The following is a 72,089-nucleotide window of genomic DNA, read 5'->3' on the forward strand; positions in this document are numbered from 1 at the left end:
ATATACAATGTATATTACTTATAGGATTTATTTACAAAGATTTTTACGTATGTCACCCTGCATCTGCATCATTTTTAACAAGAAAACAAAAAAAGTAATTCACTTATATGGCGTTTGTAGGAAGTCAAGAATATAAATTCACTCGAAATTACGACCATTTTTATGTCATAAACCTTTATCTAATTGTATGTCCAGTGCTGTTTAATTATATGTTGACTTGAAACTATATTTTATAAGCATTTTCTTGGACCTCAATTTATGACTTATGCAATATTTGTTTCATTTAAATGAAGAAAGAAAATTGTGTGTAAAGGCTATATTTTAAAGATATAATAAAACTATGTTTAATTAACAATGTTTAAACAATATCACTCATTATATTTATTTTAAACTTTTTGCAATATAACTTTGTTAAGTTTGCATTATCTGTTTGTTTTAAATCAAACAAAAGACTAAAAGGAGATATCATGTGAACTTAATTTTAACAGGAAGTTTTTAATTTTCTCTCAGTGGTATAGAATATTAGATTACACTGATCATGCTAATGATACTGATCAATATAATTATTTAAACACGAAATGTTTTCTTCTTAGTCTATCTACGCTAAAAGAGTAGGTCCAGTAAGATCCCATGTTGGCCTCAAAATATAGCAGTTTTATAAAATTGTTAAAATGTAAATTTTTAGGTATTTATAGAAAAGTATAATGCTTCTAATACATAAACATGGGATGTTTTTTGACCAGACAAAACACATCTATCGGGTAAAAGCATCAAACAGTTATGTTAAATTACTGAAATCTTCATAATTTTAGCATTTTAGTTAAATTTCAGACGGTTTCCGTCTTATATGAAAGTGGTCGCATTCCTGTTCATTTTTGATACTGAAATGTAAAGTGTATTTGATGATAACACATACATAACATATAATAAGGTTGAGGATGAACACGGATACGGCCACTTTCATTTTTGACGAAAACCATCTGAAAAATTACATTGTTTGGCATATTTGATAGATTTTTCATATTTTAGCTTGAATCAATGCTTTTCTTTATGTACCTACTCCTTTTGTCTTTAAACAATGCCTTTCTAGTGAACTATACAAACAGTTGTATATTGCCATTCCTCGTGAAAAAGATATATGAGCGTCCGTTTAAAGTAGAAATGAACAATTCCCAATGTTATATGTCAAAAATGAAGTTCCAAAATTTGAGATGTATGACATTATTCGTAACATTTTGGTATTTTGCAAACAAGCAATCAATCATTTCTGTTAAACAAATCAACACACACAATATTTATATAAACAGTTGACTTTCTATTTTTTTTTATTATGAGGCGGTTTCTTGTGACCGATGTTTGTGTCCTTAACGGACAGTTGTTTCCAAATAATTCATCTGTAAATTATGTCTTGCTGCTTCTTATAATATTTGAATGTTCGGTAAATTACTAATATTTATGTTACTTTTTACTCTATTGACTTGGTGATTCCGATTCACATTGTTTTCAATTTTGCACACTGCTCAATTCAATATTTTCCCGTGTCGACACATTGTAGATTTATCAGACCAAGTAAGGTAACCGATCGCAGGCAATGACTGTTTCTGTACTTATGTTTGATTGCTTAGAGAACGAAACACGATATTAACGCAACCTTATTGAACGAAAGACGAAAACGTTATGCATACACAACGTTATAAATGAGAAGAAAAAAAAACAGAACATGTTAAGTGATCCAACAATCATATTATTGTTGAAAGTTTGAAGACGTTTAGCAAACCAGATACCAAATAACGATATATACGGTGCAGTTGTGTATCTTGAGCATTAACACATGTTTGAAAACTAGTTCATAGTGTTCTCGCGTTGATTCGAAAACAATAAATGATATATTGTAAAAACACTATGTATCCTCATTATTCATGTATGTTTTTAAAGATAAGTAAAATTGAGAATGGAAATGGGGAATGTGTCAAAGAGACAACAACCCGACCAAATAAAAAAAAACAACAGCAGAAGGTCACCAACAGGTCTTCAATGTAGCGAGAAATTCCCGCACCAGGAGGCGTCCTTCAGCTGGCCCCTAAACAAATATGTTCTAGTTCAGTGATAATGAACGCAATACTAATTTCCAAATTGTACACAAGAAACTAAAATTAAAATAATACAAGACTAACAAAGGCCAGAGGCTCCTGACTTGGGACAGGCGCAAAAAAAGATATAGTTACACAATGTCAAATTAATACAGAACGCACACTCAGAATTGTGAAACGTGATTTGAAAATGTTTTTTTTTTAAGTATTCGTATCTCAGTTTACACCAATATGCTGTTAAATTGAATTTGATACCCTTCATTTATCATTTGAAACCAATAATTCTGCATTCATAATAATATTTGTGTCCGCTAAATTTTCCTTCTTGTCCAAATAAAGACAGGAAAATGGATACCAACGATGGGAGTTCATTTGCAGAATATCCAACTCAAGATTCGTGAAAAGGTGATTTATTTAGAATATCATAAAGCAGTATACAATTGACAGTGATGGGCAGTTATGTCATAAAACAAAACTGAATAAATGACAACTATTGCAAAGGTGGTGAATAAATACCACGATGATCCCCAAGTCTATGGGTAACTATATTTCTTGCCATATTTCTTGAGCGTAATATATTAACATTAGGTATGCTGACAACTTTCTACCAACGACTTGAAAATTAAGACTATTTTTATTTCAAAAAACATTTTCTTTAATTGTATTTGATTCATTTAAATGGACCCAACAAAAAAATCTGTGAACATCCTATATTTCTAAATAGTTTATTCAAACTATGATAAAAGAATATATTGCAATTATATGACTTTATTCAGTTTGCATTATATACATTTTTTGTATTTGTTGATCTGAAACAAAAAGCTGAAAGGAGAGATCATGTGAACTTCATTTTAACAGGAAGTTTTTCCTCTCAGTGGTGTACAATATTTGAATACACTGACGATACTAATCAACATATTTTTAATACGACATATAATTTTCTTTGTTACATTTGTCTTTTAACACGGACATGTATAATGTACTATACATAGCCACTCTTAATAAAAGTAAAATTAGGGTAGTTTAAGTAGAAATGACTAATGCTCAAATGACAAAAATATCCCTATTTGTGTATTAAGATGCAAGATATCAATAAAGCCAACAGACGTATTGCGTTGTTCGAAAGTGATAAATCGATTTAGAGAAAACAATTCCTGTTTACAAACTAAAACTGAGGAAAACACATTAACTATAAGAGGAAAACAACGAAACAACAGAAACACTGAAGTACAACCAAATAAAATACAATGCAAAAAGCACACGGATCAGATAACAGCTGCCAATTTCTTGACTTGATACATGAAATTTTCAGAAGAAGAAATTGTGGGTTGAACCTGGTTTAACGGCTAACCAAACCTCGCGCTTGTATAGCAATGTTTAATATAACATTAGTTTAAACATATTTATTTATAGTGGATTGGGAAACAAGTTTTGCAACTTATATTAATCCCTTTCCACTTTGCGGGTGCGAGTGCTGCCTTGTAGCGGCATTAGCCTACTCTTTTTCGAAATCTACAAGGGTGTCTTTAACGTGCAAGAGATATGGCTCTCTCTTAACACGGGTCAGCCATTTATCGTCCCCTTCCGACGGACTATCATCGTTTCCTTAAGACCATACTCGCAAATGGTGTCAAGGGAGAGCCGAAAATTGAGTTCCTGAAATTTTCATCCCAAACGGGAATCGAACCAGGAACCTTTGTGTTAGTAGTCCGATGCTCTAACCACTACACCACGGCTCTCTGTAATATAACATTAAAATGACAATATTTAATACAGTACAAAAAAAGAACAATCAGGACAAAAAAATACACAAATAAACATTAAAATTTTACATTTCGACATGCATATAGTTATCAAAGGTACCAGGCTTATATTTTGATACACTATGCATGCGTTTCGTCTACATAAAACTCACCAGTTACGCTCAGATCAAAATAGTAAAGAAAGCCAAACAAGTACAAAGTTGATGAGCATTGATAACCCAAAATTCTAAAAAACTGGTGCCAAATACTGCTAAGGTTATCTATGCATGGGATAAGAAAGCCCTAAGTATTAAGAATAATTATTAGAAAAATTTTGCAAACAGTAAATTTATTAAAAAAATGACCATATAATTGATGTCCACGTCAACACCGACGTGGTGACTTATAAAACAAAGAAGATGTGGTATGATTGCCAATGAGACAACACTCCATAAGTGACCAGAATGACACATATATCAATAACTTTTTGGTAACCGTACGGTCTTCAACAATGAGCAGATTTCATACCGCATAGTTAGCTATAAAAAGTTCCGAAATGACAAGGTAAACAAATTCAAACGAAAAAACTAGTGGTTTTATTTATGTACCAAAAGTGAACGGAAAATCAAGATGTTACACATAAACAAACGACAACCACTAATTTACATGCTACTGACTTTGGACAGGCACATACATACAGAAATTGAATTACCACAAAATAAAAACAAACACGTAAAATAAAAAAGATAGCACATGAAACAGTACAAAATAACCTTGCATTGTCACTTCAGAACTTGCTATCAATTCGTTCGACGTTTTTTTGGCTTTTAATTTTGCAATTTGATTAGGAACCTCCGTTTTATATTTTCCTCGGAGATAAGTATTTTTGTGATTTTACTTTTGTTATCCAAAACAATGCAATAATTACTACGATAATTAACATAACCGCCTCCCAAAAACGTAACAAAACGCTACGAATACTTTATGAAGTGCGTCATCTCTATTTACAGTGACCAAACATTTAATGTGTTCTTTGTGACGACACCATATGTAGACACCCACTACTGAAACTGACGTTATTCAGAATGCCCATGTTGTTTTATTATATTTAAACAATTATCAGTTTCTAGTGTAACTGACAGTACGTTAACTTTTGTCACTATAAGTGGCTATATCATGTATATTGCATTGAATGCTGAAATGCTGAGTACACGTCGTGTTATTCCTTATTACATGTATTAACAGACAATTGTACTAAAGAAAAAAAGCAGTTGTCATGATTAGAAATATTTGATTAATATAGCGCACTTATAAAAGAAGTTCACAAAGAAAAAAACATCCTGTAAGAAAGATGTTCAAAAGATATGTATCTCTTTTCCAATTTTTGTTCGAAGTTATCAAAACGATAAAAAAAAGATAAACCCAAACAGAACAAAGTAATACAAAGTTCAGGTTAGTAAATTGCAATTTCGAATGAATGTACTGACTCCTATTCTACAAACATTGTTGAGAAACTTTGTAAAGGAGGGACGAAAGAAAACCAAAAGGACAGCCAAACTCATAAATCGAAAATAAACTGACAACGCCAGGGGTAAAATTAAAAAAGACAAACAGACAAACAATAGTTTACATGACACAACATAGAAAACTAACGAATAAACAACACGAACTCCACCAAAAACTAGGGCTGATCTCAGGTGATCCGGAAGGGTAAGCAGATCCTGCTCCATATGTGGCACCCGTTGTGTTGTCAGATCACAGATAAATTTGTGTTACAAGCAATGTTTTATGCGTACTTTATTTTCAAATATTTGTATTAAATTCTGTTAAAATAATGTTCATACTACGAAACAAAGATATTAAAAAATATTTTAAAAAAATCGATGTAGAGCGGTCCTTGTTACAAGTTAACTTATTGTTGAGCAGACCAGTCGAAAGTTACCTTGATCGGATTTGTCAAAGCAAAAGTTAACTTATGTTAACTTTGTGGCAGAACTGGTTTCGAAGTTAACTTATGTTAACTTTACGGCAGGGCTGGTTCCGCAGTTAACTTATGTTAACTTATAACAGGACTTGTTCGAAGTTAACGTATATCAATAGCGGACCTGTTTCCAAGTTAACTTTTTGGCAAACATAAAAACAGTCCTAGGACCAAGTCTGCTTAATAAGTTAACTAGATTTTGGTCCTAGGACTGGTCAGACTAGTCCTAAATCTTGTCACATTTTGTTCTTGACCAGTCCAAATGACTGGTTATCAAGTAAGCTTGCTGTACAGGTTAGGACGGCACCCATCTATAGGTATTCCAATAATCATGATAATGATCGAATAAGAACAAAAAAAGGATGAAAAAGAATTATGCTCTGTTATTTAATATTTTGTAACGTAATAAGATAAATACTGATGCGAATAAATAGAACCTCAAAGCGTAATGGGCTGTTTCAGTTTGAGTGAATTTGAAGTTTTGTAGACTGATGTACTTATAAGTAACAGGATGACACATCTCTGTCAATCTTTTTTTTTTAATTCATATTACCTTTGATCAACAAATAAGATGACAATGTAAAATTTTAAATTATTTGCTCGATCGTTGAATTCAGACTGTTAAAATTTCACGCAAATTTCATAAATTTTGTAAAAACAATAAAAAAAAATGTTTCTGCCTTTTTTATCCCTTGCTTAAATCTCAAATGTAAAGCAATCTTTTAAAGATTTTTTTCTTATTTCAAAACAGTGTAACACAAATAGTTTTTTGAATATGCAACGCAGCCATATTATAACATGTACTTATACAATTTGTTTAGAGTTTCTTATTTTATTAGAAGTCAAAGGTATATAAAACAATATGAGGATATTAATCATTGATATGTTTTTAAAAAATTTGAAAACAACACCATTAATAATTTCTTGCGTCCGAAGCGCCTTTTTGAATTTACCTTCATCAGGAACGCTGAGATTCACAAGCCGATTTTGTTTTATCAATAAGATAAACACGAACGTACACGTAATAATAATCAATTTGAGAGTGTACCTTCAATATTCCTTGAACACCATATAAGGACATGTGATATAAAAGATATTGACACAGATATCTACAAAATTGCTTTCGATTTGACTAGCGGTAGACAGCTGTCTGTAGAATATTTCCTAAATTTCTGAATAGATTGTCAATATCTTACATAACATAATACTCACATGTTTCAAGAAGGTGGCAATGAAGTAAAAGACACAAACACATCCAGACTTTTACCTCCATTTCCATCAGTACCAGGATGTCTAAAAACTTTATTTAAATGATGCTTTTATAGTGAATCTGTCGGTTCTCACACCAACATAATTGTGTTTGTGTAAGCAGTATTTTTTACGGCATAATGTTTTCCGGTATATCAATTATCACTTTATACAAACCTATTAAGTTTGCATTGTTAGTCATCGCCTGACATTTTTTTTAGACTCGTAGGACATTTCATAATATATTTCTTTTGTTTAATTATTGTATCTCTTAGTTATCATTTCGGTTTAAAAAAAAAATGGTTTTCTATTAATTAAAATTTAAGCTCACATTATTCAGTAAATACATCCCTTTAGGGGTACAAATAAAGAATTGAAAAAAGCCACAAAAAAGTTTATAATGTCAAAAAATTAAAGTACCTTGGTTTGATTATATATCAGACTGTATGGAAGTTGAATTCAAGCGAAATAATACCATATGGAATATATACTTACTAGATGTATAATGAGACGATTAGAGTCATACATTTTCTCCTTCACAGTTATGTACGTTTCGGCAATAACGTTTATCGTATTTTTATAGGCAACAATTGTGCCCCTTTAATAGTATACTTGTACATGTGCTGTTATGAAGCAAATTCCCTGCCCAAACTTTGTGAAAGAGGGACGAAAGATACCAAAGGGACAGTCAATCTCATAATACAAAAATAAACTGACAACGCCATGGCTAAAAATAAAAAAGACAAACAGACAAAAAATAGTTCACATGACACAACATAGAAAACTAAAGAATACACAACACGAACTCCACCAAAAACTAAGGGTAATCTCAGGTGCTCCGGAAGGGTAAGCAGATCCTGCTCCACATGTGGCACCCGTTGTGTTGATTATGTGATAACACATCCGGTAAATAGTCTAATTCGGTAGGTCACATTCATGAAAGGGAAGGGGATTGTAGTTACGACGTAAGGAACATATCCGATATCATTTGTGAAACAGTTATTCCGTAACAGTCAACCAACTAGTGATGGCGTCCGTAAAATTTACGAAGGGATGGTTTCAACTTCACCACACGCTTAAGTTCCATTTAGTTCATAAATTCATCAACACTGACCCTTATCAAAATTTACCCACAGAACTTTAAATAAGTCAAATATAAACAGCAATATGTGTCTTTTTTCTAGATTTAAATTAATTAGTTAAACACCAGTTACTCTACTCGAAACTTTGCTACAAATGTATAAAGAGATGATTTATCTTTCTGTATTGTTAATGTTCTTATATGTGGTGATGTTCCTCAGGCACCATCTTATGATGTTTATTTATCCCAACTATTTCGTTATGCCATGTCTGCAGGTTATTTTTGTATTTCAGTGAAGATTTCTGTAAGAAGGACTCCTACATATCGAAAAATGCATATATAATTGTGCACATCCAAATTAAGAGAATCGTCTTGGTTTTATCTAACATAAACGCTTCTGATCATAATTTTAAAATACAGTTGAACACTAGTATAACATACATTTCAATACGATATTGGCATTGTTTCTGATTTTAAACTGTACAAACTCTAAAATATTTTATCTTTTGTATTTTTTCGAAGAACACTTGAAGGATTCCACCATTTAATGTCCAAACCAAGTATTATCGTTGCAGTACTGTTGTAAGAAACGAGACCGTTAGATCATATATGTTCTCAAAGATAAGAATTAGATCGTTCAATCCAAGTTGTATATGTAATTAATTAATTTTGTTTGTAATTTATGTTTGTTCTTTCCATTGTTATTAACATTAATTTCAATAATGATAATATTAAGACTTTTTTTTAAATATATTATTTGTAGAAAGATATCACTTAGATTTCTCCAACAAAATCAACTTCCCTTTTTTTTGGCGGGTCGGGGACGAGAATACAAAAAATACAAACCTTTACCAAAGCAGAATTACATAAAAACTGGTTATATACTTACCGAGATACGTCAAATAAATATTGCCTAACATAGACTAATTAGAAAAAGTGATAATTTACAATAACAAATAAAAGAATAATATAACACGTTATTAAGATGAAAAAACAATGTAAGTATCTATACTCTATACTTCAAGGCAGTATATATTTTTCAATTAAAAGTATTGAAATGTGTTTGTAATTTTTATGTATGGTCATGCATGGTTTTTAAATAAAAAATAACACAATCACTTTATATATGGTTTTTGACGAAAAGCGAGAACAAAATATATTTTTTCGAAATACGACCATTTTTTTATAACCTTTGTTATTGTATTCCAAGTGCTTTTTAATTTCAAGCGGTATTTTATGAGCATCTGTTTAGAGCTAGAATGGTGACTCATGCAATTTTGCCGTTATCATCTGTGCAAAGGTTATAACTCGGAATTGTTTTATTTTATTCAAACCATGTTAAAAATGTTTAAGCAACATCATTGCTTATGTTTGCTGTTGTGTGCATGTGCAATGTGAATTTTTTAAGATAAGCATTATCTTTTTGATTTATTTATTTGAAATAATTGAAATAATGATTATATTAAGACTTTTCAAATCAAAGAGCTGAAAGGAGATATCATGTGAACTTCTATTTAACAGGAAGCTTTTTTTTCTCTCTTGATCTACAGTACTTTAATACACTAACGATACTGATCAACATATTTTGTAACACGACATATGTTTTTTCTTTGTTTTTGTCTTAAAACATGAACTTTTAAAGAATACTTTGCATACCATTATAAATAGCCACTTCTAATGTAAACAAAAAAGGGTAATTTAGGTAGAAATGACAAAACATTGCTAAAAAGAAATCCCAAATTTGGTATTAAGATGCATGACTACAATGTGTCAGTTGGGATACTACACATTGTGTTGTATTAATGAGTGCATGTATTGTTTGTTTATTATCAATAAAACACAGATCCGTCAACTGCTGTTAAGAAGGTTATTTCCCTTTTGATGTGTATCATCGTTCGGCGCTAGTGTTTGGTATGTTTAAACACTATATTATAACGTTGGTTACAATAAAATGCATTGATCGTGCATGTTTCGGGTCACATCAATCAGTCAACAATGTCTATAAAATGAACCAAAACATATGGAATTTCCGTATCTCTGATCTCTTAATAAACTTATTTTTTTGGGGGTTTGAAGCGTTTTCTGATGACCAATGTTTATGTTTTCAACAACATGTGTTTGCAAGTGATTTATCTGCAACCTTATATTTCTGTTACTTTTCATTCTAATAACTTGGTTGATTTTTTTTTACGAAGAATGGGTCTTACTGTATGATGTTTTTTTTTTCTATTGCACATTCCATTGAGTAGTAGTATCATTGACATCCAAATACAAAACTAAAAAGAATGTAAATAAGTTCCTTGGCAATTAAACGTAGTCTCTGAAATCAAATCCTGGGTGTTTGCAAACTACATTCTCTGAGGAATAGTTTATCAATATAGCAAACCAGTAATGTATAGTTAAGTATTAATGCACGCAGCAAACAGTTTGAATATACAGCTCGAATGTTGCAAGTGAATAATTATAAGATAAAAAAAGAACCTGCATATATTCTCGGTAAGGATGTTTGCTCTCTTGTTATTGATTTTAGCCAGATATATATGAAATCCTCTAGTTTTATCCATGTAGTGCCATACAATATGTTGGCCACTAACAACTTCCTTTCTTTCTTTGATTTAATACACGTGGTTTAAAATGTTGTGTTTGAAAAATTTATAAAAGCTTTGTTATTTTTATACAGTTTTTGAAAGACAGGCAATGTTAACTGAAAAATCTATAGAGACAAATTTCCTACTAAATTTTCAATGACTAAAATCTGAAGAAAGAAAAATCTGCCTTTTAAGTTTCTTTATTGATATAATTTATAACATTCTTTAAAGAAGCTTGTTATTTTGATACAGAGTAATAAACAGCCTTAACATATTTTGTGCATTTATCATAGAACTATAGTCATTTACGAACCTAAAATAGAAACAAAACTGAGATACTGTATTTGTGATATAATCTTGAACTATTCGTCTATTTCGTTCTGATTATGATCTCAAAAATTATTTTATTTACCCTCTGTGAATACACATAAATATAACTTAGCACACCGTCTTCCATAGATAACATCAGTCAATGACTTAATTGCAACGGTTTTGATATCGTTAAAGTCAAATGTCATCTTTATCTGATGAATATAATATAAAGTCGACAATGGAAACTTCTATCTTTCTGCACGATATGTTTCGTTAAAGGCGAAAAATAAATAAAGAAAGAAAGAAAGAAAGAAATGACTTTGCATTACCAAGATCAACACGTAATCCAAAATAGCCGTTTTTAACAGCATTACTTGTTATTGGCATACATTAATGAATTTATCAAATTCCAAAATCAAAAGCTTAAATACATCAAATGAACGTAAAACAACTGTTATAATTACACTTGGTTTCTCATATAGTTTCATATATATAAGTGTTCACGTATTTACCGACATAAAAAAAGTAATTGTATGAATACTCAGACTCATTTTAAAAAGGGGTATAGTACAATTTTTATCATTAGGTCATTGTAAGGGTTTAATATTCGGGAATAATCCATTAATATGATGAATGAAATGGAATAAGTTTTTCACAGTCCTTTATTACGACTATTCCCATCCATTTCATTTGTCTTCAACTAACAAAACATATACAATGAAATGTATATCATTAACTGAATTGTAAAGTGTTTGTCACACTGTTAATGTCATTGATTGATAATGCTTTTATAAGCTTATATAAGAAAAAAACTGCATGAATACGTTCATGAATGCAATCTAATTAAAAACCGATCTCTCATCGCTCCTGTTTCTGATATGTCGCGTGGGAGATCTAACGAAACCCGCCGTGAGGTCACATGTGAGTGACCTCGTAGGTGTGTCTTTTCCGACCAATGAAATTGAGTCTTCCACGATCTTGGAAGTTTAACGTCAGGCAAAGGGATGTAACTCATTTTATTTACGACGAAATCGTCAGTCAAAATAATTCAAAAACTTTTTTGATTGGCTTATTAATAGGTCGTCCACTCATTTGCATATCTTTATAAATTCATAACTTTTAGTTCACTCGCATGTGACCTCAAAGCCGGTTTCGTTAGATCTCCCACGCGACATATCAGAAACAGGAGCGATGAGAGATCGGTTTTTAATTAGATTGTCATGAATGCGACATCTCTTAAACATAACTAAAACTAACTGTATCGGACGTATCATGAATCTTCAATATACTATACATTTAAACGTCATGATTCAATTTGGATTATCTTTCGTAGCCTAGATGAATGTATTTTGTATATAAACCCTATTTCACTGTCACTTCAATAAATAACCATCGGAATAATGGAGTAGACCACCGTATTTACTTGTTGATACTCACACATGTTTATTGATAAATCCACAATTGTCCAAAATGAAACAACGAATTTGTGCCTTGTGTTATGTATTTGGTAAGTTATAATTATAATATAGCTGTAGAGTAGCTGCCGTTCATTATGTTCGTTATTTAGGACCTTTTGTGTGTGGAACAAAAAAACAGATAGTTGATGTGAATTAAACTAGGACATTCTTTTTCCGCTTTGTAACAACATTGTGAAACTATTTAAAAAATCTTAATTTAATTATCCTGAGCGCAGACTCAAAGATGTACATAATAATGTGTTACACTATACCTCCAAGGTGAATCCACATGTATTGCATCATACTTGCAAAGGTATACCGATTTCTAAAAATTGCTATGCAGAACCTGTATACCCATTTGATGCAAAACAAAGAGAGTTCATGCATAAGAGCTCAAGAAAATGTACAAATTCAATATGCAATAAATTTCTGCGATTTTCTATAAGTGCTCTAAACGCATTGAGGTAATTTTCAAGGATGAACACGTTAAAGCTTAATGTTTTTTTTTGTTACGTGGACACTAACAATTCGGATACTCTTGTCTTTTAAAGCAGTTTTGAGATAGGTGAGTATATTTCATATTGTGACTATTTTACATAGCATGTCTGTTTGCTTCACGCGTCGTTGTAAATGTAATGGAATTTGACGCGACTGTCATACAGATGAGAGGTTTAGCGCTATAAAACCAGGTTTAATCAACCATTTTCTAAATGTTAAAATGCCTGTACCATGTCAGGAATATGACAGTTGTCGTCCATTCGTTTGATGTGTTTTATCATTTGATTTTTCCAATCAATTGGGGACTTTCCGTTTTGAATTTTCCTCGGAGTTCATTATTTTAGTGATTTTACTTTGTTTCCACTATTGACAAAGACGGAGTAATGGGTAGGAACTACTTTGTTTCAAATATGTACTACTTTCTTGTATTTTCTTTCTGACCCGGCCCAAGTAAGGGATTCTGTTCCTTTACTACAAACAATTAAAACAACAGAAAAAAATAGCAACTGTTAACATGTTTAATCGTCCAAGGTACCTGACAATATGCATCTTTTAGCCTCCTTTGGAATTGCAACCAAAGATAATGAACTTGATCTTCCATCACTGCATTGGATACCTAAACTGCATAAGTGTCCTTACAATGAACGGTATATTGCTGAGCCTTTCAAGTGCTCCACGAAATTATATGAATCATATGTAGATACTTAAAAATTCCAAAGATCTTTTAGAGTACATACAATCTAATTCTCTTTCATCTTGTAATAGTATTAAAACATTTGACTTTTCTACACTATATACGAGTATTCCACATTCCAAACTAAAAGAAAAATTGAAAGAGTTGGTACTGCTTTGATTCATAAAAAAAATGGCCAACGAAGACACAGGTATCTTTTCTTAGGAAGGGATAAATCCTACTTTGTAAAGGATCATTCTGATCAAACAAAAAATTCTCTGAAACTGACATTATTAAGATGCTTATTTTTTTTGATTGACAACATATTTATTAGGTTCGTATCGGCATTCCAATAGTAACGAATTGAGCCCCTCTTCTTCCCGATTTGTCTCTTAATTATTATGAGGCTGACTTCATACAGGAATTTCTTAGGAAGGAAGATAAAAAGTTAGGAATATCCTTTAACTCTACTTTCCGCTATATAGATGGTGTTATTTCACTAAATAATTAAAAATTTGGTGACTATGTCGAATGCATCTATCCCATTGGACTAGAGATAAAGTATACAACATATACAGTTAAGTCGGCCTCTTTTCTTGACTCAAATCTAGAAATTGACAATGAGGGTCGATTAAAAACAAAACTTTATGACAAAAGAGATGATTTCAGCTTTCCAATTGTGAACTTTCTATTTCTAGGTAGCAACATTCTAGCAGCACCTGCATACGGTGTATATATCTCCCAACTGATACGATAGTCCCGTGCTTGCATTTCCTATCATAATTTTCCTAAGAATTTATACTGACTGAGATATGTATTTTATTTTAATTTACTAATGTTCCGTTCCTAGAATTCTCTAAATGCATTTATCTTTGACGCTATTTCTTTTCTAGAATCGACTCACTACTTACATATCCTAAATATAAACCATTCGTAATGTCAACTGTTGAAGATTACCAATGATGAGTACAACTTAACAAAACGAATGCAGTTACGTAGTTTAAAGTTTTATAATCATAAGAAATGTAAACAATACAATATTCATTATAATTATCAGATATTTTATTTATCAATCATGGTGCCCAACATTTGAGCTTTACAATACAATGAATTACAAAATAAAGCGCAGTAATTGATTAGAACGACCACCGTGATTACATTATCTGTAAGACTTTTTTACCTCAAGAATAGAGTACCTTAGCTATATTTTGGGATAACTTTGAGGAATTTTCGGTCCTCAATGCTCTTCAACTTTGTACTTTATTTTGCCTTTAAAACATTTTTGACACTGATGAGTTTTTAGTAGACGAAACGCGCGTCTGGCGTAAATATGAAATGTTGAATACTGGTATCTATGATGAGTTTATTTTAAGAAACATGTTAACACTATAAAACAAAGTAATGAAATATGAAAAACAATGCCATTGATAAAACATAAGTAATTTGGAAGCCACTGTGATTTGGAAAGAAGCATTTCATAAAACATTTGTAAACCAAGTACTATGGGACACAACTGTCGATCAACTTGTTTATGCTTATATTTATCAAACTACATAGCTATTTCTAGAAATTGCTTTGCTTCTTACAAAAGTGAGTGAAATAAATCATATAAATTCAGGTAGCAAACATTAGCAGATGAAAAAAATAAAACTAAGTTCATCTCATCAGGTTTTCCCCTTCTTTATTAAGAATTTAAAGTAGGCTGATGTTGTGATCTTGTATTGTTCAGAACAGGACTTTTTAAAAAGGAAATTCAGTTTAACTAAATTACTTTTTACATAACTTAAACGTGTGTGTAACGATTGGGAAAACTACTATGTGTTAGTGTATAATTGAATTTTAATGTTATCAACACTATCGTATGTTAAGGAGAACCAATGTATACCATGTTTTAACAATTGTAAACTTTGCGTATTCCATCTTCACTTTTTAGAAATATTTCAATTTATTATTTCAATTGACAGGTAATCCACATCATTTGTTAATGAATTAAGGTTACAGTAGTAGTTTAATATGTTGCAATCTCACAAATTAGTCTGAAAATGTCATGGTTGATGATATATTCATTACATCAAAATATCTACCTACTGAAAAAGTATGGTACATTATCAATACATTATTGATTTCAAAATTATGAGTTCACTACTATATATACAATAGTACTTTCATTAACTTTTTTTCCCTTTTTTTATTTTGCAAATACATGTACGTTCAGTCAATATCAACGTGTTTAACTGTCATCTATCGTTGACATTATATAACTTGTTGAATTTGACACTACTTTTTGCAATTTTGTTACGACTCATGTGGACCTAAAATAAAAAAGAAAACATATATGATTGACATTGACTAAATGATTTCTCTAGTATGATTCAAGCAAAACCAGTAGGTTAAAATTTTGCAAAATGTTGAAAATTGACCAACAAATAGTAGCAAAATGTCAGTGTATCCAGTGTAACGAATATGCGTGGAGTTTAAATTGTACTTTGTGTATGATAGTTTATATAATTACAAGTCCGGAAAAATGTCTTAACGCATTTCGGTATACATATTTAATAGAACAGGTAGCATACATATGACCACAAAAATATTCCTCTTCGCATAAGGTAACTACATACAAATGCAAAAATACTTTTAATGAGTGATTTTTAAAAATATATTCATTCTTTTTTTCTGTATCAATTCCAATTATTCATAAATGCATTTTAGAAAATTATTAATTTGTTGTGTTGTGGACGTTGCCGAGAAACACACGTGTTTAGGGAAATACAAGATTCAGCATCAAACTAGCTGGTATACAAATATAACACAAAACACTGAAATATTACTCGATTACGTCAAAGATATGTGTTTTACTTAATAAAAACGTGTGTTTATATAGACTCTCTACTTAATATACACATGATGCAAGTGTCAATAAACTATATGTTGCAATAATATATTCAACACGTTATGTTTACCTTTCGATTTGAATTGATATTTCCGTTTTATAACTGACATTTGAACTGTAGTCCACCACTCTAGTTTAATCTACAAAGGAAAGAAAAACAGATATATGATGTTAAGTGCTCGTTCATGCCTACTATGTATATAACATGCATATTATAATATATAATGTTTGGTTGCTCTTTATTAAATGACAACAGACATAGGAACATTTTTAATTGTATGTTTATAATAAGGCAAACAGGTAATATTCACTCAGATGCATGATAAGTGCAAACTAGATATACTTTAAAGTTTACTTTAAGGAACATACACATTAGTTTGTTTTGAATTCAGCGTGTCACCTTATTTCATATTGATTGTAGATCTTATCAATATATCTTACACATCAATACATCTTACACATCAATACATCTTACACATCAATACATCTTACACATCAATGCATTTGCCTGATCGCTTCAGTTATCTAATAATTGACTACCTTCTGTGAAATTAGTAATAATTTTATCAAATCAAAAAGATACGAACTAAAACATTTTTTAACAATAGCATATATAAAGACTGAACGATTTTGCCTTTAAAACAAATAACTGGCTACTCGCCGTTAAAGGAATGAAAATATCCGTGAACCTACATCGAACATACATCGAATGAATATAAAAAGCCTTACCTATATCACTTACTCAAAAAGTGTACATATCTCTCGCATACGTATCGTCCCATGCAGAGCTAAACAAATCTAGTAAGCTGAATTAAATCAAACAATAGTATATTCACGTTCTAATGTTATATATGTTTGTGTTTGTCTATGTTAACAATAACCAATTTAAACAGAAAAATTTCGACAAGATTGTTTTCTATCAGCAAAAAACACTGAAATAGCAATTTAGTTATAACAAAATGGAAGTACAAATTAAACAAACATGTTAGCGATTTGACGAGTTTCTGTTGTTTCAACATTTTTCAGATTTCCACTAAAACACAACTGTTTCACATTCAGGAACGGTACATGTCCTACTCCGTCACATTCTGCAATTGGAGTCCCCAAGTCAGGAATCGATAATTAGCTGTAGTTTGATACTGTACATCTTATTCGGTGGTGTTTATTGTTTTGTATATTAAATGATTAAATCATGCCGTTAGTTTGGGTTTGTTTTCGTTTTACATTTGTAATGTTTGGGCTGTATTATTTAATAATGCAGTACGGGGTCTTTTTATTGTCAACTGCCTATACGTATGTTACCTGTAACTTGTTAACCTAATGTCATGTGTACTCATACTGCATCATTTGTATATGGTAATTAGCTGACAATAATGAAGATATCACCATCCTAAAATTAAATTGACTGTTACAAAAAGAGGAATTCAAACAGCAACGGACAAGAGAAATACAGATTGTTTTTGTCGTGGGAATGGATTTTTGTGGATTTAGGAAATCATCAATGTTCCTTAAAATTTGATTTCGTGATTTTGCCAATCTCTGCATAACAGCCTTTAGAAAACACATTCAACTTTGAATACATGGTTAGCCCCATACGCACGACACACACGAACATTGATATATAACGAATTATAATGATTCACAGTGTATGAATGATCTATCTTTTGAAATGCCCCCAAAATACATGTAGACAATTTGAAAAGGTGAGGAGTAAAAAGGCCTAAAATGAGATTGTTTTATTATTTTTCTAGTTTGTGAATACCCGAATTGGTGTAAAAAGCAAGCACAAAGATGAAAAAAACGTAAATCGTTCAGTTATACATTCCGCATCTGCGTTACCAAACAACATCCGAGTTTAGTGTTAACATGCTGCAAATGGTCGAATCAATATCATAGGTACAACATTAGATTGACTACAAATCAAAGGCAAGATATGTCAGTTTAATATTTCCGGATGACGTGACTTTTTAAGTATAAAAGTTACTTTTAATTTTAACTTTAAGTTTAATTGTGTTGACCGTTGTACAATTATAGAAAACAATGTTAGCATAATGGTAAAACTCACAAAAAAAACAGCACTACTGAAGAACTTGTCATTATACATTTACCTGTGTTGAGTTTACTTCCATGATATATGGCCAGGTTATGTTGCTTAATATATGATCCTTACATCAAACCCTGACGTCAATCAGGTACTGACGGTGCTTCATCAAACTCAGTTGAGATGTATTAAAATAAAAAATGAATAATTAATGTATTGATGTACTATTAGAGTTTTGTTTATTTCTTTGTTTGTTTCACGGTTTAGAAAAAATCCATTTCGTAAAGTAGAAAAAACTAAATAAAAAATTTCGAACACCGATATTTTGTAATTTAAATTGATTTTTTTAACATAATCATAACACTACCATTCAATTAAACATTATTAACGATTTCTCTCAGTTAAATATGAAATAACATGCTCGTATTAAGATATTAAAAGGACAAAGCAATATGTTTTTTAGAATGATACCATATCAACATTTTGGGTAGAACTAAGTACCTCTAGAATGTGTCTTTTAATTTCATATTTATCCAATTTTAGTCGTAGAAAAGGTAACTTGTTAATTTAAATTATTATTATTTAAATTTGTAACGCAAACAACAATATACAACAGATAAATGACTTTAGTCAACGAAATTTATAAAAAAGTTATAAAATGACAGAGATTGAAGAAATAAGTATTTTATTTAAGAAATACGTATTTTATTCAACAACAACAAATATCAATATGAATACATTTTATCAGTAAAGACAATACAAACATATAGAATAAAAGTTGCATTGTAACTTATAAAGTAAAAGCATTGAATAAGCAATGGGCATGGAATGCACAGAAGCTACGTTAGGAAAAAACTACACATGTCCATTTGGTTAGTATACACAACAAGACATATATATACTAAATAAAAATCTAAATAGATGAAACATTAAGAAGCAACTAGCAAATCAAAATAACAGATATAATCACATGTATTAAAAACATAAATAATAAGTTTTAAAGTATGACCGAATACGTAATGTTTTCACATAACTGTATGGTTCAGTTCAATTGTATATAACTAGTGTTTTAGTTATGGCCCTTAACAACTGAGTCGAAACGGATTCCTTTTTTAAACGATTTTCTTTGTAAAATATTATGCTGAGTTTGTTTTTGTTACCTTTATTGCATATAATCAAAACATTTTTAAACCACAAAAAGCATTCATACATTACTACACATGTTTATTGAAATTAAATGCATTATCTAAATAATGTTTTTGTGTTTATATATATTTAAAAAAGTAAATACTTAGAATCTAAAAAAGCATGTGCATCGATAAAAAAAATTAATCTAAATAACATGTAAGTAAAGCACAAAGCCGTTATATATAACAATAACATTAATCATGTAAACAATAATTTTTGTTATTGATGTTTAACTGCCTGTATCTATTTGGTAACAATTGTTAGTCACCAGATGATTCTCTTGAAAGTACTGACTAACTTTATAAACGTATTTACATGCATACATACTTTCAAGTAATGACACTTAACAATTATTATTCGGAAATTGTAAACTATGAATTGTGTAGATCAAATAATGTAGATCGATCGATCTCTTCCATTATACACCCACCTACATTGCATATATTCGGATTTAAAAGACTAGGAAAGTGTAAAATTATAACAAATGTATGCAATTATTGATATAGTTGTATCATAATTAATACTATTTTATAAATATTATACAATAAAATACGTCTCTTCATGAAATAGCTTTTTGTAAAACATTTTTTTAGAAATAATTATTTACATACCTGTCTGATTAAACACAAATATACTGTAAATCCTGCTGGTATCGTTATACAGAACAGTCGGTGTGGATCCTGATGTTTTAGCCACCATTAATAATTGTTTATTATCAGCATAAAAAACATTGCTTCCAAGGACACCAATAGCATATGTGTTGTTAGCAGAATTTGTCGAAAGAATTGTTTTTACATCAGATCCATTAAATGTAGCTGATTTCATGTCACCATTGTCATGTCTTATCCAATACAGTCTTTGTTCGGCAGTGTCTACAATTTTGGAAGCAAATGTTTGAAAGTTTGTAACCCTACGGAAACGCATTGTCAACGTCATAAACAAGGTGATATACGATAATTGACTGTATGTCACATATGAATATACAGTCAATGCAATTCGACTGCTCAAAGAGCACAGCTACAGTATATATCAAATCTATATGTAACTGTATCGAAGTTTTGTTTGTTTTTAATCTGGTGTTAACTTTACGACTGGTGTACTCCGGTGAACAGTGAAGTAGTGACCAAAGAAATGTTTACAATTGTTTTTAATGTTGTTTCAAATGTAAAACAAACATCATTTAATCAGCCTTATTATGCTCCATACGAAAAATAAACATTGCCCATCTTATTTTTATGTTTCTCTGTATTTTAACACCAAGAACAAACCTTACAAGAGACTGTGTAATACCTTCAAGTACATTAAAAACAGCAGAGCTTTTATTGCGGATTTAATTTGTTACCGACATTTGTATGAGATTATTCTACTTTTCTATCAGCATAACTGCTTGCGTTGAGGCAGGCTTGTTCGTCCATTGTTGGTTCGGGTTTTTTTTAATTAACATATTATACAGATAGATAGACAGGTGGACTGTTACATTTTAGCAACACTACAACAAAGCTAACTCATAACAACGTACCTATGTCCATGCAATACACAGTTGGTGATACAAAGTTAACCATCGTCTCTTTTTCAGTTAAATCAAATCTAGACTTCAATATTCCTATATCTCTCTCAACTATATACATCCATCTGAAAGATAAATCTAAGTTTTGGCATCTAAAACGTTGAAGGTTCAGTTTGTGTTTGTATACATATGTGGTGTTATCTTATTTGTAAACAATTATCAGTTATGTGGACAATGCCATATAAGGATTATGATAATCGAAACATTCGATGACCACTTTAATAAATGCAACAATAGTATACCGCTGTGCAAAAGTCATCAATCGATTAAGAGAAAACAAATCTAGGTTATAAACTAAAACCGAGGGAAACATATCAGCTATAAGATGAAAACAATGGAACTACAGAAAAGTTGAACTGCAACATAAACACAGACTTTAAATCATACATTATTGTGCTTACATTTTGATTCTAAGAGAAAAACAACTTCTGTTGTATGTTGCAAAGCGTCATTTTTTAACCTTAGAGAGACATATTATTTAACATAAAATGCTATCTTTGAGGAGCTAGATTTAATACCCGAAACAAAAAATAGAGGCTTAATTTTTATATTGAGTGCTACTGTTGTGCTAGATGTCATGAAGACAAAATATTCTATATCTCAATGACTCTTTATTCCAATGAATATTTGTATTAGCAATACGAGAATTAACTCTGATAATATCATTGCATTGTTGATTCCACAGTAACTTATAAAATACATGAAAAATTCAAATACCGTTTTATGCATATTACATCAAAAGAATATATTTAATGGAAACCAAAGCAATGAATTTGCAGGACATATATTAAGGCAATTTCTATAAATATTTAATTTCGTAATAGAATGTGCATACCTCTTTATATACCAGAAAATGCACGTCAAACATGTATAACAAACTCAAATGTGCATGTTATATCACTTAAATAGAATAGACGTATATAGGTTTAACATAATCTAAGATGTTTTTCTAGTATATGGGTCTTGATTAGGCCCCTTTATACATTATTCAATTCGTTTTCTGATAATCAATGTAATCATTTCCATCACATTGAATCCACATGCAGTAATTGGAATGTTCTATTGTTAGTTTTGTGATACAGTATTTTCCAATTGATGTTGGTGTTGTTCCGTACTGATATGCGAGATATTGATAATGATAGGCATGTACTTATAACACAATACTCCAATTTTTTACGACGATCAGATATATTCTAAGTAATCGATTTCTTTATACCAACATGTGTTATTGTGCTATTTAAAGAAATCAACTATTCGTGTGCATTAGATAGATACTGTATGCTCTAAAAAAAACAACTAAATACAAGTTTATACAGAAACATAACTTATAAATACATATACAATAGTTCAGGTAAACGGATACAGTAAGATATTTTGAAAGTACAAAATTATAATAGCATATTACATGTTTAATAACATGTATAATTAAAGATCGACCTCAATAGAAATCTTAAAAAAAGATCATTAAGATGCTTATGCCACTACATTCACATGGAAGGACACACACTATTTTTTATTAATACACTTAAACAAATATTTTTCTTGTGACAGATTTTTTTAATTATTAAATAATGCGAAAAATGTAATACTATTTGGACTATTTGAAAATTAAGTTTGTAGAAATAATTGTCTTTCGTTCTTAAAATGCGAACAGAAAAACAAATAATGAAATTCGTCGCCTTTCTCACTGGAACTACACAACTCACATAACCTTTATTTTTTTGGCAATAATTTGCCATCTCCACTTTTGTATAGGTACCGCATGGGTACCTGATCTGATAATGTACAAATATTTGTCTTCAGGAATATTCAGATAGTTCAAACATTAGATTGGTTCTAAAGACTTCAAAATGAAAGTTGTCGTTTTGGAGAAAAAAATACGACGGGAATCATCATCCCAAATGTATAAGATATATGTAGTTATACCAACGTTCATTTTTAGCAGCTGTCCTATTTCAAAAAGACTGATTTTTTAGAAAGATTGGTGAGTTACATGTTAGGCCCATACCGAGGGAATTTGTTACCGGAATCAAAACAAAAACAATGTATGCAAACTATCTTAACATTGCTAATTGCAATAGGTAAAACCTGTTATTGTTCATGGGTAGTTTTGCGGTGTTTACCTATATTATTCCATGTACCGTGAGGTTAAACAATGTTAAAACCGAGGCTTTCAGCAAAAGCTAAGGTATAATTTACAAAACACCGCGAAACTGTTCAATAGATATGAAATATATTCAAGGTATTATGATTTTACAGAATGTCTTGTTATTTTGTTGTTTGTGGCATAGGACTGATAATAGGTGAAAAAAAGCTGGGATTTTCAGTTCGAACTTAATTCAGATAGTAACCTTAATATATTTTTTGTTACAATCAACTTGGATTTTCATAAAACTGTTCAGCTGTCTCAATTATATATTGAACCTATTCTAGAAGACTGAAATATATATATGTTATTAGTAACAAACATCAATAACTATGTTTTATTCGTTTAAAAGACCATTGTTTGATTTCGTTACTAAACGATAGCAAAGGCACGATATACACTCAACTAGTGCTTTCGTTCAAGTTTATAAACACCACCACATTTTTAAATATATATTATGTATACAAAAAACTGTACCTTCAACTTCAATGTTTTCAGATGGATGTATATAGTTGAGAGAAATATAGGAATATTGAAATCTATGTTTGATTTACCTAAGCATAAGACGATCGTTAACACATTTTAATTGTTTGGGGACTTTCCTTTTTGAATTTTCCTTGGAGTTCAGTATTTTTGTGATTTTCTTTTTTTCAGCCGTACTCATTTACAAATGTGTATCAGTCCTCCATTAATTGATATTCGTATTTGCAGTAATGATTCTTTCATTGTATTGATGCACCTGTGTATTTGTCTTCACTCTAACAAACAGTTTATGCATACTATTTATTTAAATGGTTCTATGTCAAAAGACGAAATATAACGATTTGACCATTATGATATTGCTTTCTAAAGTAAAATAAAAAAAACAAAAGTATACGTGAAGTTTTGTTAACAGCAGTATTCATCATTGTTTAATTCCTAGAAACATCAAACGTAATACCTGTTTGTAAGATCTAGTCGTATCACAAAAGGATAACTTAGAGTTGATAACACAATCACATTGCTTCCATCCATATTGCATCTTAAGAGGGTCAGTGCAAAATCAGCAACCCAGTAGATATGATCATTAGTTGAATCAACTGCTATTCCTGATGGATATGATAATGACTGGATAACTCTTTGTAATGTTCTATTCTTTGACGGATATGCAAATCTATATAATCATAAAAGTTATTTACAGTAATTATATTCATTCATGTATGTTATACTAAAAACTCCCCACTGTCTGGTTTATATTTCACGCACACAATATACTGAATATGTTAAATCAGGATAGTGGAACAGGGTAAATGATATGGGAATAGGGTAAATGATATGCAATGACGAATATATGTTTTTTGTAAACAAATACATGTGGATTGTGCCACTAATTTGAATGACTGTATAAACATATATGTATAACTGTATCAAGGTTGGCTGCAAATCATAGACGAGAAAGTTTCCAGTGCTAGTATAACTGATAGATTATAAGCTTATGGAGTCAAAGTATCCATTGTGTTCCTTTTTCTGAATCTGCTAATGTAATTTTTAATGTCAAACCTATTTAAAACTATTATTGTATGTATTTAAGTCATTTGGTCATAATTCGAGGATATTTAATAGTTGGTGATGTTTTAAGAAAATGTGGGTTTTTTTTTATCTTAAGGACAACATACAAACTCGACTGCAAAATTGAAGATATTCTTTTTGAGTATTAGTTTTATTGTATTTATTAGTTTTGTTAGTAGTCGTTATAACAAAATTAGATCTAGTATTCGATCTATTGTATGTTTGTTTATTATTTGTAGTACTGCAACTGATCTTGAAAAAGACGCTAAGTTAACGAGTGTAATGTTCTGGAATAACACACGGCTGCAAATTGTTTTAAATAATATAATAATATCTTTTTTGTAATTTCTGTCTGGTCGTAAAAGGTTAACATTTTTCTATTTTAGACATTTAGTAGGGTACCACTCAGTTTACGGTTTTGGGTAATCACCTTAAAATCCAAAAACACAATTATTTTATTAAGTTTCCAGCCTTATTCGTGAATATTTTCTATGCACATATCATCAAGGATCATTTGAATGATTGAGACATAAATATAAAACCATCCCCGAGTCAAATTTTCAAATTTAAAGTTGGCAGTTTTTTTAGATGGAAATTTAACGCATTTTTCTTTGAAAACAAAAAAAAAACAAATGATTCAAAAACAGTATTTAAAAAACTCAAAAATAAAAACATCACTCATACCTTTTTTTTTATTAACGGACATTTCATATCCGTCATTCAGCTTCATCATTTAGGAGATAACTGTATTGTATTTTAAGCTTGGCCTTCGTAAAACGTAGATTTTTTAGATATTTGCGACAGTAAAATCAAGTTTTACGAAGGCCAAGCTTAAAATACAATACAGTTATCTCAATTGTAATGCAGCATATTGAAATAGAAACCATTTAACAAATATTTTTGACGTAAAATGACATAATTAAAATATCCGCGAAACTTTTGCATTGTCTTTAGCAACTAAACAATGTGACGTCATATGTCTACTCACGATGTCAAACATAAACCTCTAGACGTATTTATACTTTTCGAACGCTTCAGAATGGTTTTAACGTTGTCAAAATGAACAATAATTACCCAATAATGTCGATAGCAGTTGATTAAAGGGGCAATAGCTACGAGATGTATGAACAATCTAAAATGGGATTTTGTTTTGTTCATTCATTAATGACAGTAAACTAGTGAAATAATAATTCGCTTTTTTCACAAAATAAGCTAGGAAACATTGAAGATTAATTATTCACTTGTAAGTGAATAATTCGATCTCATTGAATTTGTATTCATGTAAACATCAGTTTAACCCCTTCGCTAGAGCTGGATACGCGAGAATCGTACGTGATCCGCCATTTAAAGGAAAAGTTATATCATGAAATCTAATAGAACTAGAAAAGTCTATTTGCACGAGTTAGCATAATCTATACACATGGAAAAAAAGTATTGCAACACCAAATTGAAATTCAAATTAAAAAAACACTTTTTGAAAAAAAATTGTTGAAATAGAACTACATTTGTAGTTAAACATTTTTTAAATATCACATGAGTTTAATCAATAAATATCGCCTCTATCAGTTCTTATCTGCACATGCAGCTACTGTTCTCGTAAACACTAAAACAGATGTTTTGATTCTCATTGTTTTCAACACTTAAAATAACCAAGTTTATAAATTTATGTTATTTACACCTTGTAATCGGTCATCCACAACTCATAACTGCAGCAAGATGGTAGATATCCAGCATGGGGGAAGCAGGTATGTCGCTGTGATAATTGCACGTATTGTTGGTCATCACCATTCCACTGCAAGTCGTTTGGGGAATAAAAATCAGGCAAGAAACGATGTTAAAGACCTTCCGAGGTCAAGAAGACCCCCTATAACATCTTCTAGGGAAAATAAAGCATAATGAAGGTTGGTCAGAAGGAAACCCATTGCAAACAATGCAATCCTAAAAAGAGAATGATGACCATACGTGAGCTTTTATAGTTATATTCATGTTTATATATCTTATATGGCCATCAGAGGTTTCCCTAGGTCATTTTGATAGTTTATGAGATGGCATCTAGACTAAAATACACACGAAATAAAGCCACATAATATCAAGCTAATGCACTTAAAATTGTGTATTTTAGACGTTTAATAATTGAGATTATGAAAATGTAAATACAAGTTGATGTAATAAAATGTATGTTTAATTCAATGGATTGTTTTTGTATTGGTTGTAAAAGTTATTAATGAAAAACAGAAGATGGAACCTCTACACAAATGAGTATAATATACAGAAAGTCTGTATCATTTTAATTTTGGTATTTGTGAATTACAGTAAACAACAGATAAAGAGAGACAACTCTAGATTAATTTTTCATCACTTTGTGATTAAAGGAAGGACTTCAACACAGTTTAGAAATACGTCAACTCTTGATCGTAGTTCTTCATCTCATTGTAATTCGATCAGTATTGATATAGGTTCTTCTTCTATATGTATTGCAATTAATTGAGATTATAAAAAATTCATATTTTCAATAGTCTGGTTTAATTCAATCAAATATTCGTGTGGGTGAGTGAGTGTTGTAGCCTGTAGCTCAATGCCGTATTTGGCATGGCCATAGACGGCGCTCACATCATGAATCAGAATTTTTGAATTCCCGTATCAGCGTGAATAGAATTTTTGAATTTCCATATCGGGCACTTGTTAGTTTGCTTTCGGAAAGAAAGCAGGTGTTGTGCAAATAAGTTAAACTATCCAAAAAGGACATGCCTAACAAGAGAAATGCCATATGATTGCCATTAAGGGCCATCGGAAAGAAAAGAAGAACGACCAGCAGGACAGGAGGAAAGAGAGTGCAGCACGACAAAAATGCCTAAAAGAAGAACTGCCAAGAAAACAAAAAAGGTCGGACACGTGGTGGCAGAAGTACCTGAGGATACTACTGATATATCATCAGGTTTAAAAACATATGTGAAATATGCAGTGGCAAACACAGAAAGGCCCAGTGTATTAGCTGGGCCCAAGGAAGATTTAACAAAAAGTATTAATTTATATTCATTAGAAAATACTCCTATAAAAGTATCAGTCTTGGAAAATTATTTAGAATTCAACCCACCTAGCAATGTACACATGAAATTATATCTGGTTTCAAATACTGTTTTTCATTAAAATATTTTGCTCTAGGGAACCAAGGGAGCGTTCCAAATTAAAAAAAAGTGCATTACAGCTACCCAATTTTTTTAAAGAAAAATTAATAAAGGAAGTTAAACTTGCTCGCATTGCTGGTTCTTTCAGATACCCACCTTTTCGTACACTTCAGGTATCACTAATGGGGCTAGTGCCAAAAAAGGATGGGGATTTCAGACTTATTCAACATTGATCCTATCCTGAGAAACGATTTTATTCATAAGGATCATTGTTCAGTGCAATGCAGTTCAGTGGACGAAGCAGCATGTTTGATTAATAGACACACAGATTTTGCCCGATTAAGACAGTGTGACGTAAAAGCGGCTTTTCGTTTGTTGCCAATTGCCCCGCACGATTTTGACTTGTTGGCGATAAAATGTTAGGGTGAAAATTATCTTGATAAAATGCTCCCTATGGGGGCCTCACTAAGTTGTGCTCTGTAGGAGAAATTTGCAAAAGCTTTGCATTGGATAATACAGCTAAAAAGCGGAAATGATGATATCCTCCATTATTTAGACGATTTTCTTTATGTCGAGTCGAGCCAAACATAAAAAAATGGCAATACTTTGAAGTTATTCCAAAAGGTATGCAACACAATAGGTATTTCTCTTGCTAGTGACAAGAATACTTTGCCGACTACATTACTTATGTTTTTGGGTATATAATTTGATACACAGAGTTTAATCATGCGACTTCTAAATGAAAAACTTGTCAAACTCTTACAAAAAATCAGAAAAACCTTGGACCTTTCTAAAAAAACTCTTACAGATATGCAATCCCTTCTTGAGCTCCTGAATTTTGCTGGTAAGGTAGTTGCTCCAGGCCGCACCTTCTGTCGCAGACTCATAAATTCAAAAATTGGGATAAGTAAAATTCGAGTAAACAAGCAGATGAAAGCAGATTTAGAAGTTTGGTTATACTTTTTAAAACAATACAATGGTGTCACTGTAATAACAGACAATGTAAGGGTTTCAAATGAAAAATAAGAGTTGTGCACGGATAGTGTAGGGGGTCAAAAGGCGGGTATTGGATCTACTTTGCAAGTCAGTTGGCCCAAGGCATATGGACAAAACATTGGACTGAGACTGGAATCACAAGAGTTATGCCATTGTTAGAGTTGTTTCCAGTTGTAGCAGCTCTTATGTCCTGGGAATCCCATTTTGTTAACCAAAAAGTTATTTTTCATGTTGATAATCAGTCGGTTGTTCAAATCATTAATATGAAAACTAGCAAATCAAGTAGAGTTATGACTTTAGTAAGACAGGTGGTTTTCGTGAACTTAAAAAATAATGCATTAGTTAAGGCAATTTATATCCCTTCAAAACAAAACCAAATTGCTGATTGTCTTTCTCGTTCTCAGTGGGGGAAGTTCAGATAATGTCAGCAGTTGTTTTTTGAAATAGAAATTAGGTCCAAAATATTTGTATGATTGGTCCGAAATTTTCTTTGATTACGATTTTGTATACGACCATGAGAACGTTTTTTTACGAGCAATTTTAGAAGCTAAATCCAAAATGATAACATAATCGGTTCTTGATATATTACCAATTCCCATACTATTATCATTAAGACCGAGAGGGTAGACTGTCTGTAACTTTTTAATCTAATGTAATTCAATTATTTTTCGTGATCGTACACACTTTGAATGAGATTCACCAGGCTACTTCGAACGATCGAACTGTTAAATAGATGACTGTGCTTCTTAATGTGTTGATAAATGAGACTTTTGAATTTATCGGGTCTTTTGAAACGATACAGGTGTTCTTTCGTGCGTTTAGATAAATATCGTCTAGCTTCACCTACGTACTGAATACCGCATCCTGGTTTGTTTCATTTGAGTAAATAAATAATACTGTTTGTTTTTCAAGTTATATCAGTTTCAAAATTTAAAGAAAATGTGTGAACATTAAACGTGGATCTTACCGTATTGTTGATGGAAAGACGGGGACATGTAAGTCATTTTCGACATGACGTTTATCGAAATACGGGTAACCACGATTTGTATTGTTAAACATGTTAGCGATGGTAGTATTATTAGATAAGCGATTTTGACGATTAATTCGTGTAGATACACTTTGAACGAGTTTGGTTTTTATTATTTTTTTCCAATTTCTTAACTTCATATTTGTATTTTGTGTGTAGAATTTAGTAGAAAGGAGCAAATACTGGCGTCCAGAATATGAACCAGCCTACAATAGATTATATAATGTAAAAATGATAAACTTGTTCGGCCAAAGATGTCAAATGCTATCCGACAAAATATAATAAAAACTAGTGCAAGTGTAAAGTTTGCCAATGTCCCAGTGACTTTTTCATGTCTGTTCTTGAATTATTTTCCTTTATGAGGCGAGTTTGAGCATGGTTTTCTAATAAATAATGTTTTATCTAAAGTTAATCCACTACCCCATTTAACGTAGGGCTGAAACTATAACATAGAGACAAAATGTAATATATGAACGAGAGATGTTTTAGACACTACACTATACAAGCTCAATCAGGATTTGTAGTATGAAGCTACTGGAACAAAACACAATGTGTCAATGCAACGTTTTAATGTCAGAAATATCTGATATTGATAATTCTGTTAACAATACTTGTTGATATTTAAAAAAAAAACAAATCTTTCATGACACAAGACATATTTCAAAATGTCAAACATTAATTGAATTAATTGAGTAGATAGCCTTACTTTATATTTATAATTGTTATTAGGTTGTAGTAATGTAATGTTCCTGCATTGAGGTATCACTATTACTTTAATCTTATGGAAAATTAGAACATAGATGTCAATATATTTATATCACTAGAATGTCTGATTACAATTGATGTTTTTCTTAATACTTGATTTTACAAATTTCATTCAAAGATTCCCTAATTTATGTTACTAATGACATAATCAGAATAAACGTTTACATACCGAACGATGTCATGGGTATTGTATCTCGGAAAATATATGAATCTGTTTTTGTAATCATAGTCCATGGCGAACACAGTATCGCTCTGCTCCACAAGTACATTTACATTGTGTGTATCAATATCAAACTCCATAATTGCAGTGTTGGTTGAATACAAAATTGTTCCTGTGAAAGCTGAAAAATAACACGAATACTCATAAAAATATATACTACAAAACACTTAATTACATTTATACTTTTACTTTTTTTAGATATATAATGTACCTCATATATTTGCTATTTGCTATTTGATCAGGTATATCTGGTGTCCCATATAGTTTTTGAGTTTTAAAAGGTAGACCGGATGATCATTTTTCCGTCGAACGATCGATCGTTGTTCTACATGTTGCAGTTTATCTTTGACCACTCAAAATAGGAAACACTGTTGAGGAGCATATTCATTTGTACAGTGCACATATTGTTAAAAGACTTGATTATAACAAAGTATCATCATAAGTATGCAACTCAAAAATTTGTTGGGTCAACGTTGACATTATCTGTTTGTTTTAATAGTGATTAATATAATTACTATTTTTAGTAGTTTGCCTGCTGTAACACTATTTTTTTACATTTATACCTATCATTTATGTTAGTTTTGTTCGCACATCAATGTCAAATTTATACGACTGTCATACAAGTGAGAGGTTTAGCTAGTTGGAACATAAGGTTACATTTAATATTTTCTACATTCGTTGATTTGTTTGAGTTTCTAATTTCGCAATTTCCGTTACAAATTTTCTCCGAAATTTAGTATTTCTGTGATTTTACTTTTTCATAATACTGTTTTTAAAATATCGAGATAAGACGGGAATATACACGTTTAGAGGTCAAGTTTGTGACCCTGTGATGCTCCCTTTAAATATATTTATACAATTACCTTGCTTTAATTTCTAATTATATTCATGTAAAAATGTTACTTTTAATGCAGACAAAACGGCAAACAACTACTGTAAAACATTATTCTAACTGAGGACAAACATTGTTTAAGCTTTTATCGTGAAGTTCGTTGTGTTAAATTAAAGGTTGCTTTTACTTATTTCAAGACATCTTGTTGACCATTTATCGATGTGTAAGAAATGTCGTTGTTTTGTTTTAAAGACTTGGCAATTATTGACTTGATGTTTGAAACGCTTGTGCTGCATTCGAAATTTTGTAAGCACACAGATGTGCTAAATTGGAGACTGCGGTAAACGAACATATGTGCGCAACTTGAAATTGAGTAAACGAAGAAAGCAAAATACTAGGATATGTTTAACAGGGCATGTTTTTCGTTAATATGTTGTACCTAAATTAGGCAGTTAGTTTTCTCGTTTGAATCTTTTTACATTTGTCATTTGGGGGCCTTTTATAGCTAGTTATGAAGTATGGGCTTTGCTCATTGTTGGAAGCGTTAGGGTGACCTATAGTTGTTAATTTCTGTATCATGTTTGATTTATTGTGGAGAGTTGTCTCAGTGGCAATCATACCACATATTCTTTTATGACTTAATGTTCATAAGGCAGTCTTCCTTGATCTGATTGATCGCTTAACATTTACCATGTTCTTAGTTGTGGTTTTTACATGATTTGTAGCATATCAAAACCTTACGGGAACATATCATCTAATAAAGTAAATACAGTGTACGGTAAAAAAAAAGAAGGCAAACGGTAAATCACAAAAAAAGGTAAAATGTTATCACAACAAAAATCAGGATCAAATGTACTGTGCATGTTAGACGAGTCAGATCTAATTCGCTTTGAAAATGGTATACTAATTTTATAAATACTTGAAACGGGTACAACATGTGGAGCTGGATTTGATTATACCCTTCTGGAGCACATGAGATCACCCCGAGTTTTTGGTAAGATTCGTCTTTATTTTTTCTTTGTTTTGTGTCGTGCAATATTTAGGTCTTTCCACTTTTTCGTGGAAAGACCTATTGGTTTTCTTCTGATTATTATTTTTTTTTTCTTCCGCCTAATTTTCTTTCCTTCGCTGTTATTTTGTTTCACAAGATGTCGCTTAGATATATTGTATATGATATCAAACAGTAAATACGCTTTAGAAACTGACACCTCGTAACAAAATTCTTTTCCAAATAAGAGTTATCTCCCCGAACACTGTTTTTCTTGTTAATACTTATATGTCGCAACCGTATTAGAAACCGACAAATTTATTTTACCAAATTGCTTGCTATATCCTCAGGATGATTTGATCAATTTTGACTATCCGGAGACTCCATATGAGAGTTATCCCCCTTTTGTATAAGATATAAAAGATATGCATTTCTAACTGGTAAACCATAAGTAATAGAGACCGAGGGTCTTTTGATTTAAGATCCTTGGTTCAAAAAAATGAAAATTAGGTCAAGGTCATATTCTAAATTTTGATTTTGGCATATTTTCACTCATTTTGATTAACTTTAAAAGATATCGACAAATTATGTTTAATAAATTGTTAGTTGCGGCATGTCGTAACTCATTAATTTTGGTTCAAAGGGTGCGTTGACAATAAATGGGAGTTTTTCGCCCCTCTTATATTTAGAATTGTGCATAAAGTGAAATTACTCATAAACCATACATATTTTAAAAGTAACTAGTGTATTTTGATTTGAGATCCTTAGTTTATGACCTTGAAATTGAGGTCAAGGTCATAGGTTATTTGGACGTTCTAGATTTTGACCTTTGCTCCAACTTTATATTAGGAACTGACATATCAACTGATTTTTTAATATTTAACATCAAAATATATTGTTAGTGGTGGAAAGACCTTTGGTTTGTTTTCTTTTTTAGCAATGGCATTGTCAGTTTATTATTGATTTATGAGTTTGAATGTCCCTCGGGTATATTTTTCTCCACTCTTGGAAGTGTTTCGGAGTTAATTATGAATTAATGAAGCAAAGGAAACTAGTAATCTCACAAAATACCAAACTCCGAGGAAAATTCAAAAAGGAAAGTCATCAATCAAATGGCAAAATCAAAAGCTAAATACATCAAACAAAATGGACAACAGCTGTCATTGGTACAGGCTATCCCCCACATAAAGAACATTGCAAAGTTATAAAGCTAGATAAAACTCTCACTTTAATTGGGGTCCTATCAAATTACATTTCACAACAGATAAGAAAACAGCGTAATTATGCAATAAGATCACTACATAAAGTTTGTTATTATTTAGCGGGTTTATTTCACATTCGAAAAATAATATATGTACTCTAGGACTTCAGAATTAACATAATTAATGTTACCGTGTCAACATGGAAACGGATGAAATGAGGATTCGTTTCAACGCCAACTCAATTAATGTTTTTTCCACTGGTGTGTTTATTACTGACGTTTATTAAATGCAAAATACAAACACGGGTCGAATTCGTATGATAACCTTCTTAATCTTCTTAAAAAAAAATAATTCATTTTATTTTATTACACCTGCATATTTATATATGTTTATCAACAACTGCAAAATGTATCACTCAATATTTCATTTATACAAAATTAAGAAGAAAATAACATAACCAAAAAAGAAAAAAAAGAAGAACAGTTTAGTGGTTCAACAGCCGTATTCTTGTTGTAAGTTTGAAGATAAATCCCAAACAATATAACTTATAACAATCCACATAAAAACAACAGAAACAAACTGATAATGCAGTTGTGTGACGTGATTTCGAACGTTACATAATCTTTTATTAAATGGTTGAATTTTTTCCTTTGCTGAATCGTTATCAATATGCCACCGTCTTCGTCCTCGTTTACATATATGTTTGAACCTCCTCAGTTAACATAGAAAATATGAACCTTATTTAAGACACTGTACACCTTCATTATCCATACATGTCTTTTATTGATTAGATATAACCGATTTCCACGTAATAGAGGACGCACACAAAGAATTATGAATTGTCATTTGAAACGGTTCTTCATGAAGTCGTATCTTGTCAAATAAAATTGGACACTCTGATTTGTCATGCTTTTAAATAATAAATGGACAAATAGCAGAAGACCCCTACTTATTTTTCAAAGAATCATTCTGCATTGACAGTTATATATAGCATATGTAATCAACACCATGTTGTATAGAGTACAGGAAAAATACACAGAGTAATAATCAATTTGACCATTTACTTTCTAGATTCATTTTCTTACCGATTTCAATTTCAACTCTTCTACAGTCTGAGTTCTAAAAAAGATGATCAAACCAATGTTTTTTTAAAATAACAAATAGTGGTATTTCGGTAGTGTGGACATGTAATATGATGGACAAAGACACAATTATCTTCCAACGCCATAAATGATGAAAATTGTAAAAAAACAAACTGAAAAGTAGATAGCTCTCTTACAAATACTTCCTTGATATCTGTAAAGCTTTTCAGTACAAAATATTATAATTTCACAAAAATACTCACATGATGTATGTAGTTTGCAATGAAGTAAAACACACATACAAAACCAAACGTGTACCTCCATTTTTGTCAGTACTTGGATTTTAACAAACAGTATTTGATTTATGTTGTTACCGTGAATCTAATAATAAGAACAATGTGTTGATTTACAAACCTGCTCGTGCATTTTTCATTGTTATCCAACGCAAATTTATTTTCTAAGATACCTGGGACGATCCTATTTCACAAAGGATTTCTATTGTCTACTTATTGTACCTCGAACTTATTTACCCGATTTAGATCTTTAAGTTGAGGTTCAATTCAATTAAAGTTAATCGGGCATGACTAATTAGATACGCCCCCTTAAAATCAGGGGGTCCGAAATAGGATTGGAAAAAAAACCCAGCAAAATACCTTAATTTACAATTTCAAGAATTTGTTTGCTTCAAAGTGCTTTTTGTTGCTTAAATATCTTCAATCAATAATCAGGCGGTATTTTGTGGGAATGAATAACTTGTCCCGAACAGGGAGATGTTGGTTGCAATAGGAATCAATTTATAAAAAAGTCCATATCTCATTTACTTATAGTGGCCGTTATTGATTGTAAATTCGTGACGTTTTGTTTATGGCATTCGTCTACCGTGGAGAAAATAGAGGGAAGGAGGGCTTAACTTACGAGTTCGATCATTATGGTTTAAATCTATTCTATTACGGCATACGTTTTACCTCTAGCGAACTCTCTGCCTTATTGTAAAAAGTGCAACTCTAAATTTGTAAACATTTGCTTCAAAATTGATCCACTTTGAATCTAATCGAGAATATGTATGACATATTTGCCACTGGACACAAAGGAGCAATAAATTAATCAGCTTCATTAGGTGATTTATAATCATTTTTCATCAGTTGATTATAGTCTGAAACAGTTTTCCAATTTTTATATATTTCATTTATATTTACTTTTGAATTTTTATGCGTAAATCTTAGCATTTCTTCCGTCATTTTTCTCTTTGCATTTCATCTTTTTTTTTAATTAAAAAAAAAAAAGTTGTAATAGTACACATCAGTGGTTACATTGTATACTTTCCAGCAAAACCAATATGAGAGGGACTAGAACAGTAAAACATTGAGTGGCAATAACTGTAATTATTCGAGTTAGGCGATTGCGTATTAATCCCATTTTTATACTAGACTGACAAGATGAGTCGGGTTTTTTTTTTATCGTATAAGTTCACAAGATATTTGTTCGCGGGAAGAAAAGTCACCCGACCCGGACACATTTCCGACTCTGAGCCGGCCAGTCTGTGCTCTTACTCTATGATGCCACGTGTTCAGCGTTGAAATAGAATACCAATTTAATTAACGTCTTTGTTTGACCCGTCCGGGATTCAAACAAATTAAATGACCTCCCGCTCTCGAGGCGAACGCCCCCACACGAGACCAACCAGTAGAGCAGTAGTGATCGGTAGTACAGAATATCATACCAGAAACTAAAGTCCAATAAACAATACAGTTTCACAGAATTCTTACAGTTACTAAAGCGAGCTAAACGTATCTAACCTAAATTGGATGCGTAAAATGATATTGTAAACTACACGTAAACATGGGTGATCGACTTCAGGGTAGATTCTATGGATCAAATTAAAAACTCTTGCACCTAATATTTGAGTGGTTCAAATTTTGCCTGCTGTTTCAAGTCTTAATTTCTGTACTTATTCAATATACCCTCATTTTTTCTAGTGGTATTTTAAAGTTTCACGTCCAACCTCACTGTCGACCTCCTATTGAACGTCTTACCTATTGTATTTAAAATTTATGTGTTACAGTCATTAACAGGCATGAAATATTTGCTACTGGACGTGAAGCAAACCACAATCAATCAATTTAAATAATTTCTCTGTTACAGTACTAGTACTTAGCACAGAAAGACAAGATCTTGTAAATGCTATTATAATTTACAATTTCCATTTAAATTTTTAAGTTGTTTTCTTGGGGGGGGGAGGGGGGGGGTTCTCTTCAGTTTATCACATAACTGACTGCTTATTCAAAAGTATTAAATAGTTTTTTACTATTGTTCTTATCTAATGTTTAAATACGATTTATAACATATGATTTTGTTTTTTTCAGGCAAGGATAAAACTAAGAAAGATAAAAGTTTTTTTCGGGTGTTTTTGCTTTATTTAGACATGAAAATGGAATAACGGACACTAAATTAAAGTGTTTGTTTTCATAAAATATATTGAACTTGCAAGTATATCTCACCCAACACGTTTTGATCGGGACAGCGAAACCTTGTTTAATACGGTTTTATTCAATGAAGTTTGCATGCATATTTCTTATTTAAAAAAAAACACAAAAAATAAAGCAAGATCTATTAATTAATGGGACTGAGTAGACAACACTTATTATTTTGCATTCGCATGTATCTTAATGTAGGAAAATTACCAAATCAGAAACAAACGGAACATTTACCGGATGAATATTGTAAAGGACCTTGTGCATCCTTAGGACTGTCCGATTAGAAGTTCTTAAACAAACTGTTTAAAAAGCTAATTGTCGGAAGAGTTTACTTACTGTTTTCTACGATTCTATTTCATGATTACTCATAGATCAAAAACATCAAGTATATATAGCATGAAGTTGTTTGGCCTAATATTCATTGGTCAGTTATAAATTAGGCCAGTATGGGGGTTTTGATTGCCTGATTTATTAAATAAGAAATCGTTATTTTGAAAATTTGGCTAAAAAATATAAATTTAACCCCTTATTTGTAAAACTATCATTTGGTGTTATTTACATGCTAATTTTTTTTTATCATAAATAAATAATTATATGATTTAATACCGTTAAATCGGTCCGTGTTCATGTCAATTTGGTAACTGTTAATTGTACATATCAGTCTGAGTACTGTTTAACTATCATTTAAGTTTAACATATTTGGACTCGTCCAGTTCAGGGGAATTAGGTTTCTGCAAATGCTTTTTATGTACTTTTTTTTTGTATATTTTTGACGGTTTTTAAGTCAGTAAAAGTGCTATGATTAAGTTAATATTAACATTAAAAGACCACCTCACAAAAAGGGCTGTTCAAATCCCCTCGCCCTTCGGGCTCGGGGATCTGAACACACCTTTTTGCTCGGAGGTCTTTTAATATCAATATTAACTTATCATTGAACGTTTACTATTACATAAGCGTTCATTTCTTACAAGCATATTTTTCCGGTACATAAATTATCACATGTTTAACACCAAAGCAAAATATGCATTGTAAGTCAAAGCAAGATAACTATCTAAGATATTTATTTATTGTATCCCAAAGTTATAAACCCGGTATAAAATTTCTTGATGTTTATTTACTAAAAGTAAATTGGAAATACACGCTCAGAATCAGTAGTATAACATGGGATCGAAAATGTCCTACCGAAATATTACCATTTATAATAATTAAAGTGCATTGGTTTGGTGTTCTCTATTTAAAACTCACACAGTAGAAGAGTTGAAATTCTAACCAGATAGAAAATTGTAACAGCCTTTTTTTAGATGTATATATACACTATAAGTAAATAATGTTTTTACTTATAAATTGCCAGTTTTGACTTTTATTTCATTTTGAGGGGTTTTGTTGGTGTATTTTTGACGTTGAGAAAAACATGCTACGATATAGGTCACTGTTAAACTGTATTCTTGTGATGCATATTTTTTTACACTCTTTTCATGTGTTATCTCATTCATAGGTAATTCTGATTTTGTTATATAAGACGATAAAACTTAATTTGTATTTCTACTGAAAGTATTGTGGAAACAGACAATCGAATAGACACTCATAAGGTAGCACAATACAAAGATTTTATAACTCCAACTCCCAAGTTTTAAAATGCTGTAACTTTCTTAATAATGCTTGAAAATTTATAAAAGTGGTAGTTTTGGATAGCTAACATATTACTCTTTCAAATTAATGCAATGTTAGTATTATGCAACACTTATGTAACCAATTATAATATTAACTGTGTCTAAAATATTTTTCACCAAATTTCCACTTTCAAATGAAATTAGCTTCTTCATAGGTATCCCTAGAGGGTCGATTTTATTATATGTTGTTCTTATGGCCATTATACATGTATACAAAAGGGTGTCTCAGATTTCAGATAGAACGTATAGAACAAATTTTACACCTAATTAAACATTATCTTCTTTTATTTGGTTAGGATGTTTACACTAATTAGAGATTTATGAGAAAATGGAACACCATAGAGACAATCTGAGACACCCTTTTGAAGCCCATGATGTGTTGATTAAAATTTCGTTAACATTTTCTGTATAGTTAAAAAGATGATAGAGCTAAATTCATTCAAGTGAACTTACCCACATTTTGACACTAATTAAATAATAATTGATTACATAATGATTGCATAATAAAAATATTGCATTCATTTAAAAGATTTATCTTTTATCTATCTATATATACCTCTTTTGTTATTTTCTATGCATTCATAAGAAAGTTACAGCATTTCAAAGGTTAGTGGTTAGAAGTTAAAAAATCTTTGTATTGTGCTACCTTATGCAATTATCTATTTAATTATAAAAAAAAATATTGCTGCATTAGGTTTGCATACTCATCAGTTACAATGTATGCGTAAATTAAAACATGTTGAAAGAGCAGATTCAATAATTCCTTAGCTATTTATACCTAGACTTGGTCCCATGAAAACGATTTTCTCTCTCTCTGGCTTTTATATAGTGTATGCATAGGAGACCATGCTTCCAAAAGAAGGGAGAGGTGAATAATTCAAATTTTAGAAGTTTTAGTGAAACCAACTATCTATGTTGTGGCCATTTAGGAAAAGTATGCTATTATTAAACAGTCACACAGCTGTAGGCCATGGTGGAAGTAAACAAATCTTTGTATTGTGCTACCATAAATCCAGTAAAACCACACTTCTTTATCGATATTGTTTAAACAATTGTGGACCCTTTTCTTGTTTCGTGTACGGCGAGGATTTTAGGATAAAACTGTATATAACAATCTGCATTGGTGCAGTATATTGTGGTAAAATCCGTTAATGTGTATCAAACGGATCAATAAATCCAATCTCGAAAAAAATATGTTTATTATACAGTGTAGTTTTAATAGATATACACTGAACACAAGATCATACATTTGATAAGAGAAGTATACCACTGTTCAATGGTCGATTAAGCGAAAAATAAGTCAGGATCACAAACCAAAATGAAGAGAAACCCATCAACAATGAAAAAAAAATGATTGTCGCCCCAAAACTGAGACTTTGAACGTGTTTTAAACGAAATCGGTATCCCAAGTCAACCAAAAGGTGAACAATCTCACAAACAATGGCCACGATAATGATCCGTTCAAAATTGCACGTGAACATGAGTGAAAATAAACATAAAAAGGCATCTTTAAATATGTCTGTTTATACCCATGCTACGTCAACTTGTCATTTACCAAATGTTTCTAAAGATTGGTCCTTCCTCCATGACAAATATGTTGTTTTCTCTGCAGCTTCAGTCCCAAACTTCATCGCTTTTGTGCTTAAATCACATTACATAAACTGATTTATATATGAACTGGATATTTACAATTCACTTAGAAACTAAATATATACCCTCTCGACCCTTGGAATAAAAACTGGATCACTCATCACTGTAATATATACCTTAACTCAAGTGTAGTTACAAATGACATATTGTTAGATCTTCTAAGTGCTCCAAGAAATCTCTTGTCCTAAATTATCAACATCAATTTAATCAGCAATCAAATATTGGCTTCTAAGTTATTCCGAAACAACATATTCTAGAGAATGCGTACATTAGATGTTGATATTAAAAAATTCCAAAGAGGTCATAACATCAAAGACTCATTTATCACAATAGTATTTGTATATTTGCCCTTCTACACTTTACACCAGTATTCCATATATCCAAAAAAGAAGACAAATTCGAAGAGTTTGTCCTGCTATGTTTCATAGAAAAGGATGGCCAATGTGGATACACGTAGCTTGTCTAAGTCAGGGATAAATTATACTGTATAAGAAATCACTCCGATTCAAACGAATAATTCTCTGAAACTGACACTATCAAGATATTTGATTTCTTGATTAACAGCATATTTGTTACGTTTGGAGGACATATGAAAAATGCATTTCAATTAGAATCAAAACTGTGACCCGCTTTTTGTTGACTTGTTCTTAAATTCAAATGAGACTGATTTCATAAAGGAACTTCTAAGCAAGAAAGAAAAAAGTAATTAGTATTTTCCTTTTTTTTCATACTGCTACATAATGTACATAAATTATGTTCTCTAATATTTGTGCTATTTTCACAATTCGTGATCGGTGTGAGGAAAATATGTCTCCTCACTAGTTAATTATCTGTTTTCGGCAAATGATAAGTCAAAATTAAGACGTCAAAATGTTTTGTTTTCCTCTGAATTTTTCTGTGACTCATGAAAAAAGGCGACCATTCCTGATGACGTCGCATTTAAAGACCCAAGTTTCTGAAAATCTTAGAAAAAGAAGGATACAAATCATCAGAGAAACAGATTCTGCCACTATTTTTCGTGTATAACGTAGTTTCTACACTCTCGACAGTTAAATGTTAATTATTTGAAACACTCAAAAAATAAAATGTAACTGTCTCGAGTGGATAAATATCGTAATACACGTGTTGCAGTGTAGGAATGTATATTTCTCACACTAAATAATTGATATTATGGGGACTTTGTTGAACGTATCATTACCATCGAATTTGAGATAAAGGATACCATAGATACAAGTTTGCCTCATATCTTGACTTACATCTATGATTATAATGACACTGAGGGTTGATCAAAAACAAAACGTTATGACAAAAGACATGTTTTCTGCTTCTCGCATGTGAACATTCCATTTGAATGTAGCAACATTCCAGCAGCGCTTGCATACGGAGTATATGATTCCTAGTTGATATATTCTAAGGTTTGTATTTTCTCTTATGATTTCCTCGAAAGAGGGTTGCTGCTCTTAAAGAAGCTAATAAACCAAGAGTTCCAAGTGGTGAAATTGAAATCATCCCTTCGTAATTTTTGCAAACGCCATCACGAGTTGGCGGACCGCTACAAAAAATCTGTCTCAAAAATGATAGAGGGTATGTCATAATTCTGTAACTACAATCTCGTCCCTTTTCTCGAACGAAACTACAGAATTAGGTTTAAACTACATTTATACTTTCATTAGAAAAAAGTAAAAACACAAAAATACCGAACTCCGAGGAAAATTCAAAAAGGAAAATCAAAAATCAAAAGGCAAAATCAAAAGTCCAAACACATCAAACGAATGGGTAACAACTGTCATATTCCTGACTTGATACAGGCATTTTCTAATGTAGAAAATGGTGGATTGAACCTGGTTGTATAGCTAGCTAAACCTCTCACTTATATGACAGTCGCATCAAATTCCATTAAATTGTCAACGATGCATGAACAAAACAAACATACTCAGGGAGTAAAAATGTCAAAAATAGGGGTACAACAGTCAATATTGTGTTATCATCTTTATATCTCTACATAAACAACAAATGTAACAAAGAAGCACAAAAAGGCAAACGAAACGATAGGTGCCACGTATTGAGAATGATCTGTTAACCCTTCCAAAGCACAGTGTTTTTGTTTTTTTTTTTACTTTGCTGGTTTGGATTCAAATTACATTTTTACAAATCTACAATCTACAATGCAAGGTGCAGTATTGAATACATATGAATTGTTAAATCTCCTAACGTATCGATAATTTATCCTGTAAATAAAGCTTATAAGTTCAATTAGGGCATGCTGTTGTACTCTGATGACAACAGTCGTTTAACACTTTAATGTGTATAACACCCGATGAAAATTTAACGATCTAGACGTAACTTTTAAAGAAAGTCGCCTGTCATTACAAGTCGATTATTTGAAACATGTTGTGTCATATCACGTATTACATCAGTTAACAAACACATGAAAAATTTCAAATAAGGATATGATCAACTTTAAATTACATGTACAATTTACTTGTAGGGAAATACTGCAGAAATAATAAATATTAAACCCACGATGACTATTAATATGATTAGCATATTAACATTGAATGTCAGATATATCATAGTTTCCTACTTTATTTCTTGTACTGACTATAATATTGCAATGCTTAATAAACATGAAGTAAAACTAAAACAAAAAGCATTGAATCATATAAGAAGTATGAATATAAGAGTGTCTACAGAACTTTCAGCTTGGCACAAGATGGTCCGAGACCACAATTATTTCGTGGTGCATTTCTTAAAGCCAATAAATGCAAAAAAAAAAAAAAACACCTGCCCTTTCTCAATAAAATGTTTACAGTGTTTTGTATTACTTTTGGGACAAATTATATCAGAATTATAGAAAACATCATCGGTTCTAACTCAAAATGTGGACAATTTTATATTAAGGGGGTCTTGAAATCTTTTAACAGCTTCCTACGTGCTAACTTTAACATTTCTCAACTGGACCAAATCACTACTTTACTTTAAAATTCATTACCCAATTTTTAGGACAGTGTAATTTCTACCTTGACTTACTATTTGGGGCATAAAAAATGGAGAAATACATTTGAAAGGGGTATAAACAAAACTGGCAATTAACACACTGTCAACACTAGGGACTACTAATTTTGGGTTGGACCAGATAACAGATAACAGAACATACTATTTAGAAGATCAAGATAAAATATGACCGCATTTTGATAGACTTATACGGGAGATGCAAAAAACTGATATTGAACAATAAAACATGAAGCAATGATTAATGTGATTCATAAGAATGTTATACTTGATACATTTAAAACACAGTTGTCAGCTAAATAGAGAGATTGGAACATAATTCTTCCATATGATACGTTGCTATTTGATCGACAGAAAGAGAAAGAAAAAAGGAGAGAAAACCAATGGTGTCCAATCACAGGAACACAAGAGAAGCTGTGTTTTGTTTATATAGATTAGACCGTTGGTTTTCCCGTTTGAATGGTTTTACACTAGTAATTATGGGGCCCTTTATAGCTTGTTGTTCGGTGTGAGCCAAGGCTCCGTGTTGAAGGCCGTACTTTAACCTATAATGGTTTAATTTTTAAATTGTTATTTGGATGGAGAGCTGTCTCATTGGCACTCACACCACATCTTCCTATATCTGTGTTACCAATACATACAATGCTGTGTATAAATAATTGAATGATGCACGTTAAAAAATAATAATACCTATATATACAACTGTTCATATATATCGCGTTTGTAGCTATAGAAAGGCAGGAATATTTATCCACAGAAATAACAACCATTTTTATTTCAAAAAACATTTGTTTATTCTTTTTCAAGTGCTGTTTAATTATATGTTGACTTGAAACTGTATTTTAGGTGCATTTCCTTGGAGCTCAACTTATGCCTTATGCAATATTTGTTTCATTTATATTTTTGTTATAATCAAACTATGTTAGAAATGTATCAATCATTATTTTTTTTTTGAATTTGACTTTGTTTAGTTTGCATTTTCTTTTTGTTTAATCCCAAAAAAAGAAGCTGAAAGGAGAGATTATTTTAACAGGATGTTTTTTATTTTCTCTCAATGGGATACCATATCCATGATATCTGATCAATATATTTTTTTTCACATGTCATGTTTTCTTCTTTGTTAAAGTTATCTGTAAACAGTGAAAAAGGTTAAGTATCGTCTTTTTTAAGTAGACATCTATTTTTAAAGAGGTCTTTTCATTACTTATGTGTGACTCGCCATGACATTTGCAGGCTTATGGAGGTAGAACGTCATTGTTAGAAAAACTATAAACATGATAAATATCGAGATTCAATAAAATGCGTATTGTGAAGAAGAGATAAACACTTTCCTTGGCTTCTTTTTTGCGGACGCCGAACTATACATCATATATAAGTTTTGAAGAAGTTTTAGTTTATCGTTTGAGGTGAAAAATATTTGAATCTACATTTTAAATTGATATAAAAACAAATTCTGCTTTATTGATTTCCTTTCATAAATGAAGTCTGAAATATATCCATAATTAATGCACCGTATTAAATGCATATAAGAGAACACCTACTTATAAACTGTTACGCGTCGCATACTATGTAAAGAAACATGCATAATAAATCTAAAGTAAAAAAAGGAATTATAAAAGCTTACTTTGACAAATTTTAAACTTATTTCAACAAGTTTAAATTTCATGTTAAAAAATAGAGCTACAAACAAAACAAAAATGCACTGCTCTAAAGATTTTATTTTATAAATGAAGTATAAAATATATCCATAATAAATTCACCGTATCAAATGCATGTATGGGAACACCTCGTAAACTGTTACGCTTCGCATACCATGTTTAGAGACATGCATAATAAATATAAATTAAAAAACAAAGAATTCTTAAAGCTTACTTTGACAAATTTTAAACTAACTTCATTTCAATAAGTTTAAATTAATACATGTTCTAAAAAAGAGATCAGAATTGTTTGTATTGTAGTAAAATTAAGTCTTTGATATTTTATTCAAATACGCTAAATGAGCTAAACGCCAATAAATACAATAATTTTGTAAATAAAATAAAGGGCACAATTAATGATGTAAATTGAAGTTCATCTAACGGATGAGGATTTGGTCGTTTTTCTTTCCTCTAAGCATCTAGGCTTTTCTGTTCGAGTATAAAGTGTTACTTCTTTGATGCCCTTTCAGTTGCGATGATCAAACATTCGATGAAAAAGGTGAAAAAGGTGATTAACTTTCTAAATATCGGGCAAATATAAATTATAGAATGCAGATAAACCCTTTGGTATTGGCTTAGCAATTTCAGTTTGAATGGCCAGATTTGTACGGAGAACAGTAGTTTATTGTCATTTTCGGTGGATTATACATTAAATGTGCTTGTATATGTACGTATTGTCGAGTTATCGTTTTGAAGTTTATCAACACGAATGATGAATACGTGTGTTTAGTTGTATACGTATTATGTATATCTTAATTATTTTCCAGTTATCTAGTAAGATGTATGCTAAATTATAAGTAATAAGTTTTGTAATAAAAGTCTGACCTAATATTATCAGTAACGCTGTTTTAAGCATTGCATATCATTGATAATAAGCAATATTTTAAAGTTTTGGTGGATATTGGTATCACTAGAAATCATACTTCATCTCCAAATTTGTTTTATCAAAATATGGAGTATAGAATATTAGACAAATACAATATATTATCGCTATTTTACAAAATTTTCCTTTGATCTTGCTAACTGACAATGTCCTTTCTCAGCGCAGTAGGGTGATATGAAAAATATTGCTAGAAACTAAAGGAACACGTGTCGTTGCCTAGGAAATTATCAACGTCTTCCAGGGTAAAATAGCGATATACAAATTATCATTAGTACTGGCTCAAGCGTGAAAATCAAAATCAAAACCAAAAAGACAAAACAAATCTAACCTATGACGCAGTTTTGTATCAACGTTTTAAATGTTACGCTTCTGTGTTATAAATTCCAAACTAGTGAATTTTGCTTATACGCACTAATTCATGTTATTTGTGTCATATTTGAAGTCTCCAAATAAATATATCATATTTGACATCCTTTTATAAATACATGTGTTGATTTGTTGACTCGATACATGTGTGAAAGATATTATAACAAAATAAATTAAAAAAAAACGTTCCGTCATAAACACGACATACACACTATAATCATTTTAAAACAGTTGGGGTATTATTTTCATTTAGTTTTTTTAACATATGGTTATTTAATTTTCTTCCCAGATAGTGAGGATTAGGAATCGAATGATAGACAAAATACACATTCAGTATGATGTCTTCATAACCTCTAACTTTTTTTTAATGAACAATCTTAGAATCCATCCATCTTCCATGATGCAATATACAAGTAGATTTCCTTTTTAAATCGAAATATATCTTTACTTCAGGAACATCAGAATTAAACAACTATTTGATATATTTTAAAAAAAATGCCTCAGAATATGCATAGAAAAGAGGACAATAATATAAAGAATTATACATACATGTACATGATGTCATGGGTACGCAATGAGCTAATAAAAACATACAAAACCATATTCGTATTCCCATTTTCATCAACGCAATGCCTTCTTTATATGCAATCCAACTAATTAGACCCGTAAATCACATTCACTCGGCTTTTATATCAAAAAAATTTAATTTAAATAAAACGACATCATAATTGATCTTTATTCAATAAAAGATTAAATTGTACCCATATTAATTTTAAAATCTGAGGTAAGGCTTTAAAATTGACGATTTTCTCATTGCAGCTCAGTCAGTCGGAAAGAAGTATACAATTTGTATTGATATTTATTTTATATAAGGGAAACGTATAGGTATATATCCACCATTGATTTCTTCTATTATTCTTTGTTGACACAAAAGAAATGTGCATATTTATCTGTGTTTCAAATAAAATAAAATTGCATGAGTAAAGTTGTATTCTGTCCAATATTAAAGGTAAAATTTACATAGTATTTCATTGCATATAATGAAATAACCATCACTTGAAGTTGACCAATGAAATTTAATAGTTTTAGTTTCCATGTAACCTCAAGTTTTAAACAAAAACATTTTTTACAAAACACCAATTTCAAAACATAATTAAGTTTTGAAACACAAAAGATATATGGTTATCAACATGGTTATGCATAAGTATGTTTTACCTACATAGGGATAATTACCTAAAGCTGTCAATTTCAAAGATATATATTGTTCGACCCTTTTACGTATGCAATCGGATGTGACGTATTGGGATTCCAACTACTAATGGAACCCCGTTTTTGAACGGGTGTTATATTACAAAAAACATCTGATTGTTTTGGTTAGTCTGTCAATTGATAAATAAAGGCAACAGTAGTATACCGCTGTTCAAAACTCATAAATCCATGGACAAAAAACAAAATCGGGGCAACAAACCAAAACCGAGGGAAACGCATTAAATATAAGAGGAGAACAACGACACAACAGCACACAGAAACGGACCAAGCAACAGACAATACACCACGAGAATAACAAATATAACATCAAAACCAAATACATGAATATGGGATAGACAAGTACCGTGCCACGTCTTATCTCAAAAAACAGAAACGACTCAACGTTAAAATGCAACACACACACAGAAACGAACAATATTATAACAATGGCCATCTTCCTGACTTGGTACAGGACACTTTTAAAGGGGAATAAAAGTGGTGGGTTGAACCTGGTTTTAAGGCATGCCAAACCTCGCACTTTAATGGCACAGTTAAATATAACATTGAAATGAAAACAAAAAATTACAGGACTACAATACAAATAAAAAGCAGAACATATTAGACAAAGAAAAGCATGATTAATAGATAACAAAAAGCATCAGGTTTAAAATTCAATACGCCAAAAACGCGTCTAGTCCACACGAGACTCACCAGTGACGAAAAAAATACAAAATTGTACAGCACTGAAGATCAAAAGTTGAAAAGGTTTTGCCAAATACGGCATTGTTTGTATGTCCAGGATGATAACACTTGTTATTGAATCTCGGATATGTCAGGCAGCTTTTTTCAATATATTGGTTAGTTCAAGTTACTTATAAAATGTAAGATATTGTCACATGTATCCCTGGAATAACACAATATCTGTTTTTTTTATTATTAGTTAATGAATAAAGCCAACAGTAGAATACCACTGTTTTTGTTTCCAGAAATAACGTGATGTTAATCAGCACCGGAACAAGCAAGTATATACCCAATTACACCAACAGTGTTTGAGTTTTTTCCGCATTTCGTAAAACTTGTTTTGGTTGAAGACATACATCACACAAATTTTTTTTCCGTTTTTGCTGTCCTTTTTTTTGTGGAATATTTTAAAATTTCTAATAATCATTCTAGCCAAATAAGTTTACTCGTCGGAGTTTATACATTACACATCAGGCAAAAAAGTAAATACACTGAAATCCTAGGAATATTAAAACAAACAAACTGAAAGACCCTTGGTAAATTTTAAAGACGCCATAACCAGTTGGTTGAACATTATGGAATAACTGTTTCACAGATGATATCGGATATGTTGCGTATGTTGTAACTACAATACCCTTCCATTTTCACGAATGTGACCTACTAAATTAGACTTTTACCGGATTTGTAATAATATAAGCAACAGGCGGGTGCCACATGTAGAGCAGGATCTGCTTACCCATCCAGAGCACCTGAAATCACCCAAGTTTTTGATGGGTTCGAGTTGCTTAGTCTTTAGTTTTCACTGCACACACTTGATGGGTTTATTGGTTAACAGATGACAAAAAGAAAATAACACCTTGTTTTAAAAAGATCTAGATAAAAGGTATATACGTAATCAGTGGTCAAGGTACACAGATTACTTAAAATGGTTCATGATATTAGTTTTAATACTGCACTTATGTAATAAGTTGAAGACAATGTTTCCCGTCAACGTTTACATTTTTACAACTTACCTTCTCAAGTGCATAAATATGGTGATCAAAAGAAGAATGTCATATAATATATAGTAATGGAATAAAAGAATGGAAACGAGGAATGTGAATCGCAAATTAAAACATATGTGCATGAATTAAAGTTGGGAGTAAAACCTGATAGGATATTGTTTCATTTAATAGTGAATTAATCAAACGCATTTAAACTGATTTTCATTCAATTGTATAACTGGCATGGAAAAGTGAGGTATCATCTTAAAAATTATAAAGGGATTTGTCTTTAATAAAAAAAAATAGAAACCGAGATTGATTATATAAGACTACTGCTCTTGTTACCTACTCAATTTTTACGTTTTAGTTTCTTTCGTTTTTACTTATTTGTGTAGTTAAACTATTCAGTAAAAGAGAGGCGAGAGATACCAAAGGAACAGTTAAACTCATATAAACTGACAACGCCATGGCTAAAATGAAAAGACAAACAGACAAATAGTAGTAAACATGACATAACATACTGTAATTGTACTTATTTTCGCGGTGTATTTATTTTCACGAAATTCGTGGTCGTTTTATTATCGCAGAAATAATAACTCGCGAATCTAAATCTAAACTGTTCATCTATGCATGTTAACTTGGTCTTACATCATGTACATCGATGACATGACATGTTTACAACCCTGTTAATCCATTAATTAAACAAACTAGACTTATTAATATCAACAGATGACAAGTACAAAATAATTAAAGATCAAAGAAACAATCATGACTCCAGATTAGATTTTATGCAAATAAACAAGCGCAATTAAGTACACACGTAGATGGTTTACAAATAGCCAAAGTTACATGATTTCCACAAAGTTTAACATTAACTGAGAACGACTTCTGCTATACCGGTCTTAACGGACGAATAGGAGGCTCGTCTTTCTCTTGATTTAAATAACGTTTTAACATATCGAATTACACATGAAAAATGACCAACGAATGAAGTAAAATTGAAATCAGTTCAGTTATACCGGTAATCTTACTAGAAACTGTTAAATGGTACCCGACGGATATTTACGCATGTACTTGTATACATTATACCAGAATGCTATGTACACCTTTACTTTTAATACAGTTCATATATTGACACGCGGGTCAATAATCATAGCTGTTAAACGGATTTTTTTTTGTTTTTCTAGATTTTTTTTGGAAAAATCGCGAAAACACATATATTAGAACATGTTTGAAGTACACAGTTCGCGAAAATAAGTATCCGCGAAAAAAGCACAAGTGAAGTAAATTATTCAGTAAAATATGTATACACTATTGAAATAAAAAATGCAACAAACCAATATGAAATGGTATAGCACCTATATATCTACTCATCATGTTCGGGGTTCATAGAGGGTATACATCATATAGTAATATATAAAGTATATTATAATAGTTATGTGGCGTTCTAAACTAGATTTTATGAATTGTTAATTGTTTTTCGTCTAATCTGAAACAGATGGGATGTAAAATAGTTATCCCATTCGGACTTGGTGTGTCAGTGTTAGATCACCCTATGGCCTCCGTCCTCGTGACCCTTTGACAAAATTATAAAAAAATTAAGATTAAATTGAACCACACTATGTAAAAGCCTTTGGAGTTCAATAACGATCAATACACTTGGAACATAAGAAGACATGAACAACTCAATAAGAAGAAAATAGCTGAAATCATCTCTTTTGTCGTAAAGTTTTGTTTTCAACCAACCCTTATTTTCAATTTCTAGATGTAAGTCAAGATATGAGACCAACTTAACTGGATCTGTAGTATCCTTTATTTCTAGTTTGATGGCATAGATGTTTTCAACATAGTCATCACATTTTGAATTATTTATTGAAAGAACATAAATCACACAAAAGAAATTAATGACACTTTGTAGTTAATGTCCAGTGACAATGTCTGACCGTGGGGAATGTGGGTGTACTCAAAATTGTTCTTTTATTTAAAATAACATTCGTTCATACGTTGTGTTCATACTTAATATAAGTTGATCATTTATTGAAAAATATGGTCTGAACTATAACGGTGATTTTTTTAAATCTATTTTTGCTGTATGAATATAAAAACTTGTGTATACGTTATACATCTTAATATTCGTAAAATTGTACTACTAATCAGGTTGATCTTTTTGCTTTATTGGAGGTAAATTGAAACCGTTATAGCAGAGGTTTAAAAATTTGTCTAGCACTATTTTTTTATCAGTGCATGTAATTTCCTCTGATTCGAATTACGTTATATGAATTTGGATATACTATAAAGTCTATAATGGTTTTATGGGCAATTGAACTTTAATAAATGCTACAGGTAAACTATGTGTGTAGGCTTTGACCCTTCCCTTTCCCTTGACAGTGGCGTAACACCATTATATACAGAGCAGTCATGGCATTATTATCAATTGAAAATGATTCGATTGATGAAATTTGAATAAAGCACATACAATACTAGAATAAAGACAACAAACGTACTGTTTTCTAAATTCAGTCGCAGTTGCTGAAAGCTAGTTCAAATCCAATAACACAAAACTAAAATATGTGTAAAACCATGCAAACGGGAAAAACAATGCTCTGATCTATATAAAAACAAAATGAGAAACGAGAAGCAATTATGAACCACATAAACAAACGACAACTACTGAATAGCTTTAGCTAGCTATACAATACTGATTAATCCACCATTTTTTATGCAGAAGAAATACATGTACCATGTCAGGAATATGACATTTGTCTTTTGATAAGGGTCTTTCAGTTTTTAATTGTCCTTGGAGTTCGTTTTTTTAAGTTAATTTACTTTATAGTATACATATAGTATACATACACATCACAGCGTCATATGTTGCGTTTGCTTTCCCTTCGTCTTGTTTCTTTGGTTGTTTTTTATTCAATTTATCTCGACGCTTTTTTATTTGAAACTACGATTCAAAAGTGTAAAATTTATTTTTTTTGAACTTTTTATGTCGATTTATCGTTAAACCTGTTATAGATTATTGAAAATACATACACGAATAATGCTCTGTCAGCTACTTTATTATAATATTCTGACACCGTGACGTTAAATGTGTAAACCACAAGCCGTAATATAGTTTGTCGACTACAGTCGTCATTTTGTTATTAGCCGTAATAAGTTATAAAACAGGTCCATAGATCTGAGATTAAATTTGTTCGACTTATATAAAAGCATCGACGAAACGTACATAATGAAATTGAATACTGCACGTTGTCTGATATTATTGACTGAGATACTTGTTTATTCAGAAGCTGACTATGCGGTATGGGCTTTGCTCATTGTTGAAGTCCGTACGGTGACCTATAGTTGTTAATGTTTGTGTCATTTTGGTCTTTTGTGGATAGTTGTCTCATTGGCAATCATATCACATCTTCTTTTTTATATGTTATGCATGTAATAATGAATGATAATAGTACAGTTGTAGAGTAGCTGCGGTATATTATGGATTTGACGGGGACTGCGTCACTAGTAAAACTGCATTTTTATAGTAAAAAACAACCGTAACCCTTAAACTTTAGGACTGTCATTTATTAATTTCAGATATGTGATATTTACAAATGTCTGTACAAAGATGCGACATAAGTTTAATGATTTTCATAATGAATGCAAAACAAACAATTGGACATTAACAATAAAACATACTTCAACTCAATAAGGGAAGGCACCAGGTTAATCAGCGAGGTATTTGTCTTAAAATGTATGTTCCATCCTGTTTGCAAACTCAAACGTTGTCAAAATGTAGCGATTGGAAGTTTGGAATAGTCGGCACATTACAATTCGTAGAAATAAACTTGTTATAATGTTACCTATGAAGAAATATGTCACAATCTGACATATATTTCAATCATTCACTTTGTTTGCCTTTGTGTTTCTTTTTCACGATTAACAATGTTTAACGAAAAATTCTTAATTCAATTATCTCTAGCAATGCATCAAATAGTTTTAAAACTTTGAAATACTTGCGTACATAGTGAGAACTACCGATCATTGGCAACACATAACATTCGATACACGTTTCATTATCAGAATTTTAGCTTTTTAAAAGGTTACTCTCGTTTATCATTAATGTCTCATTGCATTCATATATTTGAATTAAAAGGTTTCTACAAACAACTAAAAGGTATTGAATACGCTTACTGCCCCACTTATCAACTTCACATTGTTCAGTGAAGATATGAGGATTGTCGATTAAAAATCTTACAAAACATAGCATGTCTGTTTAAAATACGCCTACTTATAGGGGTATAGGGGAAATACATGTCCATAGAAAACTGAAAAAAGTCATGTGTTTACACTTTGAATTTGAATATAAGAAATGAGTATGAATCTATTAAATAACATCGTTCCGGTGTTTATTATATATGCGTTTGTTGAACATAGCGATTTGTTTTTTGGCGTGGTATTTTTTTCATCAGCACATTTTTTTTTCAAACTATTTCATCTAAGTAAAGGAACATTATTGCATACGCTATTTCAAACATACGTAATCAAGATAAATATATTCAAAAGTATGTACAGATTAAATGACAAGACAATGTATAGCTCTAATTCATCTGAAAGTTGTACAGCACTCCTATAACTATACATACACTAGTACTGAGTTTTCGGAGTTTAAACATATATGTGGTTACTCAACCAGTTTGTGTACATGACGTCTCATAGGAAAACAATGGAACTAATAGCAACTTTTAACATGTTTAATCTTCCATTATACCTGACAATGTGCATCTTTTAGTAGAAAAGTGCAAAATATAAAGATTGAGAATGAGAAAAACAATATTTTAGACGTAACATGCCATGGACCTATGCAATTGTTGTGATTCAATAAAAGAAATAAAATTAAAGGTCGCAAGAACTTTAATTGACTACGAGAAGTGTTTTGTTTTTTAGATTTATTTACCTATGTATAATTCTTGTTATTATCTTAATCTATTTATCTTTGATGGTTTGTTTTAAAAAAATCCACTTACTACGAACATGTGCTTAAACTGTTTCAATTTTTAAAGATAACAAATAAGGAGTACAACTTAATAAAAAAAATGCAGTTATGATACCTTTTATTAACACAAAGATAAGTAAATCAAACAAGATACATCATCAAAACAATATACATTATAATAACAAGATATTGTATAAACCATTCATGGTGCCCAAACTAGCAGGTATATAATAAGATGAATTTCAAAACAAAATACAGAAATTGATTAGAATGATAAGAGTGATTGTAATACGTTTCATCAAAATAATTATAACTTATGTCAATGATAAAATAATAAGTTTTTTTGAAGCAACAGCGACCTGACAAAAATGGGTTTCTTCAACAATGTGTAAACCTTGGATTAAGAGAGACAACAGTTGATCAGCATTTTTTTCTAGTTATCAATGTACATTAGTATTCAAGCGATATACACTCTAACATGTAAACAGATTAAACTTATTTGAAAATTACATAGCACTTGCATAATTTACATAAATACGTCTGATTTATTGGAGTAACACTGAATTCAATTTCTCGATACGTTTGTTTTCATGATATTTTTTTTTTAAATAATCCTAGCATGCCTCGGATCATTCCATTTTCGTTCTTAGTTGTTTTGTCCTTGACAACACTCCATTATTCCATTCCATCTATTTTATCGGTTTTCAAATATTTGAAATGCAAATTCTTGACCGGACTTGTTAATCTTCCGAAAAGGAAGTGTACATCGTAGAATCCTCGCGGAAAGAATTTTCTATCATTTAATCCCCGCGGACAGTACTGTATATCAGCAGATATTTTAGCCAGTGAATGATATTTTGGCGAAATATTCATGATATTTAAAATCACTGTCCACTTAAGTGTGTGGGTATATCATCCCCACTCTTTATGGTTGTAAGTTTTTTTGAAGCAAAAATTGACGATTTTCTCATTGCAGCTCAGTCAGTCGGAAAGAAGTATACAATTTGTATTGATATTTATTTTATATAAGGGAAACGTATAGGTATATATCCACCATTGATTTCCCCTATTAATCTTTGTTGACACAAAAGAAATGTGCATATTTATCTGTGTTTCAAATAAAATAAAATTGCATGAGTAAAGTTGTATTCTGTCCAATATTTAAGGTAAAATTTACATAGTATTTCATTGCATATAATGAAATAACCATCACTTGAAGTTGACCAATGCAATTTACTAGCTTTAGTTTCCATGTAACCTCAAGTTTTAAACAAAAACATTTTTTTACAAAACACCAATTTCAAAACATAATTATGTTATTGAACAAGTGTTATATTACAAAAAATATCTGATTGTTTTGGTTAGTCTGTCAATTGATAACACTTGTTGTTGAATCTCGGATATGTCAGGCAGCTTTTGTCAATATCTTGGTTAGTTCAAGTTACTTATAAAATTTAAAATATTGTCACATGTATCCCTGGAATAACACAATATCTGGTGTTTTTTTTATTAGTTAATGAATAAAGCCAACATTAGAATACCGCTGTTTTTGTTTCCAGAAATAACGTGATGTTAATCAGAACTGGAACAAGCAAGTAAATACCCAATTACACCAACAGTGTTTGACTTTTTTCCGCATTTCGTAAAACTTGTTTTAGTTGAAGACATACATCAAACAACTTTTTTTTCCCGTTTTTGCTGTCCTTTTTTTTTGTGGAATATTTTAAAATTTCTAATTATCATTCTAGCCAAATGATTTTACTCGTCGGAGTTTATACATTACACATCAGGCAAAAAAGTAAATACACTGAAATCCTAGGAATATTAAAACAAACAAACTGAAAAACCCTTCGTAAATTTTAAAGACGCCATAACCAGTTGGTTGAACATTATGGAATAACTGTTTCACAGATGATATCGGATATGTTGCGTATGTTGTAACTACAATACCCTTTCCCTTTTCACGATTGTGATCTACTGAATTAGACTTTTTACCGGATTTGTAATAATATAAGCAACAGGCGGGTGCCACATGTAGAGCAAGATCTGCTTACCCATCCAGAGCACCTGAAATCACCCAAGTTTTTGGTGAGGTTCGAGTTGCTTAGTCTTTAGTTTTCACTGCACATCCTTGATTGGTTAGTTAACAGTTGACAAAAAGAAAATAACACCTTGATTTAAAAAGATCAAGATAAAAGGTATATACGTGATCAGTGGTTAAGGTACATAGATTACTCAAAATGGTTCATGATATTAGTTGTAATACTGCACTTATGTAATAAGTTGAAGACAATGTTTCCCGTCAACGTTTACATTTTTAAAACTTACCTTCTCAAGTGCATACATATGGTGATCACAGGAAGAATGTCATATAATATATAGTAATGGAATAAAAGAATGGAAACGTGGAATGTGAATCGCAAATTAAAACATATGTGCATACAGTTGGGAGTAAATCCTGATATGATATTGTTTCATTTAATAGTGAATAAATCAAACGCATTAACACTGATTTTCATTCAATTGTATTACTGGCATAGAAAAGTGAGGTATCATCCTAAAAATTATAAAGGGAGTTGTCTTCAATAAAAAAAAATAGAAACCGAGATTGATTATATAAGATTACTGCTCTTGTTACCTACTTAATTTTTACGTTTTAGTTTCTTTCGTTTTTACTTATTTGTGTAGTTCCACTATTCAGTAAAAGAGAGGCGAGAGATACCAAAGGGACAGTTAAACTAATATAAACTGACAACGCCATGGCTAAAATGGAAAGACAAACAGACAAATTATAGTAAACATGACATGACATACTGTAATTGTACTTATTATCGCGGTTTATTTATTTTCAAGAAATTCGCGGTCGGTTTATTATCGCAGAAATAATATCTCGCGAATCTAAATCTAAACTGTTCATCTATGCATGTTAACTTGGTCTTACATCGATGACATGACATGTTTACAACCCTGTTAATCCATTAATTAAACAAACTACATTAATTAATATCAACCGATGGCAAGTACAAACTCATTAAAGATCAAAGAAACCATAATGACTCTAGATTAGATTTTATGAAAATAAACAAACGCAATTACGTACACACGTAGATTGTTATTAATAACCAAAGTTACAAAATTTCCACAAAATTTAACATTTAATGAGAGCGACTTCTGCTAAACCAATATGAAATGGTATAGCACCTAGATTTTACCCTTGAGGAATTATAAAAGAGTTCAATACATATTTAATAGAGATGAAGTAAAATGAAAACAATGAATTTTGTGTTATATAACATACAGCATTTGGCATCATCAACACATTTTTACTTCAATCATTTATTGCGAGAAAAGCAGTTGATCTCTTTTGCAAAGTTAATCAGTATAACAGTCATATATTTGTTTTTACATATTGTTGTTTTCTGATCTTTTAAAATTTGTTAACGGGAGGTTGGCCCAGTTGAATTCTTGGACTCGTGTCCATTTGCTGTAAACTTAATGTTCTGAAAAAATATGTCTGCTCTCTGCTGCCTTTTATGTCAACTTTGTTTATTTTGTCATTTCATAATCATCGTTAGCATGACAGAAAATAAGTTACAAATAAGTTTGACTTGAGGTAGTTGACTTGTTTCTCTGCATCCAAATTAGGTTATTACAAATGTAGTAACATTAAAAGAAGAGTGTCTATGTAATACATAGAACTCATAATTAAACATACTTGTAGCCTTTATATGATCAATAACAAGCGTGTATGCAAGTTGGTAAATATTCAAGTTGGTGAAAGAAATTACTAAAACATTTAAAACTTTCACCAAAGAGTGAATGTCATGCTAACTGAAAAACAAATAAGTCCATTTATGAGTAAAATACAGAAAAAACAGAAATGAATATTTTACAAAATTGTCTTCAGAATACTGTATATAAAAAAGAAGATATGGTATGATTGCCAATGAGACAACTCTCCATAAGAGACCAAAATGACACAGAATTAATCAAACTGTGTTTATATCATAATCAAGCTTCTGTCGAATTTTGGTAAAATTCCAGGATAGTTTAAGAAAGTTATTACATTTTCAAAATCCTTACCCAGAGAGTGAATGTCATAGTAACTGTAAAGCGTGAGATTGGTGATTGAAAAAAGCAGAGGTTTTTGAAAGATATGTGTCCTCTTCTAAGTCATACTTTGCAGTTTCAAAGTAGCATGCCAACAACAAATGGAAGTTTTTAACGGCTTTGCCAGAATGTACAGTCCTTGTACGGTCGGTTGCGTGATAATCTCACGAATCTTGCCTTTTAAACTGATTTGTGTTGTTCTTAAGTTATATCAAGTTGACCAAGGTTATGGGGTCTCGATGCAAATTTCTCCATATTCTATTATAAGCCTTTCAAAAATGTTGAGCCTATAACTCAGTGATTGTTGTTTGTTATGTAATGTCATACTAGTGAATGAACGATTGTTCTGTCATTTATCAGGCCGTTAGGCTTTAAGTTCGATTTTTTAGAATGGTTATATGTCAGCTCATTTATAGCTAATCATTGTGTGACGGCTGTGTTTATTGTTGGAGACCATACGGTTCTAACTATCACCACTCATCTAGATCGTTGCATCATCTAAATCATAACATATGTTGTATTGTATAACACTATCATCAACAGTACCAATTTCACTGCAGATGATACGTATTTCATCAGTTGTTTCTCCTCAGTGGTACCAGAGGAGAAAGAAAAAAACCAAACCAAAAAGACCAAACACTATAAAATCAGCACATATGTAGCTGTTCCGGACCATATAAGTATTTGGACCATACGCGTATGGTCATGACCATATGCGTATACTCATATGGTCCGACCATACGCGTATGGTCCGACCGTACGCGTATGGTCGGACCATATGAGTATAATACTCGTTTGGTTATTAACGGGCCGGACCATATGAATATTTGGACCATACAGGTATTTTTTTTGTAAATCACATTATAAAAGTTTCAATAATACAAAAACTTTATCTCAAAAACAATGTATTATTTTTATAATTCAAATACTACGTAAAAAAAAATATTTATGCCATAGTAAGTTTTCATCGCTAATTACATTCTTGCATGTAGGCTTGAGGTGACATTTACTTCCACATTGATATAAATCGGTATAAATTGTGATTATCATAGTTTTAACAAGTAAGTAATATTAGCTGTGAAACTTGTAACTTTTATTTAGCTAATCTTTTTACTATAATATAAAGATAAAATTAACTGTATGATAGCGTCTTTTTAAAGAACGGCCAGACCATATGAAGAGTTTAGAAATATTAAAAGTAAACTGTAACAGAGTGTTAATTACCCCGACCATACGCGTACGGTCGGACCATACGCGTATGGTCGGACCATATGAGTATATACCCATATGGTCATGACCATACGCGTATGGTCCAAATACTCATATGGTCCGGAACATAGCCACATGCAGACTAGGAATTATATTTATGGCTGGAGGAGATGCATTTTTTTTTATTAAATGTATTTTTAAGATATAAATGACATGAATGACGTATTCGAAACAGCTATGTCAAACATACGTAAGCAGTCAGAATATACTTTTGGAAAATTAATAATGCAGTTTTCATAATAAGTTCAAGCTAAATACATGTGATAATTTATTTTTTTCGAAGTAACGGCATTTAACATATATTCTCATTTGGCTTCTGAGACAGGTTTGATCTACATATATCTAACAAAAATCATCAAAAAACATAACAAAACTGCAACTTGTTACACAATATAGTGAGATCTAAATTATCTGAAAGTTGTACAGTTAATGGCTAACTACACATACACTTGTTTAAAGTTGTACAGTAAATGGCCGACTACACGCACACTTGTTTAACATTGTACAATACAGAGGGGAATTGATGAATGAAAACATTTCCTGAATTTGTTTGAATTGATCTTAAGGCCACATCTTGCCTTTAGATTTGGCGTGTCTTTGATAACATCAAAATCGCACAATATTTTCCTGGAAGACGTTTCAGCAAGTTATAGGCTTCCTTTTCTAATAGTTGGCATTCAAGTGGTAAATTTTCGGAACAAAAACACTGTCTACAATAGATAGTTGTACTATTTGAAAATGAATTAAAACACATATGTTTAAATCTTGTATATAAGCTTTGAAATATTATAGTTGGTCACATATATTGGTGTCTCCTGATGCAATATTCAGGACTTTGGAAACCTTGTGTTTACTGAAGGAGTATGCGATAGTTGATTGTGTAATTCGTGCATTCTTTGATCACTCGTGATTTCAGTTGAAATATTTCAACGTCCTATCCTTTCGTCAGTTTAAATTCTTTTGTTTTTGTTACAAGTTGTTTCAGAAGTTTGTCTGTTTCTGCATTGCAATTAAATCAATTACAACGTTTGAAATACTTTTTTACGACGTTTAGTTTAATAGATTTATAATCCATTTCTTATCAATGGTATAGCATTGTACATTAAATTACACATACATAGAAATATAATACGCATTTCAGTCAGACTAATCATCAGTTGCAGCGAACATGTGTCCATCATGCTCCATTTCCATAAGGGAATGATATACATACAATGAAATAGTTCATTGTTGAAGGCCGTAGGGTGACTAAATTTCTGTGTCAGTGTGGTCTCTTGTGGAGAGTTATCTTATTGACAATCATACAACATATTATTTTTTTTATAAATACAGATACGAATACAAATTGCCATTATTGTAGTTGATTTATATATTCATTTTACAAATTGATAATTGGTCGTATTTCTGGTAGTAGGTATGACATGTATGATTAACGCATGTTTTGTAAACATAAGATTCAGGCAAACAAAAATACAAAAATCATTCATAAAATTGAATATTCCTCGATCTCGTCTTCTTTCAGTCTGTATTGCTTTGCTCTTCTACTCAAATACAATTTTTGGTTTAGGGAAACTGTCTACTTAATACAGAATTGGCCATTGTATGCTTTTGAAAGTAAATTAATTGTGTAACTAAGCTGATGATGATGTTTACTATACATAAAGTGATATTTACCTGCCATGTAATACTTTAAAAAAACAACTCTGATAACGTTTCGATAGATTGGCGTTGTCATCTATACAATATCAAAAATGAGTACGGTACGTCCTAAAAAAAAGACAAGCATTACAAGCAATATTTATTTTAATGTAATGCATAGCATTTTATTCAAAATGATTAATGCACTATCCTCAACATTTCCAAAATAAATTGTTTGAAATACATTAAGATATTATTTTAGTTTTAAATACAATGTAGAGAGGTGCATTTTCCCCAATTTATAATTATAATAGAGAATAATAAACCATCGGAAAATTTTTCCCTATTTCACAAACGTATGTGTCTGCAGTGAAAATATCGCAGACAACGAGGTACTTGTGCAAACATCATATTGTATTTTATAAAACACCTACGGGATATGCTACTGTCAATAAATTTGTAAAACAAATTATCGAATCTACACGTTATGCTTACCTCAAGGTCTACAATTTCAGTGTTGTTTACATTTCAGTCCATACTTCAACTTGTAAGATAGATAAAGTTAATGCATATGATAATTAGTACACATGCATTTCTGATATATGTCATGCCTATTGCAAAATGTTTGGTTTGGATGCTCTTTATTTTATGACTAAATACATCTGAGTTATAGCCTTTGTTTACGTGTTTTTACCCTTACATGGTAATGCATACTATTCATTCAGATTAATTATTACTGCTAATTAGTGATACTTTAATGTATAATTGAAGACACATGTACATTAGTTTGTTTATAAATGTTTTGTATACAGCGTTTGACCGGATTCCATATTTATTGCTTACCTTGTCAATAAATCACATCAAGCAATACAGACAGATTCAAACACTATTTACCTATAACATATACGTTGATAAAATAATTGTGCAGTTGGTACGAGCAACTGTATACGCGTCATCAAATGATCGAAAATATATATGAACCTACATCAAATGAATCAAAGTTACGTTACCAGTATCAAATACAGAACAAAATTCAGACAGCCCGAATATTGATGTGTTCTTGCTGAGTGATGCATTGCAACACACGGTATTAAATAGTACAATAATGTATTTAATGCATAATGTTGTATGTTTTAATGTGTCATAGTTTATAATAAAGAATTTAAAAGGACAATATATGTTTTTACTGCACGTACGCGTGGTCATATTCACTATTTTTTTGAAACATATATAAACAAAGCATCAAGTTTAAACACAAGAAACTAAATATTAGAGAACAAATAACAGAAAATGTGCTATAAATGTTAACAACTTCCTTGTTTCAATTGTAACCAAAACTATTAGACACATCCATAACAGTTGTTTTTTCTGTACGTGACTAGATTTGTACCAAGTGCAAAATGATATATGCCCTCATAAAAATGTACAAAGTTGTCTCTAGATGGATACAAATAGGACAGAGTGTAACTATGATGTGTTTATTTATTGATTTGTTAAAAATTAAAAAAAACTTGAGTTAATAGTACTTACCGCTTGTCTGTGTCGTACAATTTCATAAATAACAATTTCAGTTGTAAAGAAAAAGTTAAATATATATCATAAATATTTTCATCGGTTATATTGTTAACAATGATATCAGAAACATCACATTATTTAATGAAATTATCAAAAATAGTATATAGATGGAGGGGACCGAAAAAACATATTAAAACATGCTTAGTTTTAAGTTTTCTATTGTTTGTCTGTCTTCGTCGTAAAAGAGGGGCAACTCTAAGTAAGTTTATTTTTGATCTAAGAGTTTGAATGTCCATCTGAAATCTGTCGCCCCATTTTTTAAGGAACAAAACAAATCAATACTAATACATTGTATCACTGAAGATGATATAACAATATAAAATACAAATGTATATTTTACTATGTATTTTAATAACAAGCTTGCAGAAGCAGTTTGCGAAGAACGCATTAAAGCCAATGTTTAGTTGAAACAAATGATGCACATTTGGTTTATCATGTTACAAAGCATATTTTTTACTAAGTAAAAAGTTATCAAATTTACAAGGATTATAATTTTAAAACGATAAATATGAAAAATTAAGAAGCAACAAATAATTATCAGTAAACAACATAAATACACGTAGGACAATAATACAATATAAGCAGTCTCTAAACATATAAAAACAAAATATAATGTTATGACAAATTTCCAAGATTAACGTTAAAACTTCTTAATTGTAAATACTTGTTATGTTAGTTTCTTAGCTGAACACAAACGAATTTGTTCTTTCTCATAGTTTTCAATGTCTTGTTTGAAGTTAAAAACATAAGTTATTCGTGCTGTTCGTATTATTGAAATTCAATCAGAATGTGAAATTAATATCAACACTGATTTTTTTTACTACCATGTTTCAGTTATTGCAAAAAAAAATGTCATTTTTTTCATATCAATACGATGTCGGTGTCTATCACATTACTTCCAATTACATTGTTTGTATTCATCCGTAAATGTCGGATAGTTCATGATATAAGATTTAGCAAAAGCTATCATTTAAATATGTCTAAACTATTTTGCATCACGATTTAATACAATATAGAAATGGATCAAATTTGGGACGTATACTATCATTATTTCTGACTTTAGATGTTTATCATGTTTATTAACATACCTGATTGATTAAACGCAAATATACTGTGAATATAACTACTATCGTTATACAGAACAGTTGGCGTGGATCCTGACAGTTTAGATAACATTAACAACTGATTGGCAGTGGCATAATATATGTAACTACCAACGACATGTAAAGCATAGTAGGTTCTTCTAACATTTGTTGAAAGTATTGTTTTAACATCAGATCCATCGTCTTTACATGATTTTATTTCGCCATCAGTATTAATCCAGTACAGTCTGTTCTCTTCAGTGTCTACAATGAGTTGAAAGCAGTAGTGGATAAATCATAATTCATTCGTACAACAATAATATATGTACTTATTTTATTTATCAATATGTTGTTTACGTAACGATTGATTCAAATCGATTCACGACGACGTTAACAATTCAATGCAATACATATAAAATTAATCATATCACGTTTGTTCCTTCAACGTGTAAAAACAAATTGATCAGTATTTCGATTGTTTTGAACACAAATCTGTGAACAACAAATGACAAAACAATTTAAGTCATTTTACTACAAAACTAACTAGTAACAGCATACCTATATCCATGCAATACACAGTTGTGGATGTGAATTTAGTGATCGTTTGTCTATCAGATAGATCAAATCTAGACTTCAATATTCCTGTACTCTCTTCAACTATATACATCCACCTGTATGACAAATCAAAACCTGACATTTTAAGGAAATTAAAGTTTCAGGTTCAATTTGTGTTTAAGTATGTACATGATGTTGTGTTAGTAATAAACATTAATGAGAGAGGCAGACAATGCTACATATAAGGATTATGATAAATAAAACATGTGTTACATAAGATAATGTTGTATAGTACTATAAACCGATAGGTAAATATAGATTGTGCATATTGAGTCGACTTGGAAAACGGATTTGTATATAACATCGCAAACTTAAAAATGAGTATACTAGAGGAACTTACAAATTGCTATCAAACACTGTCTTTAACTGAAATTTCGATTTTCAATGATTCATTTTTTTTACTTTCCTATAAAGATACATTCAATTTAACAAATAACTCACACAGAACGAGTTGGCTAGTGTTAACATCCCGAACAACAAAACAGGTCAACCTAGCTTAATTTAGCATGTATAAGTCATCATGACTGTTTTTTCTTGATAAATCAGTCGACCCTTTATTAAAATGAATATGTATACTATCAATATGATAAGACCCATTCATCATTTAAATGCATAAAAGACATGAATGATGTCCGAATTTAAATAACGTATAACACATTCATGGATAGGAAGATATGGGATGAACATATTTAAATAAGATATAAAATACTCCCTTTAAACAAAGGATATTTCTAATGGGATCCTTAATAAGGTATCAGCAAGCTTTATGTTGATAGATAAATATCAATGCATTTGTTTTAAGAAAAGAAATTCGTAATGATAATATTTTCATTCAATTTGTTATTTCATATTCAGGATATTGAACGGCATGTATCACAAACTAAGATGTGCATGCAATACTACTAATAACAAGGAAACGTGTAGTGATTTAACATCTCTAGTGCAATCAAGCTATTGTTTGAATTATAATTCATGCAACACGACAAGTCCTCTCCCCACCCTACATCCCCACGGTTGGGTAGGCGAACGCGCGTCTGGAGTACATTATTTCCATATCTTGGATTCACAGGGACTGTAGAGCTTGGTTTTGACAACAACAAAAAACGTGACATGCAAGCTTAATTTAAAAAAAACAGGTTTTTTAAATGACAACTTTACTTCAGGAAATTACCAACTGTCGGACAAAAGGAATGACCTTGTTATAAGCACACATTGATTTTTTAACGAAGGCAGGTACAATCTAAGATATCAACCTCCTAATATATAGTATATTTTTATTGGGAAATCAATGTCGTAATTGCATTATATTAACATCAAACCTACCATTATGGAAGTATTTGTTTGAGACAGATCGTACTGCATGTCAGATATGCAAATTGTAAAATAATTTTCAATTTGAAACATATGATTTTAAGGCAAATGTCCATGACATGTCGTGGTACCCGATAGTATATGTCAGTGCATCCGAATATGCGACCTAGTTTTATGTGTACTTTATGTGTCAATTCATTGTCTCAAATAAATACAGATATTTTATGCAAACTTAAAGCGAAACGATATTTTATTAGAAGGTAAAGTTGTAAAGGTTGACTATATCAATTGTTATATAAAACTATAGAAAACTGAATTGAAAAAAAAATGATTTACAGCATTACCTGTTAAAATGAAAAAAGCAAAACCTTGTAAACGAGGGAAATGAAAATAAAATAAAAAGGAAACCAAATCATACTGGAATATTTTAAACGTTGATGACAACAAAGTTAACAAAACGAAAAAACTAAACCTGAATTACAAAACCACATGTATTATGTATTATGTATTATCACATCCTAACTGTAATCAATTCTGATACTGGTGATGCGCTTTTGACAATAATGTATATTCAAATATTATAGAGACTATAATGATTGAAAAAAGACTGATACACCTGTCTTAGAGATATCTATAAATTATCAGTGACAGTTGAGACGGTAAATTATCATGTTAAGTATATAGTAAAAATAAAATTGACTGATGATTCTTTGTGTACATTTTGTAAATCAGATAATGAGTCTATAGAACACCTATTTTGGAATTGCAATACTGTACAAGATTTTCTACAGGATGTTGATTACTGGTTCCTTTCCGGTGGAATAAGTCTCCCAATGAATAAATTAAACTTTCTTTTTGGAGACTTATCCAAAATATTTCCCAACAATCCATATAACATTATTTTTCTTTATATTAAACAATATATGTATAATTCTAGATGCTTTAAAAAGAATCTCTCATTGCATGCAATTATAATAAAACTGAAAGATATGTATAAATTAGAGAGTATGATAGCTGTAAAAAATAAAAAGATAACTGAATTTGACAATGTATGGAATGTTTTTGAAAAACTATTATTGTATACCGACTAATGTCTTTTTTGTTGTTGTTACAATTACTTAGGACTACTTAATTATAATCTTTTTTAAATAAAATATTAGTGCCATGTTATGTACTTGATCAGTGTTGATGGCTGTTACGAAAGAAATATGTCTCGTAAATATAAAAAAAATAATTTCAACATAATTATGTGATATTAAAAATAAAGATAGGGATGTAACTGGATAATCCTTTTGAGTTTTGTTTTTGTTTTTTTGCTTTTTTTATTTTTCCTTCTTTATTTCTTTATTTTTTTTCATTTTATTTTTTTTATCTTTTTATTTTTTTTTATTTTTTTATCTTTTCTATAGAAAATGTAAAATATTTCCAATTAAGATTTATTTATAAAAATGACATTGTATTTATCTTATATGTATTATATTGTATGTATATCATGTATATGTTGTAATTGTTGGAAATAAAAAAATCAAAAGTTAAAAAAAAAAATGATCATGTTAAGCAGATCCTAATAATGATCCATTATATTCGATAATTTTATTTAAGTTTTGGTTGATTACATGTTCATTCGATAAAGGATATAAATCATGGGGAGCCTAATGGTGATGACATATAGCCAACCAGCTTTATTACAATTTCTATCATAACATTAACAGTAACTTTAATCCTCTCAAAAAATGAAGCCACTCATAACTAATTATAGATTGCAGTAAACAATCAATTTTTCCAAATGCGACAATGGTAGCCTTTCTGGTATAAAAATACATTTATATGCAAAACATGAATGATAAAACATGTGTATTGTTCTGTTTACAAAATAAATTCATAATCGCTCAATTTCTTAAAAAAAATAAATAAAACAGAATACCTATTTGTAACATCAAGTCGTATTCCCCAAGGCTGGAAAAAAGTAAATAGCACAGTTACATTGCTTCCGTCTAGATTGCATCTTGAGAGTTGCCCTACATTATTATAATTAATCCAGTAGATATGATCATTAGCTGAATCTACAGTTATTCCTGTTGGAGATGACAGTGACTGGACAACTGTCTGTAATGTTGTATTTTTTGAGGGATAAGCAAATCTATAAACATTATAAAAAGTAATTGACATTAAAAGAAAATTAATCCGGACACGTTTCGCACCTGTCCCAAGACAAGAGCCTCTGGACTTTTGTTATTCTTGTATACTTTTTTTAGTTCATTTATATTTTTTGTTAAGTGTAACGTTCATTATTGATAAACGTGTACGCATTTTTGTTTTGATGAGTTGAAGACTGCTTCCGTATGTAGGATCTATTCTTTGTTTTGAAAGCCCATTAATGTCTTTCAGCTGTTCCCTGCTCTTTAGTTGGATTGCTGACTCTTTGACACAATCCCCATTGCAATTCTTAAATTTATTCTAAACTATTACGTGTTTTCTGATCTTTTTTTATATAGCAAACATATCTACTGACTAATTCATAAAACACTCACAATAAATTTAATCGGTTATATTACGAACGCGACATAGCGTACATGTACTATACAATAACGAATTGATGTTGATGTTTTAGTTTAGACAGGTTATATCTGTCAATCTTTAAATACCTCAATGTTGCTAAACACTTATCCGTCCTCCATGATAAATATGTTGTTGTCCCCGCAGACAAAACCCCAAATACCATCGTTTTTGTCTGTAAAAGTCATTACATTAATTGCTTGATAAACGAATTAGGTATAGACAATTCACTTGGAAAATCAACATATACCATCACGACACTTACCACAGAGGAAATCCTGTATAATCATAGGTCTGTTCTTTGTTCCTTTGGTAATTCAACCAAAGATGAAGAACTGGATCTTCCATCACTGTATTGGATACCTAAACTACATAAGTGTCCTTACAAACAACGGTATATAACTGGGTCTTCCAAGTGCTCCACGAAACCTCTTTCTAAATTATTAACTTCTATTTCATCAGCAATCAAAGACGGGCTTCAAAGTTATTGTGAAACTGCTTATTCTAGAGGTGGCGTGCATCAGATGTGGATACTTAAAAATTCCAAAGATCTTTTAGAGTAGATACAATCTAACTCTCTTTCATCTTGTAACTGTATTAAAAAAAAATGACTTTTCTACTCTTTACACAAGTATTCGTCATTCCAAACTAAAGACAAATTGAAAGAGTTAGTATTACTTTGCTCCATAAAAAAGAATGGCCAACGTAGATACACGTATCTTGTCTAAGGGAGGGATACATCCTACTTTGTAAAGAATCACTCTGATTCAAACAAAAAAATCTCTGAAACCGATATAATCAAGATGCTTGAGTTCTTGATTGACAACATATGTGTTACGTTCGGGGGACGTGTTTTTCATCAGACTGTCGGTATCCCCATGGGAACAATTTGTGTCCCTCTACTTGCCGACTTGTTTCTTTATTATTATGAAGCTGACTTCATGCAGGAACTTCTTAGGAAGAAAGATAAGAAGTAAGCAATATCCTCTATCTCTACTTTCCGCTATATAGGTGACGTTATTTCACTAAACAATTCAAAATTTGGTGACTATGTGGAACGCATATATCCCATCGAATTGGAGATAAAGGATACTACAGATACAGTTAAGTCGGCTTCATATCTTGACTTACATCTAGAAATTGACAATGAGGGTCGGTTGAAAACAAAACTTTACGACAAAAGAGATGATTTTAGCTTTCCAATTGTGAAGTTTCTATCTCTAAGTAGCAACATTCCAGCAGCACCTGCATACGGGGTATATATCTCCCAATTGATACGGTATTCCCGTGCTTGCATTTCCTATCATGATTTTTTTGATAGAGGGTTACTGCTCACAAGGAAGCTATAAAACCAAGAGTTCCAAATGGTGAAACTGAAATCATCCCTTCTTTAATTTTACGGACGCCATCACGATATGATTGACCGTTATGGAATAACCGTTTCACAAATGATATCGGATATGTTCCTTACGTTGTAACTACAATCCCCTTCCCTTTTATGAATTTGACCTACCGAATTAGACTATTTATCGGATTTGTAATCACATAAGCAACACGACGGGTGCCACATGTGGAGGAGATCTCCTTGCCCTTCCGGAGCACCTGAGATCACCTCTAGTTTTTGGTGGGGTTCGTGTTGTTTATTCTTTAGTTTAGTTCAGAGATGCCTATATATATATATATATATATATATATATATAACTATCATTACAATTGATAGAAATGTTGTTTTCCTTTAAACTTGATGTTACCACCTTCAATCGATGTTTCTTTTACGATTGACGTCATCAAAAGAAATGTTTACCTACCGAACGATGTCATGATAACTGTATCTTGGAAAATAAATGTATCTGTTTTGGTAATCATAGTCTAATGCAAACACATGCGTATTTCCAAGCTCTAACAAAACATTCACACTGCATGTATCAAAATCAAATTCAATGATTCGAGCGTAGGTTGAATACAAAAGTTTAACTTGATCAGCTGAAAAACAAAATACAAGTCGATTAGTATCTAGTGATTTTATTAAAACCAATACTACAATAACTTAAATAAAACAAAACCATAACTAAAGCGTTAAATTTTATTATTATAATAAACGCCACGCACAACGATAATATTGATACAAAACTTTTTTTCTAAAGTGATAACCTGGTTATCAATATAGTTGTCGATCTTTAAAGGACAAATCAGAAAATATCTATTTGATAGTCCATGTACTGTGCATACGGTGTTAAGAGTATAACTCGAAACAATAAAATTGAGAATGGAAATGGGGAATGTGTCAAAGAGACAACAACCCGATCAAATAAAAAAAAACAGCAGAAGGTCACCAACAGGTATTCAATGTAGCGAGAAATTCCCTTTTAATTATTTGTGATAAATCAACTTGATGTTGAGCAGATCAGCAAACAGTTTTAAAAATGTAAAACAGATACGAACAATCGAAGTTATCCATAACGATAATAAACTCATCATAGAAACCAGAACTAAATTTAGTATACGCCAGGCACGCGTTTCATCTACAAAAGACTCATCAGTGACGCTCGAATCCCAAACAGTTAAAAAGGCAAAATAAAGTACGAAGTTGAAGAGCATTGAGGACCAAAATTCCTAAAGGTTTTGCAAAATACAATTAACTTTTGCACGATTTGTTTTAAAGTTAACTTCAGAAGCTAAAAGGTACATCAAACAAATACAATAGTCCTATATTTAATAGTTTTGGGATAGCCACCATATTTGGTGGCCATGTAAAAACATTTATGCTCTTGATAACAAATGAAAATCTTTTTTAGATATAAGAATAATAAGATAGTAAGCCAAATACGCTTATCGTTTTCAAAACCCTATATTCCATAAATGTTAAAAGTCAAAACAAAGATCGAAATTCAATAGCAACGAACAACCACAATTATGGAAGGTTTTGTCAAATTCAGCTAAT

The 72,089-nt window shown here is 30.9% G+C and overlaps 2 protein-coding genes and 1 long non-coding RNA gene across 3 annotated transcripts; all 3 read right to left on the reverse strand.

Moving 5' to 3' along the window:
• Window positions 1–14,855: 14,855 nt before the first annotated feature.
• LOC134683449 (uncharacterized) lies at window positions 14,856–17,369 on the reverse strand. Its single transcript, XR_010101028.1, has 3 exons — window positions 17,290–17,369; window positions 16,631–16,700; window positions 14,856–15,982 (listed from the first exon to the last, which is right to left on the reverse strand). It is a non-coding gene; the product is annotated as an uncharacterized LOC134683449 (long non-coding RNA).
• A 2,831-nt stretch (window positions 17,370–20,200) lies between these two features.
• Window positions 20,201–47,691, reverse strand: LOC134683447 (low-density lipoprotein receptor-related protein 8-like). Its single transcript, XM_063542737.1, has 5 exons — window positions 47,589–47,691; window positions 31,133–31,304; window positions 24,443–24,655; window positions 21,309–21,421; window positions 20,201–20,661 (listed from the first exon to the last, which is right to left on the reverse strand). Exons 1-5 carry the CDS (start codon window positions 47,659–47,661, stop codon window positions 20,393–20,395), a joined length of 840 nt encoding a protein of 279 aa, XP_063398807.1. The 5' UTR covers window positions 47,662–47,691; the 3' UTR covers window positions 20,201–20,392.
• A 16,656-nt stretch (window positions 47,692–64,347) lies between these two features.
• Window positions 64,348–65,363, reverse strand: LOC134684966 (uncharacterized). The gene is made up of 2 exons (XM_063544289.1): window positions 65,225–65,363; window positions 64,348–64,930 (listed from the first exon to the last, which is right to left on the reverse strand). The coding sequence occupies exons 1-2, from the start codon at window positions 65,361–65,363 to the stop codon at window positions 64,644–64,646; spliced, it is 426 nt and encodes a 141-aa protein (XP_063400359.1). The 3' UTR covers window positions 64,348–64,643.
• Between the last annotated feature and the right edge of the window lie 6,726 nt (window positions 65,364–72,089).

Source organism: Mytilus trossulus, chromosome 9 (assembly GCF_036588685.1).
Source record: "Mytilus trossulus isolate FHL-02 chromosome 9, PNRI_Mtr1.1.1.hap1, whole genome shotgun sequence".
In the NCBI taxonomy this organism is placed as follows: Eukaryota; Metazoa; Mollusca; class Bivalvia; order Mytilida; family Mytilidae; genus Mytilus; species Mytilus trossulus.

Excerpts from the sequence above, each read along its gene's own strand:
- LOC134683447 (XM_063542737.1), bottom strand. The coding sequence starts at position 47,661 with ATGAAAATGGGAATACGAATATGGTTTTGTATGTTTTTATTAGCTCAT. Across the intron at positions 31,305-47,588 it reads ACCCATGACATCATGTACAT|CTTTCACAGGAACAATTTTG; the intron begins GTATGTATAATT and ends GTTATTTTTCAG. Across the intron at positions 24,656-31,132 it reads AATACCCATGACATCGTTCG|ATTTGCATATCCGTCAAAGA; the intron begins GTATGTAAACGT and ends ATGATTATATAG.
- LOC134684966 (XM_063544289.1), bottom strand. The coding sequence starts at position 65,363 with ATGTCAGGTTTTGATTTGTCATACAGGTGGATGTATATAGTTGAAGAG. Across the intron at positions 64,931-65,224 it reads TGTGTATTGCATGGATATAG|ACACTGAAGAGAACAGACTG; the intron begins GTATGCTGTTAC and ends AACTCATTGTAG.